The sequence below is a fragment of the Physcomitrium patens genome, chromosome 8 (genome assembly GCF_059467195.1).
Source record: "Physcomitrium patens ecotype Gransden chromosome 8, ASM5946719v1, whole genome shotgun sequence".
Taxonomy (NCBI): Eukaryota; Viridiplantae; Streptophyta; class Bryopsida; order Funariales; family Funariaceae; genus Physcomitrium; species Physcomitrium patens.
Genome location: NC_143417.1, coordinates 15,746,145 through 15,801,032, shown reverse-complemented (window position 1 = coordinate 15,801,032; position 54,888 = coordinate 15,746,145). Strand labels below are relative to the sequence as shown.

At 32.6% G+C, this 54,888-nt stretch overlaps 3 protein-coding genes and 1 long non-coding RNA gene across 18 annotated transcripts; 2 read left to right on the top strand and 2 right to left on the bottom strand.

Moving 5' to 3' along the window:
- Positions 1 to 2,379: 2,379 nt before the first annotated feature.
- LOC112285674 (uncharacterized) lies at positions 2,380 to 4,905 on the top strand. Of its 5 annotated transcripts, none has more exons than XR_016504596.1 (6): positions 2,380 to 2,659; positions 3,125 to 3,279; positions 3,466 to 3,539; positions 3,828 to 3,948; positions 4,241 to 4,501; positions 4,808 to 4,905. It is a non-coding gene; the product is annotated as an uncharacterized LOC112285674 (long non-coding RNA). The 5 variants fall into 5 exon arrangements; XR_016504595.1 differs by having other exon boundaries at positions 4,231 to 4,501; XR_016504597.1 differs by having other exon boundaries at positions 2,401 to 2,659; positions 3,125 to 3,277; positions 3,466 to 3,517; positions 4,231 to 4,501.
- A 9,931-nt stretch (positions 4,906 to 14,836) lies between these two features.
- Positions 14,837 to 20,647, top strand: LOC112285312 (proline-rich receptor-like protein kinase PERK13). Of its 3 annotated transcripts, XM_024526011.3 has the most exons (6): positions 14,837 to 15,720; positions 16,164 to 16,268; positions 16,750 to 17,987; positions 18,157 to 18,314; positions 18,483 to 18,866; positions 19,491 to 20,647. In XM_024526011.3, exons 3-6 carry the CDS (start codon positions 16,859 to 16,861, stop codon positions 20,091 to 20,093), a joined length of 2,274 nt encoding a protein of 757 aa, XP_024381779.1. In that variant the 5' UTR covers positions 14,837 to 15,720; positions 16,164 to 16,268; positions 16,750 to 16,858; the 3' UTR covers positions 20,094 to 20,647. The 3 variants fall into 3 exon arrangements, with proteins under 3 accessions (XP_024381779.1, XP_024381780.1, XP_090108838.1); XM_024526012.2 differs by lacking the exon at positions 16,164 to 16,268 and having other exon boundaries at positions 15,298 to 15,720; XM_090252712.1 differs by lacking the exon at positions 14,837 to 15,720 and having other exon boundaries at positions 15,959 to 16,268.
- A 748-nt stretch (positions 20,648 to 21,395) lies between these two features.
- On the bottom strand, positions 21,396 to 24,265 carry LOC112285313 (uncharacterized). Its single transcript, XM_024526013.3, has 6 exons — positions 23,981 to 24,265; positions 23,357 to 23,654; positions 22,985 to 23,065; positions 22,486 to 22,710; positions 21,942 to 22,268; positions 21,396 to 21,736 (listed from the first exon to the last, which is right to left on the bottom strand). Exons 1-6 carry the CDS (start codon positions 24,037 to 24,039, stop codon positions 21,578 to 21,580), a joined length of 1,149 nt encoding a protein of 382 aa, XP_024381781.1. The 5' UTR covers positions 24,040 to 24,265; the 3' UTR covers positions 21,396 to 21,577.
- A 19,860-nt stretch (positions 24,266 to 44,125) lies between these two features.
- LOC112286042 (uncharacterized) lies at positions 44,126 to 52,880 on the bottom strand. 9 transcript variants are annotated; one of them, XR_016504593.1, is made up of 28 exons: positions 52,665 to 52,880; positions 52,302 to 52,424; positions 52,102 to 52,200; positions 51,902 to 51,954; positions 51,604 to 51,700; positions 51,276 to 51,494; positions 50,972 to 51,086; positions 50,708 to 50,771; positions 50,507 to 50,532; positions 50,366 to 50,406; positions 50,088 to 50,200; positions 49,652 to 49,891; positions 49,262 to 49,370; positions 48,922 to 49,083; positions 48,515 to 48,622; positions 48,177 to 48,262; positions 47,923 to 48,055; positions 47,653 to 47,730; positions 47,381 to 47,515; positions 47,039 to 47,152; positions 46,804 to 46,872; positions 46,575 to 46,640; positions 46,283 to 46,414; positions 46,013 to 46,067; positions 45,568 to 45,867; positions 45,277 to 45,388; positions 44,773 to 44,904; positions 44,126 to 44,577 (listed from the first exon to the last, which is right to left on the bottom strand). XR_016504593.1 is itself a non-coding variant. In XM_024527551.3 (28 exons), exons 1-28 carry the CDS (start codon positions 52,713 to 52,715, stop codon positions 44,500 to 44,502), a joined length of 3,117 nt encoding a protein of 1,038 aa, XP_024383319.1. In that variant the 5' UTR covers positions 52,716 to 52,880; the 3' UTR covers positions 44,126 to 44,499. The 9 variants fall into 9 exon arrangements, 7 of the variants coding, with proteins under 7 accessions (XP_024383319.1, XP_024383320.1, XP_090108833.1 ...); XM_024527551.3 differs by having other exon boundaries at positions 46,006 to 46,067; XR_016504594.1 differs by lacking the exon at positions 46,013 to 46,067.
- Between the last annotated feature and the right edge of the window lie 2,008 nt (positions 52,881 to 54,888).

Sequence of the window (54,888 nt, the reverse complement as noted above, 5' to 3'; positions counted from 1 at the left end):
TAATATTAAATTACATGCTCTTTAAGTTCTTCATAATTTTTTTAATTTTAGGATCTTTTAGATACAATAAAATATTAAAATTAATTTCAAAAGTTTTTTAGTGGCCGCAAATGTGAAAGGCAATTAAGGATTTTGTACAATCATGTGATATTTATTTAAAATAAAAAATTCCTCATCATCAATCTTATTAACTTCTCCAACTATTATTGACTTCTCCAACTATGACATATACTAGAAAAACTATGGTTATGAGTTCTATAGATTTTATCATTGATCATCTAATCTTAAATTCTTATGGCTCTATATTTGTAATAGTGGATTATTTTAGTAAGATGGTATATTTTGTAGTACAAAAAAAAATCATTATAAGTGAAAAAAAAAAAATTACTTTTTAAAATATTTATTTTTATTATAAATTACTAAAGAATACCTTATTAGATAAAAGAATCCAATTTATATCTATGTTTTAAAATTTTCTTTTTGAAATATTGAAGATAAATATAAAACTATCTTAAGTCTTTCATCTTCAAATTGATGGGCAAGCAAAACTCATAAATCAAGTTTTGGAGTAGTATTTGAAATATATTATCAACTACTATTAAGATGATTGAACAACTCTTTTTTTATTTGCAAAATTTGCATGTAATAACATAGTATATTTTTTTATTCAAAAATCACCTTTTATACTAATTATACTTATTATCTATAATTTGATACTTTTTACTTTTCAAAAGTTAATAAATTTATAAAAAATTACTTATTAGAGCTACATGCAATAATGAAAGCCTAACTAAGTAAAGTTCAAGGTAATTCGCTAACATATATATATATATATAAGTTCTATAATATAATCATTATTTTTTTCTTTCACCTAATAGTTGTATTATAACATAATATCTTAGCAAAGAAAAAAAGAACAACAATGATTATAAAAATAATCTAATTTAAAAGCTAAAGGTGTTGATTCTAATATGAGAATCATTTTTAGATTCATTGACATTTAATCGATTATTATTTAAAAACAATAGATAATACTTTTGAATGGTCTAATGCTCACAAGATAAGGATCAAGAAAAAATTATAGATTCATTAGGTATATTAAATAAGGAAAATTTTGTAAATGACAAAAATCTATATGATGATGATTGTACAACCAATAATATTGTGTGTTATTGCCATTGATATGATAGGTAACTAAATATTGTATTATACAAATTATATGATATCATAATATTTAATAGAATTATATTGTATACTATTTCATAATTTACTTACAATTGTTATTTTAGCAAGAATTGGATAATATTTTTTTAAAGAAAATACATTCCAATTTTAGTCAAAAAAATAACTAATTTTCAAATACAAGCATCATATTTTTTTCTAACTAAAGTATTTTCTATTTATTCAATTTTTTAAGCCTTTTACTAAACCAATAAAATATATATTTCTTTTCTAGTTTATTTATTCATAAGCTTAATAATTTTTTTTTTATTTTATTTTTTTACTATTTCTACGTTCTTTCATATCAATATTTAAAGTTGTTAAGAAAAGAAAAGAAAATATAATAAATTAAATGAAATATGCTCTTGTAAATGTATTTTTGTCTCAAATAGATGAATAATCTATAATCAACTATATATAACATAATCTATATTATTTTTATTTTTTGGCTTTGTAGATAAAAAATTATGGTCAAAAATCAAACTTATGCTTTACTAAATCAATGCATACAAATTTTACAAAAACATATTCAAAAGTACTTCTTTTTCTTTTCTTTTTTTAATTAAGTGTTTAAACATCACTTACACTCGTGCATGAAGATCTTTTTTAAAGTAATAATATGTAAAAAAAAATCTTAAAAGAAGTTCAAAAACTCTATAATAAACATAATAAGTCAAGCCATATATGAATATTGTAAAAATATATCGATGTATAAAAGAGAAGCAAAACACTCAAAATCATCTTCTAAAGACTCAATTTGAAAAAAATAAGCCTTCTTTGAGTTTTGTAGTATTTTTAATACTGCAATACTTAAATTAAATAGGAAATCAATGATCTCTAAGATCCCCTGTTAAGACCCTTTACAAGATCTAAAACCTAAGTCTTAGACGTATGGTACCAAATCTCTCTATACACTTGACATATTATTAATAATAAAATAATAAAATATTATTTTTATGTACAAAGTTATTTGTGCCATGTCAATATCATTCTCATATATATAATAAAGTATATAAAAGCTTACATAAATAAAAATTAATTCAATATAAAATATCATTATGTTTTTTATTCTTATTGTTTATTTTTTTTTGAAATAAAAATACAAGGACCTTAGTAAAATGACATGCCAATAAATTCTTCAGAAAATGATGTCTATAGTACAAAAACTCTTCCAAGTTCTAAGTACAAAGAGCCAAGCATTCTCTTCACATTCCCTTAGTCCACCGGTCTACAATGCACGTCGCTCTTGGAATGCCGCAGCTCGCCTTTCTACCGCCAAAAATCGGTTGAATACACTCGTGTGTCGATGTTTTACAAGTCCTGTTTCAGATTCTCGGTGTGCGATTTGGTCGCGAGTGGAAGACAGTGTGATGGTTTACAAGTTGAGTTCCTTTCTAAGTAGCAGAATAAGTGTGATGAACAACTGTTCATGAACTGGGTACCATTCTTCACGCATGAACGTTCAAGTTTTATTCTGTAGATTCTTGTGTATTTTGCTGATGTAGTGGGCATTTTCGATAGAACTCCTGTATCCACTTTGTTTCAAAGTTTGAATCACAAAATTTGCCACATGGTTGGGAGAGGCTCTCCATCTGGCTCTATCTGGAGGACAGGGATCTAGTACACCATTTGTTTGATGATGTTGTGATGCGCTTAATTGGCTTCAGTTCTTGCTCCACTAGTTTCTTACGACGAGGAATTCGTGTCACTTTAGGTTACGTGTCTATTTGTTCAAGGTGACTCTATATCGACAACAACTTATCGTGTCAATCTCCGTTGAACCTATTCATCCTACTTGTACGACTCACTTAGTTTTTTCGATTTCAAATTGACTTGTGATGGTTTCCTCCTGAGATTTGTGTTCATGCAAGTGGTAGTTTGAACACTATGTGATGGATTGCAGGGTGAAGAAGCAACTCTAAGATTTAAAATGAACTGAAGTGGTCGTGAGGGTATTTTTATGGCTGATCAGAAGATCCCTTCTCAGGCAGGATTGGTGAAGATAGTGGTTCCATGCTCTGCAGCTATAGAAGAGACACGCAACTGCATCCATGACGTGTGAATCTTCCTCACTCCACTTGAAGATTCCAAGTTATTTCGTTATGCTCAAGTTTATGTTACCTCGTAATGTTGAATTAGAAGATTTTGTGAGTAGTGTGCAATAAGAACTGTTTCTTTTTTCTTTTCGCTTACCAGAGCTGCAATTTGTTACTCATGAGCATTATGTTGGCAATTGTGTTGCAGTGATTGTCCAGTACTTTACATCTGGCCTCCTCGTGCTGCCTTGCTGGTGAAGGTAAATAGAGCATTCAGTTAAGGTACAACAGGCGGGTTCAGGGTCCATCTGTTTGAAATTTTAAAGACTGGGGGTTGTGTAGTTTGCTTGGATATATGAAGATGGCGATGTTCTCGATTCTTGAGCACTGAGACATCATTTAAGAGCTTTAAATAAGAGCCAGGCACCTGGGTCAGTTAGTAAAAGCAGCATTGAATGATCTATTGAGAATCATGATGTGTTTTTGCTCCTAGCCCTTATCTCTTTTACAGATAGTAAAATATAACTTATCTATCATTTCGTGCTGTGGGAACTTGTCGCTCCATGAAAGGGTCCGTATTGATGGTTCTGAATGTTGATGGAGAGCATTGACTAAATGCAACAAACAACGTCAAAGAATGGGTCGGCGGCCAACGGCCTCATCTACGATAGCTCGGAGGACCTGTTTTCATGTATACCTCATCTCTAGTGCTGGGTTTGTAGCTGTTAATAAACATTGTGTTGTCCTCTTGAAAGACGAGTTGTAAGTTGCATTTCACTGTGTTTCTTCAGACAAAATCCATCTCACCTTCAGAGCTTAACTACTTTTTCAACCCAGCTTTTTATGTTCCGATCAGTAAGGAATGAGTCTTGTCTGTTTGTTGGCATATAATGGAACGAAATTGTAAGTTTCCAATTTTCTATGTTCAATTCTGACATGTCTTTTATTCTCTTACAAGTATGTGGTACTGAAGCTGATTGCAGGCATGGTTTGGGACCCTTTTCAAGCATTATTTGCTTATTTCAAGCACTATCATAGGAAATGCTGTACTTCGTATTCCACGTGTGGCTCCGAGCAAGCTTGGATGAATTTTCTTGCTTCTATATTTGGCCTCACTCTCAGATCGCAGGAGACCGTCACTTTAAGTGTCTAGAAGCAACCCTGATTGATTCAATCAATACAAAAGGTTTTGAAACTCTGCAATTGGTAATGCTGCGACCACTTAGCTGGCGAAAGAAGGATAGGCAAGTTCCAGGTTGCTCATGTTCTTGCATGTAGATTGGAGCTCAATTTGACATTTAATTTCATTATGGAAACAGAGATCTTTTGTTTGTGCATTATCAGACACTTGGAGTTAAGGGTTTAGGATTGAGCAGCAATATTTTGAAATCTGTAAGTAATGTGGTGCCTAGTATGTAATAAATTATTGAACATAGGATCAAGGCCTTTACTCACAGCTTTACATCCACAAAGGTCACATGAGGATTACCGTTGATAAAAATACTTATCAGGAAGATTAACATTCATGGGCTTTGTCCAACGTTGCGCAGTTGGCTCAGGATCGCTGCATGTGGACCCAGAACCAAGAAGAGAGATATTTGATGATTTCAGTGGTTGAGAATGAGTAAACCACACGGGTTACCTCACAGTAATCTATATGATTGCAATACAATCATCAACATGATGGTGCATTACAAACATAGAAATTTTGTGAAGAAACTTCTGAGAGTCGGTCAGTTGATTTGCAAAACCTGTAAAAATTACTTCGACATGAAATTTCCATGTGTTGTTTCGTAACTAAAAAATGGTCATTATCAACATGTCATCTGTTTTGTCTTTTGAGCTGAGGACAAGTTGATTACCTCTCTTTTGACACACAACTACCGTCAATGAAGGCGAGTGTGATTCTCATACGTAGCTTCGTTAGAGCTGCATGATCGAATTGTGGGGTCAAATTCCAGTCCTTCATTGATGGTGATGCTTCCACTTGATAGGGAACGCTGGAGAATACAGGATTAACCTGATCACTCGAGAAATAAATAATACCAAAAAAACGTTATTTGTGAAAAGTATGCTCTCCATGTTCAATGTGACGTGCTCTATTCAGTTATTACGAAACAAAAGGTCAACCTGCTTTTAAACAACTCCTATCACGATTACAAATATCACACCTCGCGGTGTTCAGGAATTTTGAACATCAGATCTTATCGATTCCTGCGGTGATTACCAATCGATTATCTCCTCTTCTTAAGCTAATCGACAATCAGAGCAACAACAGGCTAACCCTTGACGGATCCGCCACCAGGGCTTAAACCGATCAAACCTGCTCAAACTAACACTAATACACACACACACACGCAAGGTCCATTTACTCCTTGGTACACTGTCCTCGGTCCAGAGGCAAGGCAAAGGAATGAAGTATCCCCAAGAATCTGCGTTGAGCTGTTCAGTGCTGGATCGGTTCGTGCTCCCTATGGATGAAAGGTTGCTCGAAAGCCAACCAAACCTGCCGGCTGGAGTTCTGTGACCAGAAAACGATGGGCAGCGAGCGCAAGGCTGATTCTATCATTCCCCGAGCGACCTTGCTGTCCTGGAGGAGGAATCACGATCACCATCAGGCTCCGAGCTCCTCCTGACCCAGTTGTCCTCTGGCCCGTCTCTGTGCTTTGTCCACACTGTTGTTGCAGGGACCCAGCAGTAAATGTCGCACATCCCAGTACCACCACTATCTTCACTGCCTGGCCCTACACATGAGCCTGTGCCTGTGCCTGTGCCTGCAACCTTCTTCTTTGTGTTTCTCAATGCGTTTTTTATTCTGCGTTTTTCTTCGTTTTTTTTCCTGCACGTCTATCGGAATCATGCTCAGATCGCCAGATCAACAGTTACCGCCTCAGTGCGGGCCTCTTTCTCACTGTGGGCCGAAACGTCTCCCTGCAGCTTATGGTTTGCATGTCGGCTTCATCAACGACTTCGTGACCTTCAATATACATGAAATGAAATGAATAAATGAGTGAAAATCGCTGCATTTATGTGCTTGTTTTGTTTGCTACTGTACAGACATGTATGTACATACTTGTACACATGTAGGATAGGATTTTTGTGTTTTTTTTTCTACTGGATTGATTGCACTATGCATTCACTTGTGGGTGCTCATGGGATTTTGCCTGAACTTGTGTATATGGTGATGTGGGCTACAGTATTCACAAGTTTTTGCTGGCTAGGAGTTGCAATGCCCAACAAGGATGAGTTGCATTTGCCTCTGTAAGATTATTTAGGGTTTTGAATGGAAAGGTTAGTTGATGTGAAAGATTGAGGTGCATGTGTTATGTGTTGTGCTGAATTGGTTGACTGTGTAGTGGTGCAAGTGTGGTAGAAACATGATGAAAACTACAAATAGATGGTTTGCAGACTGTAGAGTTAGTTGGAGAATAGCTTAACTTTTTTACAGTGAAATGATGTGAGAGCACAAAGAAACATTTAAAAATTAACCACTTGAAAAGCTTCAATTTTTCATTAATGTCAATTTCTTATGTTGAAGGTCAAATTATGCTTTTAGTATTAGTTGCAACATAAACTGCAGTTCTCACTATATCATATTATCAAAATCAAAACTTGACAACCATTTAAAATAAATAAATAAAATGCAAAGACCAATGTGGTCCAACACTAATAGATTTTATTCTGATCAATGTAGATTCTAATTATACTTTCTCTTGTTAATAAAAAATAATATTTTTATTTTAATACATGACAATTGAGATGTCAAATTTTGCAATGTACATACATACATACATACATACATTTCACAAATAATTTGTTTTCTTGATATAAAGATTTTTTTATTCTCATATATTATATTTACAAACATAAAGAATAAATAAAGAGGAGTAATGAGTTAAAAAATTTAAATATAAATATATAAATATATTTATATGTATGTAATTCTCATATATTATATTTACAAACATAATTATAAATAATTATTGCATCTATATAATTCAAAACTAACATATCACAAATTTTAACCAAATATTTTTATAAACTTCTTTAGGATATATCAAAATTATATAATTTATTTAAAATAATAATATTTGAAAATTATTTGATTTTTTTTTAACACAAAGATGGGTATACCCAATTCATTAACGGTGCGGAAAAAGTAAAATTAACTATTTAATTATGTATACTTTGAGGCAGAGCTAAGAACACCAAAAACATATAACAATTATTAAAACAAGTTTGTTTACACTTTTGTATATGATCACATTGCTTTATAATATTCTAGAGTTTTATTTAAACATTTAATTTTTTCTAGAGCCAAGAATGTGATGTGCCATCCATGAGTTATCCTATCTCTTGAGAAAGAAAGGTTTATGTTGCAAGTGTTTTGCTCATTTCTATTTGATAAATTTCCAACAAATCTGTCTATATTTGATAAGATCTTTTCAAACAAGGCTTCTAATGCAAGTGAATCCTAACAATTTTTAGACAAGGTCCTTCTAATAATGACCAAATCTTACAAAAACATTTTAACCTAGAAGAAAGTGTTTTAGCAAAAATAGTTGATTGCAAAGTGAATAAATTCCAAAAATATCAATTCCAAAAAGTGAATGTTAATTTATATAAAAGAGAGGTGGCCTAGTCCTAGAAGTAACAAGCTTAATGACAAGTGTATGGATTCAACATTGAATTGATAAAAACTTGAACATAAATCAATTATATTAGAGAAGTTATGTAAACGCTTCTAATATATATATAAATAAATAAATCAAGGACATAGTTCAATGGATAACAACCACCAATCTCTACAAGGATAGTGGTATATACTTTATAAAAATAGGGACATTTTTTTCTTTCTTAATACAATACATTAAATATACCCACACACATGATAGTACAAATGTGTATATATACTTTAAAATCCTATCTGACTTTCTTTTATTTTATTCATTTTTATCGTCAAGACATGATGGTGATACAATAACCTTTAAATTTTCTTTGTTTAGGTTTTAAAGATAATAATTATAATAATTAAGAATTCTGAATGTGATTATAGTTCTTATATATATATATATATATAGTACAAATTGTTTGTGTGGGACATGTTTCATCTTCCCATCCCCATTAAATTTCTAATTGATGTTATTTTTGATGATATGCAATCATTGCATATAATTTATTTTTATTTATTTATTTACTGCATGATTATCTGCAAATGTTTATTTACAACTTTAAACAACTATGTAATATGCTAAACATATAAATTAAGATTATTTTTTTGAATTATAAAAATTAAAATCAAAATTAAACACTAAATGATATTATATTGTACTATGTTCAAATTGATTACATTTCGTTTGAATGTATGTCATATATGCACTTTTTCTTCTTTCAAATTGAAAAACTACATAAGCACCTTTAAAGGCAAGCAAAGCAAACCAGTTTTCTTTTCCTTTATTTTCTTTTTATTTGAAGTTAATCTAATTACTTTAAATAGCTGATATTACATAATAATTGAAGTTGATGATTTTTTTACAATTCTAATTGTTAATACACATGTGTAGCAACCCAACTTTTTTCTTTATAATACAAAAAGTTGTTTAACTGAAAGTTCCATTAATGAATAAATTCTTTCAATTAGTTGTATTAACATTTCATTAAAAAAGTCTTCCCTAAAATCTCAATACAATTTATATTGATATCAATAAACACATGCATCTTTTATCAATTTCCAATGATATAGTGAAACCATGAGTACAATTCTCTGCTTTAAATTGAACTTTTTGCCTCAAAAATACCTTAATATCGTGTTAAATGCTTAGAAAGCTCTTGAAAAATAAATCAATTGAATTAGTTTGTTGAAATATATGTAATGCGTAAAAATTATTTTTTCTTTGTTGCTAGTACAAAAGAATTGGCTGAAGACAGTAAGCACTGAATGTATGATTGTTACTTAGAATTGTATATTTATTCAATGACATCTTCTTATGAATCTAACCAAATTTGAAAGATTTTAAGACTATGGAATGTATAAAACTTGCAGTAATATTAATGGGAATAACATAATACAAAACCATATTCCCTTATAAATATACGACACACACTCAAAAGACAGATAGATAACAAATGCTCAATGTTTGGGCATCCACTAGACAACAAAGTGTTATTTGTATATATTTGGCTCTCAAGATGCATACAAAAATATTTGATCACGTTTGTATGAAAAAAAGCTTATTACTGCTGTAAATATCATAAATTTGAAGTAAAATTTTGATTGCTTGCAAAATGAAAAGTAACAAAATCAGTGTTGCATTAACTTTCTTGCAACTGGGATTCTTTTTTTGAAACAATTAGGATAGACTTTTCCCTTTTAATCTTTAAATAAGAATAAAAACAAGTATGAATATGAGTATGAGTGTGTTTTTATTTATTTAACAGTTTTTTAAATTTGAAGAGCGTCAAGGGGAAAAAATATTATATATATATATATATATATATATGTACTCAATAATAATTTGTGAATGTTGAATAAACATGCTAAAATTAACTTGATGGTCCAAATGTTCCCAAAACATATTCTATATTAGATGTAAAAACCAAAGATTTAATACATATACATACATACATATATACATACATATGTACATAATTCATACAGAATGTATTAAATTACTGTACAATGCATCATTGTGCAGCTCATCATTTCAGACTATTGTATCCACACTTTGTAATAATATATATATATATATATATATATACTGATAATAAAGCAATGAGGATAGAATTCATGTGAAACAAAATTCAACTCTTATTCTGCTTCAGTTTAAATCAACCATTTAAACATACATGCACAGCCCACAAAGTACGGACTTGTGTTAGTTGTCACCATGTGTTGGACACACATAACATTTTAAAACAAACATGTATTTTGGATTTATATGTAGAAGAAAAACAAGAGATGGGTGCGCTAATCAGTATCACAAAAATTGAACATGGATCCAACTTATGGTGGAGAGCATGAGATTACTCCACACAAAGGTCAAAAAAAAAATTAAAAAAAAAATAAAAAATCAACCTTTAGGGTTTGGAATTGATGGAATTGGTGGGTAGGACCCTCCCTTAACTTTGTTGCTTTCATTTTCAAGCCCCTTGACCTTTCTCAACAAGTCCATTGGTTGTTAAAAAATTGGGGTTGGGGCATGAAAATGTCAGAGGAGCATAAGCTTTTTCAGAGCAATACTGATTTTTAATGAGGGGATGTGCTATTTTGCATTGGTTCTGTACCCACCATTGTCACTTTTTTTTAATTTTGTTGCTGGGTGCTCTTTTTTATTTTATGGAAATTTCGTATTTTTCCGGTAGTTTAATTGGTATATTATTTAACAGTGATGACAATAAAATTCTATCGAGTATTGGGACAATAATTGTTAGACGGGCACTGCGGATACCAATAATTTTCTGCCCTCTGAAACCAAGATATTAAGCTCAAATGAAATAGTTACAAAATGATGCAGAAAAATACAAAAGTGGGATCTAATGCTAACAAAACCCATAACAGAATTTGCTTTTAATAGCTGTGGCTTGTGGATTTTTTGTGTGTGGTTAAAAGCAAGATCATGTTTGTGCTTTTTTGTTGCTATTTTTACAACGTGATGTTTGTTTATCCACTCATTCCAGCTCCACAGCATGGGACTCAAAAAGCTGCTATTACTATAATAAAATAAAATCTTGACTACCCAATCATTCAACTTCTACTCCACCAATCAATCCAAAAACTTGTAGTATTTATTTCCCCACCATCTAGTCTACTTCATGTATTGACTATTATTTAATATTCGCCATTCTACTATTTTTATGAGCATACATTGCAATGGGATTGTCACACAAAACAAGTCGAATCAAAGGCCTGAAAAGAAGGAAGAGAATGGAAAAAATCTTTCACGGCCATTGACCTTGCCAAGTAAACCCTAAACCCTAAAAATCTAATTTACCCTCAAAGATTACCCTAAAAATCTTGAAACTTCCACTTCCACATTCATATCAATGATACGAGACTTTTTTGAACATGACTGTTGTGACATAAGTGCCATGTTCACATTAAACTCTTTATTGTTTTTGATACTTAGAATGTGTGTGTGTGTATTTGTTTGTTAGTTTGGTCACAGAAAACAGTTGTTTGATGTTAATTTGCAATGAATTATAGGGCATGATGAGGTTCAGTCACCACAATACTGTTATATGTGTACAGATTGTCATGTATGTGCGTGTGTTTTTATATTTCTATTATTGATTATTGTGATTATTGTTATTATTTGAAATGCATTGTGTGAGGAGTTTATTTTATTTTGATTTTGATTTTTTTTTATTTTTATTTTTTTTTAGCCTTCATTGGACATCAGTGTTCATTGCGTGAAGAACAATCAAAGATATTTGAAAATTGTGAGATTAACAAATTTGTATTCATGTACCAAGATGTAAAAATCACATTGACAAAGCACATTCAAAGCTATTTAAAGATTGTTAATAAGATCAAGATGATATAGATTCTTTAGGTTCTTTACTATATATTTAAGTAAACATATTATCTATTAAAATTTTTAATTGGATATTTTAGAATTCAATCTTTTTTAACTTTAATATTTTTTTATTTGTACATTGCATAATTTTAATATGATACTTATCTAAAATTAAATCTACAAAAACCTCTATTATTTAGAAATTAGTATAAAATATTAACAAAAGTGTAGTGATATTTTTATTCTTATTTATTACTATATATTATTAACATAAATTAAAAAATGGTCACATGCATATATAAACAAGAAAATCAGTAAAATAAATAATACCATGGATATTAAATTAAAAAAAACTCATACTAACAAAAAATGTAATTTGATAAAAATATACTTGATTAAATTACTACAAGAGTAAGATAGATCAACATTCTAAAATCTATTAGACACAAATATCTACAATTAAAATCAATAAACAAAGACAAAAGGTGACTTGAATTCTTCTAAATACTCATAGCTAACCAAAAATAAAGCATATGGTCAAAATAATGGTTGAAAATAAGAACATTATTGACTAAAAAGATAAATGTATTATATTAAAAAGAATTTTGAGTTAGAAATAATTTTTGCAACAAGTCTTTTAATGGAATATCTTGTATTATATTATACACTTATTTTTTCTTCATACAGTACAATTAAACCTTACAAAACAAATTACAAAAAAAAATTATGATGTTTTCATTTATATATATATATATATATATATGCAACTGGAATATTTGAAGAATTTGATTTAACTTTCTAAGAACGAAAACCATATAATTTAAGAATAGATACAATTTGAAATGTTTAAATAAAGCTACTCTAAAATGACATTCTATTTCCAAGATGCAAAGGCTAGATAGGTCTACATATTGTTCTCAAGTTGATTGAACCTTCCATGAACATGCTTCAAAACAAAAGACTTCAAGTACACATTATTGTCAATCTAAAGTTATAAGACGATATAAAGATCCCTTTGAATGAGTCAATAGCTATTTAAAAAAAGGTAGCATTTTAACTCTGAAATACATAATAAAATGATTTGCTAATATTACAAGAATTACAAGCATCATCAAGGATGAAATAAAATGAAAAAATTGATGGATATTAAATTCTTCTATGGATTAATTTTTAATATTTAATTTGGCTCCAATTCATATTATTGGTCTTCAATTTCATCTATAATGTCTTATTTTACTATAATGGATAAAAAATCATATTTGATATCAACCAAATAAGAAGGAATACTTGATCCCAATTATATATTCAAATGACAAAAACTATTCTCAGCCTAAGAAGTAAACTATACTAAATTTGATACTTTGGCACCTAAGAATTGTAAATAATATATGGAGAGAAAAAATAGAAGAAAAAGGTCCTGTTAAACTATTACATGTGCACATCTTTTTGTCTATAATTTAGTTTTAAACACGTTTTGGAAGAGCATACAAATCTATTACATATAAAATTGGATCACATCCCTCATAAATTTACTTGTAACATGTTTCAAAAAATGAAGACGTTGGTATGTCTTTTCAAATAAAAAAACAATATTTATCAAATCACTCCTACATGTTGAGTATTATACTCAAGTATAGACAATATCTACAGGAATTTGTTTGTAGACAATTTAGACACAAAAACAAAATAAAATACTATAACATTTAAAAAATAAATATAGAATAAAAAAGGACACACCAAAGATAAATGAGAAATTGGAAAAATATAGTATATTTATTTTGAAAGACACCAAAAAACTCATAAAAAAACCAAAATTTAATTCCATATTTCTTAATGGATTAGATAATATATATATATATATATATATATATATATATATATATATATATATGACAAAAGATATTATAAGACCTAGGCGTATAATGTAAATTATATGAAACATCACAATTCCTTGTAGTGCATTAATAATTTCCAACCCTAAATTTACAACAAAACGATTCTAACTAAGATTAATATATAAGTAAATATCTAGTAAGATGCTTTAGATTTTATCCCTAAAAACGGGGTTTAGAATTATTGACACTAATCTACTATAATCTCCCTTCTCTACCCTTCAAATAAGTCTACCCTTAACAATTAAAAACTTAAAAGAAATAAAATAATAAAAAAATGAAAACACCACCACAAGTATCTAATTAACCACAGTTACACAGATTCCATGCTTTTCAACGACCACTCATTCCAAAAGCACTTCCCAGACAGTGATCAAAACAGTAACAAAAAAAAAAAAAAAAAAAAAATCCCACAATTCCAAAGGCCATTGTCATGAAGACAAAATCATGCAAATTTCACAGCTCCCCCTTTGACATTCCTTCGACGTGGGCAGTCACTCAGTTGATTAATTCATTTTTTAATTAATTACATGTTCCCCTAAACTCTTGAGAGAGTTCACTCTCCATTGTCCAAGTGCTGATTCTACTAATGTTGTCGATGCACTGATTCCTCTTGTGTTGATTTCATTGCTGTAGAAAGATTGTGGGTTGAGATCGGTGCGAGACCTGCATGGATATCCTCGACTATCGCATCGGAAGATTGCGGATTCCAAATGCGGAGAAGAGATGCTGGTTGTGGTCGATCAGGAAAGCTGTGAGAAACCGAGAGGAGGGGTGAAGAGGATATTTTCTAAGCAACAGCCATGCGAAGTGCTGCTGTTTCGGCGTTGCAACGCCGAAGACTGGAGCGCATAGCCATGTTCGAACACTGGGTCAGAAGTGAGAGAGAGAGAAGCCACGCCGAAAACTCGTGACATGGTACCTGGAGGTTGTTGACAGGAGTGTGCAGATTGGTGACGAGAAGAAGTGAGGGTGCAATAATTGGAAATTCAACGCTGGCAGAGACGACAAATCATGCGGCTTAACCAGCGCACGGTGAGGGCCAAATAGTCCAAGCCTCATTTGAGGAGCAGCACCGCACAGAGGTGCAAGTGCTGGCAACACCCTACAAAAGTTGACGCAACCTACGCCACCAGATTGTGTCGAATTCCACGCATTATATTTTGGAAGAAGAAAAGAGGGCCGATCTGGACATGTCCACCCCCCACTTGCCCACCGCCTCGTCCATCCACCCAACCAGCGGATGGCCACAGAGTTATAGATATCATGCCACCGAGTCTCACGCGCGATTAAGTTAGCTATTTTCGTGTTGTAATATTTGAGCGGAGATTTGACCGCGAATAGAAGATTTGTTAGTCCGGAGTGAAACGCACGAGAATGACCGTTAGAAGCAAATGCTGGAGGCAAAGGCATCTTGGCTTGATTTCCCATGTTGCGCGTTTCGACTGGCGGTCGTTGGTTTCTTAGTTGGCCGCCTGCCAACTTTGGTCTGGTCTCTTCCAATGTAGGCACGAGTCGTAAATTGTACACAAGTCTAGTACTCTACCAGACGCTACCCCTAATTTTAGTCTCGATTAAATTTAAATCCGTAGTTTATTGAAGATAATATGGAACTGCTCAGCGAAACGTGATGTAGAAAGAGGCGCTACTGGGAATGCGGAGCTGATGCCGCCGGCAAGCAACTCTCTCTCCAGAGGTGCCAAGAGAGAGAAGGGGGGGTACAGCGGGGCGAGCGAGCGAGAAGGGCGAGAGAGAGAGAGAACGAGAGGGCTGGAGCTTCGTCAGTGATCATAGAGATTTTTGCAATGTAGCATGAGTGTGGTGTTGGTTTTTGTTTCCTTCTGCAGCAGAAGATTTCTGAGTTGGACGCGGATTCCAGCTTGCATGGATTTTTCGTTGCTTTCACTTGTCACTCCCGCGGTTTAGAGCCTGACATTTAGGTGCAAATTCATAGTTAGTGTAGGGTTACGATCTGGTGGAGTATTGGGTGTTTGGCGTAACAGTGCAACGGCTTTGATTTTCGTATGAGAAGGGAGTTTAAGGCAAACGCGGAAGGTGTGTTTCTTAATGCAAAAAGTGTTTTTGGTTCTCTTCATGTGTAGTTTGTGTTGCAGTTGAGTTTGGTTGTAAATGGGATACCTGGGTGGAATGTCTGGGGTTCATTAGTTGCTGCAAGGAGGAAGTCACAGTCGAAGGTGAATCTGTTGGAGTTGGGTTATAGTCGTATGATGGTTGGATCCGTGTTGAAGATATGGAGAAGCTTGAGATGGCGTTTTGTGTTTCGAGGCTGCAGATGGTGATGGTGATGGAAGAGATGTATTGGTTATTGCGCTTAGGCTGGCCTGTCACTAATCATGCGAAGCTTCGCAGTTGTCGAAGAGGGGTTTGGATGTAGTTTCGCGCAGTTTTTGCTCACCTAGAATAAGTCGTTACCTTGCCGAAGAGCAAATATTAGAGTTTAGGCTGCGAGCCCTGAGTATACTTTGCACTTCTTGCAGGTTTATTTTCGGATGCTGAAGTGTATACAAGTATAGTTTCTACTTAAATCAAACGGCGATTGTTACGGCTTTGATCGACACATAGGACTGCGTGTTTTGAGTCCTGTGAGTGCTTCTGTACCTTTTGAACAACCAAATGATACTGAACAACAGGGCGTGGAAATTGGTTAGAAATCAGTGACACTTGGTGCAGTACCAAGATGGCTTTGTATTTGAATTATAATATAATAGTCCGGCGTTGAGCTGAGAGAGCACTTTGTTTGAAGTGTTTGATGGTTAGATACTTAATCAAAACTGAAATATGTCTGAGACGGTGTGCATGTTCTTGAAGTTGACTGTCTTCATTATATACATTCAGCTAACATGGGTGTGCACAAGCTTTGGCTCTGTCATGCTGATAGCCGAGAGGCTTGTTCATTCTCTTCTCTTGAATTAGCCCTGTTTTCTGAGCTACAAGTCGCATATGCTGTTGCCAGTATTTCTCACCCCTGGGTTGATAGCACGGATTGATGTTTTTGTGTTCCCGCGCTTAACAGTTTTGGCATTGGGAATATTTCTGACCAAATCCTCTGCCATCCACATGCAGACTTCATCGATGTGGTACGCGTGTGCATCGGAAGGAGATTACGAACATGAAAGACGGCATTCTGCGGCTCTAAATTAGTACACAACTGTAGCATTGTAGAAGCAACAACATGTCGGCCCCTGCCCCTACCGGAGGGATTACCCCTCCGGTCAATTCTACTACTCCTCCGGTTGCTGTGGTTCCACCCGTTGCAGCGACTCCACCTGTAGTTTCCCCTCCTCCTGCAATTGTTCCTCCACCCGTTATTGCACCACCTCCTGTCGAACTTCCTCCTCCTCCTCCAGCGCCTGTAATTTCCCCTCCCCCTGCCATTCCTCCTGCTGTGGTACCTCCTCCACCAGACCCTACCCCTCCAGCGGCAACTCCTCCAGTTCCAGTTACTCCAGATGTTCCTCCCCCTACGGCAGTGGCTCCACCTCCACCCACACCAACAAATTCTCCACCTGCCCCAACCCCACCAACTGATTCTCCTCCGGCTCCACCTCCTCCAACAGGAACAAATCCTTCGCCTCCCGGCCTAAGTCCTCCTTCTGCAGTTAGAGGTCCTCCCCCTGCTGTGCTGTCCCCCCCGTCGACGCCCTCTGCTGGTGGCACACCGCCATCGAGTTCGGGTTCAAGTTCACTATCCACAGGAGCGGTAGTTGGAATTGCAGCAGGGGGTGGCATTCTTGCCTTGTTTTTCTTATTTGCTCTCATTGCGTTCTGCAGAAAACGCAAATACAAGAAAGACTCTCTTCCTTATACGGCTGCTGGCGGCGGTGGCGGCGGTGGAGCTGCAACCGCTGCAGCTTATGAAGTTGGCGGAATGGATGATCCCAAAGGTTATGCAGCAGGTGGTTATGCAGCAGGTGGTAATGGTAGGTTGCCTCCTGGATCTCACGGTGGGAGCGTACCCTTGCCTCCTGATGGCACATCAAGCGTAGGGAATTCGAGGTCATGGTTTACGTACGACGAGCTACATGCCGCAACGAATGGCTTTGCCATTGAGAATATTTTGGGAGAGGGCGGGTTTGGTCGTGTCTACAAGGGTGAATTGCCGAATGGGAAGGTCGTTGCTGTGAAGCAGCTCACTCTTGGTGGTGGTCAAGGGGATAAAGAGTTCCGGGCCGAGGTTGAGATCATCAGCAGGGTTCATCACCGTCATCTGGTTTCCCTTGTTGGCTACTGTATTGCCGATAAGCAGAGGTTGTTGGTCTATGACTTCGTGCCCAACGGTACTCTAGACGTGAATCTCTATGGTAAGATTTTTGCTTCGTCTATAAGCTAGCTGTTGTATAAATAATCCGAAAGTTCGGGCTTAAATCCTTGCATAATCTTTCTATTACTGTGAATTTTTGAATAACTGTTTTTCAGGTCTATTACTCCTGTCCTTGCCTTTCATTAATATTCCATTTGTGTCAAATTTAGGGAATGGGAGACCAATTATGAACTGGGAAATGAGAATGCGCGTCGCAGTTGGAGCTGCTCGAGGTTTAGCCTATCTTCATGAAGATTGTCATCCCCGCATTATTCACAGGGACATTAAATCTTCTAACATACTACTAGATGACAAATATGAGGCTCAGGTTAGTGTATTATTTAATAGTTTCTGGTACTGTTGACAGTAGGTGGGCTCTCTCTCTCTCTCTCACATACACACTTTGCTGTTGCGTAAAGTGCCTACTTTGGTATGCATACTAGTAACATTTTTGTGTCAAGTTTTAGGTTTTAATTGCACATTCCTTCTTCTGCAGGTCGCTGATTTTGGACTGGCAAAGCTGGCATCAGACACACACACTCACGTTTCAACTCGCGTGATGGGAACATTTGGGTACCTCGCTCCAGAATACGCCCAGAGTGGCAAACTGACAGAGAAGTCGGACGTGTACTCCTTTGGCGTGGTACTTTTGGAGCTCATCACGGGGCGAAAGCCTATTGATACAAGGAACCCAGCTGGGCAAGAGAGCTTGGTGGAATGGACTCGGCCACTGTTGGGGGAGGCACTAGCCGGGAATATGGAGGAGCTTGTGGATCCTAGACTGGATGGTCGATACAATTATAAAGAGATGTTCCGGATGATAGAGGTAGCGGCATCTTGTGTTCGTCACACAGCCTCAAAGCGCCCTAAAATGGGACAGGTGCGTTTTAAGCTTCAGATACCATGGCTTTGGGTCGCGTTCATTTCTAAAGATGTGTAAAACTAGATCAATTAAATATTGTATGTTTTAAACAGTTTTTTGACCTGTAATTCTGGAAAGGTGGGTCGATTTAATAACTCCGTAGACTTGAGGTTAATCTAATGCTTATATACTAATATCCCAGATTAGTTTACTTCGCTCTTTTTAAATTGTTAATTCGCTCCTTAAATATCTCTGGAGGTTTTTTTGACTTAAATATCTCCAATTTTGAGAGAGCGCAAATAGCAGTTTGTGGAACAATGGGATTTTTTCATCAATTTTAGTACTAAGAAACATGAAAGAAGCTGTAGGAATTTCTACAAAAGCTATTTTCAAAGTGTAAATATTTGCTGAAGTCCAACACTATGTTATATGATAAAGGAAAAGTTCAGTATATTGCAACCCTTCGATATCTTGTTTATTGTCGGCATTTAGCTTTCGTGAGATCCTTTGTGATGCGTTGTCTCTTTCAGTGGCTCATGAGGTGCTGCTTTTGAGAGCTCGGCTGCTGGTATGTCATACGATTCCCTGTTTTATTTTCTGATTTAAGAGCCTGCCTGATACCTGTTATCATTGTTTCCACAGGTTGTAAGAGTCTTGGAAAGTGAAGAAGAGAACGCGGGTCTCTACCATGATCTGAGACCAGGACACAGCTCGGAGCATGAACCTAGCTTCGATAGGTATGGAGGGGGCTCCGACTACGATACTCAGGAATACAACTCTGACGTGTTGCGAAGGAAGAGAAGGGATACGAACAAATCACACGGAAGTGAGTACACTAGTGAGTATTCTAGTAGTTTGTATCCTACTGGGACAGTAGACTCGAGCAATGAGTTTGAATCAGGTAACTCCAGGCCTGGGGATACGCGCTCCAACATCGTGGAGCAGCCCCCTAGACGTCCTCCCGTCTCAGTGAGAACTGGAAGAGCTTCTCTTGCAACCATCCCTGTGCCGCCAAATGTGACTCACACTTCCTTGTCAGGTTTGCCTCCTACAAGAGCTGCTCCCCCTAGACCTGGACAGTTGGGTAATTCTTCGGTTGCCTCCAGCGATACGAGTGGCAGTGTAAGCTCCAGTACTTTCGCACCTCCTCCGCCTCCACCAAATTTTAGCGACGAATACGATCCTATTGATATCAATCCCAAGGGCATCAGAAAATCATACGACGATCTGCGAGATGGTAGATGATTGACACCATTTCGAATCTCTGCAGTGGAGGCTTCAGATGTGCGATGACTCAATCAACTAGGTTGTGGGGTTGCCCTCTCTCTGCCTGCGCGAATCCTCATTTGTATGACGCTGGTCGGGCTTAAATGAGAGTTTCTTCACCATTTGGATCGTAGAGCGGTAGACGTGGACATTGGTGAGTTCTCTCAAGGTAATGTGGACAATTCTACATCTAGGCAGGGTGCTTAGTGAAACGCCAGGGCAGACGAGACATAACGAAGTGAACAATTTCCTTCTAAGAATTCTTGCTCACATTGATTCATTTTGAAGGTCGAGGATTTGCATCTTTCCCAATTCAGAAGAGAGAGCATTCCTTGAGGTGAAGTCGAGGATCTTCTCTTGAATATTACACATGCAGAGAAAAGCACAGTTTTGTAGCGTCAATTTTGTAAATTGCTCACATGGTAGGGTGTCCAGGCTGGCTCTGGCTTATTGTCTGTATCACTAGTCTATGTTTCTGAGTCCATAACAGCAATTCATCTGCTCCGTTAGAGCTTGAATAATTTTTTGTATAAGCCGCTCCTGTGTTCCTGAGTCCATTGGACTTCGTATGAACTTGATTTCTAGTAGAACACAAGGGTTTAGAAGGGAAGGCGTGGAAGTGATATAAGCATCATTCTGTCTTCTTTACAAGCACTAAAAGAGCTTTTCAGACAACCATCAAGGGGCATTTTGCGCCATATAGGACTCGTCTGAGCTAAGTTGTATTAATGTGTTCGATCTAACAAAGATTTTATGGAAGGGCTATTGATAGGGCAGAACTTTTGCGATGTTCAAAATTTAGATTCATAGCCACAGTAGCAGTCTGCAACATCTAATCTTTTCGTGCACCACAATATTTTCCGACGTAGATCCAGTGTGATGTGGAGTCAGACCGACGGCTGGTATGCTTCTTCTACAACCTTCCAGACGTCCGTTATTGCCGCAAGTTTGCAGATAAATGACTTTATGCCGATCTAAATGTCCAATACTAAACTTTGGAGTTGTGCACTTCTGTCGAAGTTTTCTGTGACAAGTTACACATGTTTGTTTGAAGATTGTGCAGTGTGCTTGTCCGAAATCAAAATTGAAGGGATGGTGGTATGTGTGGCCTACCCAAAATACATATGCATGCCATCGACTTGGCCACTTGATTCTGCAAAAAATTTCTGACTTGTGCTATCGTGAATAGTTAGTCGTATCAACTACTCCCAAATTTTGCGATGCATTGGGTTCTACGTACATCCCAGCTTGCATTCATGTTGCCCCTTTGTGATACATCTATTAATAATGCGTAGTTGAGTGTTTTTTTAAAGAGGTGAGGAGAATAAATTTTGGGTCGTCAGCCCATGACTCTCAGACTATAGCTGAACACCTGTATCATTAACACGACACTAGATCCTTCACTTTTGAAATGAACACAATCATTTAATTACAGTTCTGTTCGAACACGCCGGGGCAACGAATTACATGGATTGTTCATCTTTTTCAGTCACTCTGAATATTCCGTGACTTCCTCTCCAGTCAAGAAAAATTTCGTTCTTCCTCTCCAACAGCAGAATGAGCCGCATTAGTTGGCACTCATTGTAACCTTGAAATTCAGAAACAAGCTCCATTAATGTAACCTGGAGAAATCAATTACGACTTTGTCAGGTCACATTCATACATCGTGCAAATTCATGAGTACAAGACAGATACCACTTTTCTATCTAAGAAGCCGGACTCAACCAAGCCGAAGTCCAGCATTGCAAATCTCAACACTCCAGAAGTACAGATGTCGACATAGCTTTCAATAATACAGTTCATTCATAGAAAATTCTGATTGCTTACCCCATTCCTCTCAGTCATCCACTGCAGCATGTGCTTTTGAGTGAGCCTCCTTGGCGTCTTTTTGTTATCTGCTTCTTCCGTAGTAGGGCTCTTGTCGCTTGATGTAACCTTCGCATTGGGACCCTTGCTTGCAGAAGTAACATCATGTGCGGCTGCTTTACTCTTTGTTACAATGGATTTTTTAGGAAGAGAGGGCACTTTATTTGAAGCAGTTATCTGCATAAAAACTTGGCTCTGTCGCTCCTCAATTGGATTAGGGACTATCTCAAGCGGTGTGATTCCACATGCCATCATTGTGTTGTATAATAAGACATGAACGTCAGTTACCTGCGTCAGCAGAAAACAACACATCAGTGACTTGTAGCCACTGGAGAATCATATTAATAATATCATAGACTCGTATCCACACTGCGGAAAGCTGGAAGTATGGCCTACTCATTCACACCACCTTTCGTGACGGATCTTATGAGTTCTTGCAGGCTCTAAATCATCGCAAGTAAAAAATGAAGGAATACAGGACAACAAGAAGAGGTAAATGCTTAACATGAAGGCCACACTGGACTGGAACGCGACCAAACTCGTCAAGTTGTTGTCCAAGCTGGTCCTCCATAGTTTTTTCAGCATCTAGTTTTGCGAAGTTAATGTCCAAGACTGTGGTTGTTGAGAACCCAGCCTCCTGGCAGAGTTCATACCAGTCTATTTCATTGCCTTGTTGCACACATTCACAGATTTGTTCATAAACTTGAAGTTCTGTTATGCCTCGCATCCGCTGTTACAATTCAAATAAAACCACTTATCAAACCAAATTAACAAACTAACTGAAAAAAGTACCAAATCAACAAACTGATTTTTCAGACAGTAACACTTGGATCCAGACACAACCTCGTTCCTAATTGACCTTCATAAATACGTAGTAATTACTTCCAAACCATACAACTTTCTCACAGAACTAGTATAGATATAAACTACACGCCTCGAGTAACCCCTTAATGAGCTACGAAATTTCAACATCTGCAAATCTTCTAAAAGAGATAGCCATTTACAGCAATATCTTGAACGCTGCAATTCTGGGTCTGCCATAGTGTCCAGCTGTCTAAAGGATTTCTTTTGATGTTCTGAATAATCTGCAACACAAGAAAGCGTATTGAAGGATCAGCACGATCTTTAACAAGTTTCACCAAATCAATGAATTTCAATGAATGCCTCTAAAATCCTTCGCAATATTATCTCATCAAATCCATTAAGTGCAAGTTTTTTTATTTGGAAAACCATCAACTGAAAAAACGAACTAACTTACGATTTACTCCTAATGAAAATTAATTATGAAGGAAAGCTCTTCATTAAATTAAACTTACAATAGCCCTACAACGATCAAAAGACAGGCAGAAACTCGCAACAGCAGATTTCACCAGTACCTGATCCTGGGTTGTTTGTCGATCGCCACTCTTCGAGGTATTTTCGTCTCCGAGAATCCTGCTTTCAGCATACCCATATCGTGAGGTAGATTTTCTTTGCTGGTTTCGGTATACGGAATCGAATTTTTGAGGTCTTGCCGCACAACGTCTAATCAAACCCGGAGTTCCAGAATGTGAGATGTCTGCTTCAACTGCACCACCCAAACTTACTCTACTACACGAACACGCGTATCGTTGGATCAAAGAAGTGGCTGACATTCTTACAGTGGGTTCCACAAAAGCACAGGTCCAGTTCGACCTGCATCATAGCAGATAGTCGAGGAGGTCAAATGGAGTCATCCACTACGTGCAGAATCTAAAGCATACATACAGGATACATTCGCCACTCCGGACAGATATATTCCTAGAAGTTCCAACTCTCAACTGCCTCAACACATCGAGAAAAAATTTCCATCTGACTTTGTTTCGATGATGCAAAACCATATTTGCCGGCAACTTAAAGCATACATGCGCTAAACAGACTAATCTAGATTCTTCCGTCCGAAACCCCACCGCCCCAAACTCGCACTGGGCATCCCCTGGAATTCAAACACTCTGGACAAAACAGGAAACGAGAATTCGTACCAACTGAGGAAAAACTCTAAACGGAGATGCTGGGGCTTCGTGAACGCCAATCTGGACATACTGCGCTTCCGAATGCAAACAACTCCAAGCACAACATCTGCCGAACCCTCACAATTTCGCCCACTTCAACCCTCCCCACCCTCCCCCCCCGACCCGCTTCGTCGAATTCCATGCTGTCAGAACTCCATCTTCAGTCGTCGATGTGCGAGCTGCGAAATTTGGGCCTTAATACAGGCCACTCGCAATCCGTTAATCGGCAAATGCAGCAAGAAATCACTCATCCAATCGCACTTCCACCATCGACATCGTTGCATGTGAGCCCAATAGCGTGGATTTTAGGGTTTCGAGCAAGATTTCGTGTTGTCGGACGTGGTTTTCTATGTGGCATGAGAATAGAAATTTCAAGTAAGAGAAAGAGACTTAGGTTCGAATATTTAATACTTGATTTTTTTAAAAAAAAAGTAGTAATATTGAAACACATTGACATTGATTTTGAAATATGGAATCCATGATAGTAGATCTAAACTAAACATGATGTATTAAACCAATTATTTAATATCAATTTTGGTCTCATATTTAGATCTTGGTTTATGTTTATAATTTAAGTTGTTAATTCTTTATGCAATAACAACAAACATAAGAAATAAATAAATAAATGACTTAGTGAATTAATCAAATGCCATGCATAATGATCTATTTTGTCAAAAGAAATATTTTTATTTTTATCTATATTCTTTTGTGAGTAGGTTGAGAGAGTGAATTAATCAAATGCCATACATAATGATCTATTTTGTCAAAAGAAATATTTTTATTTTTATCTATATTCTTTGGTGAGTAGGTTGAGAGAGGGCAAATACAATGCTCAATAGTGAAAAATTAATTTTATTGATATCTAGTCAAGTCTCGAGTGAATATTAACCCTTATTGTGTGATGCAAGTGACAATCTTAAGATAACTTATTGATGAACCAAGATGCTCTTTGAAGAGTTTTTTTTTTTTTTTTTTTTTTTTTTTTTGTCTCCCCTTCAAAGCCTTGTTATAATGCCTTGTAAGCTTGCTTTTGTGATAATATCAACTTTTTTTTGACAAGATTGTATATGTTGATTTTGTATTGGTTTTAATGATTGGATTTTGTATATTGGTTTTATATGGTGTCACTAGATTTTTGTAAATAACACATGAGTTTGTATTTTGACATAATGCCTCGTAGACTTGCTTTTGTGATGACATTGATTTGTTTTTGACTAGATTGTGTGTACGGATTTTGTATTGGTTTTAGTGATTGGATTTTGTAGGTTTGTTTCATATAGTGATATTAAACTCATGTGATAACACATGAATTTGTATCTAAATTTGAAGCTAATTCAAATGACATTGGTTATATGTTTCTCTATTCTATTGGTTTGTTGTATTGCAATCAACTATATGAGTTTCTTGTAATACATTGATCTTCTTTCTTTGTTTGTTTGGATAGTGGGAGCTTGTAATAGATATATATTGTACCAGGTAATTAATTATATATTTAGTATAGTAATATGCATCTTGGCATTAGGTTGTAACTTTCTATTATGTACTTAAGGTATTTCACCTTATCAAAACAAATAATAAAATTAGACTTATTCTTAGTCATGTAATAAATTTTAATATATTGAGTGAAATAAAATCCAAGAAATTGTCAAAGTATAAAATTAAATTTTTTAGAACAATCTAGCTTTTTATAGTCAATTACAATTAGTTATGCTAAAAATAATATTGTGTTGTAACAAAACTATATAGAGAAAATATAAACAAAAATCATTTTTTAAATAATTTAGGAAATTTTAGGATTGGTTAGGTTTTTTGTGATATGTAAAGGTATGTTAGTTGGAATAAGATAAAACTTAGTACATACTCAGAAGCCTTTATGAACAAGCTACAAACCACTTTTGAGCCAAAGTTAACAATTAGAAAGCAAGAAGTTTTTACTACAACTTCAATATCAACTTTCAAGTTGGCGGGCATGAAACATCAATGTGGTTTTTTTGGCTCTTTTTTATACAATTAATATGTTCACTTAGGCTGAATTTTTGGTAATGTAAAGAAAATTTATAGTAATATTATATTATTTTTTTACATAATTTGAATAGTAAAATTGAGAGCCATGCCTTATTGAAGTCTATTGACTAGGACTAGGATTTGTAAGGAAAATTTTAAGTTATAAAAGAATAAGAGTAATAATTTAATTAAAATTTGTACTTGCTTTTGGTTATTATAAAGATTACTTTTTTAATACTTTATATTGGAATCAAAACATCTTATGTTGAAATCAAATAAAATTATTCTTAGTTAGTCAAAATCTAACTAAGAAGATTTTTCAGATAGTTGCAAAATTCAACTCAACTTATTACAACTAAAAGTCTAGTATATTCTTAATATTAAGGGCATAAATATCAAAGAACTAAAATATTAATACACTCTTGTGTTACTTGAAAAGACTAAAAAATCACTCAAAGATGATAGAATATTAAACTAGAATAGCTATTGCTAAATACAAGAAATCTAGAAAGTCTTGAAACAAGACTAAAGATTAGAAAGGCATTTATAAGAGTGAAGAAGGCTTCACTCTTGCTTCTATATATACTTTTAACTAAGAGCTACGTAGCAATGTCTCATAGGACCTCTAAAATGTATTGGCTTTGCAAGACACGTATCTTAACTTCTAAGACAAGTTTTCTATATGTGTGCCACATAGTTAGCTTATTCCATAAGCTATTAACATATGATTAACTTATTGATCAAGTTTTTAACCTACCAATCAACTACAAACACATGTAAAGTCAATACAGTGCCTATGAAGCTTCTTTAGAAAATATTATGAAATAAAACTACTTTTATCATATTTACTTCTACTTAATCATATAGAAAAATATTAGAGTACATATGTATGTTTATGACATTTAAATAAGATAATATGTAATAAAATAAATTTTTTTTTAGTAGAAATGATTTATATTGTATTGGCAATAACATTCAACAAATTAGTAGGTAGGACAATCTAATAGATGATTTATTAATTTATGTATATATTTCAAGGATTCATTATAAAATATTAATTAAAATTTAATGAAAAAATAAATTTAATGAATGGCCATCAAAACGATATACAAAAAAAGAGAAAAAAAAATCCTATGCATGAAAAAATAGAATATATTTTTATAATAAAAGCAAAAAATTATAAAAATGAAAAATAATATTTTTATTTATAATTTATAATCAGATATTGATACCACTATAGACTTAAAGAAGATATTAGAGGAACAAATTTTATATAAAAAGGTTGAATTTATAATTGATAAAATCCTAAAAATTACAAAGCATGACTTTTATGAAGTTATTATTGATACAATAAAGAAGAAACATTGAACTATTAATAATGCTATGACATCAAATACACATGGAAGAAAAGAAATAGAAGTAATAAATATAAATAAATTTAATTAGAATTATTTAGAGATGTTATATAAGTATAATTCATAGAAATTAAAGATGTGATTTAAACTTCAAGTTATTATTTTTATAGTCATTGAACTAAAGTTACTATAATTTTTTTAATAAAATTGTGATAGTTATAAAAACTAATTGTGGTATTAGTTGACCATGTTTCTAAAATCAATTTATTATCAAAAGAAGTTTATACAAAAAAATAAAAATAAAAATTACATGTTAATATTGAACATAGGTAGTTGATAAGATCAACAAATAGTTTAAATCAAGATGTATATTAATACTGAAATAGACATAAAGATTATGGATAATGGTTTAATCTATGCAAAGATAAGAAGCCAAGATGAATAGTTAGCAATGCAATTTTTAAACAATTCAAATAATTTGGATAAATTAAGAAAAAACCATTATTAAAATAAATAAAGAATTTAGGAATTTTCAACACTTTATTGAGGGTTTTCACTGCACACTATTATGAACTAAAATTACAATGGTTTAAATAATGAAAGAGATTCTTTAATTAATTAATTTTATCTAGTAAATTGATTAGATTGACATAAGATTACGATTGTTTATTGCAAGGCCTTCTTAGAGCTGAGCGGGGCTATCTTGACTCAAGTCTTCTTCATCATGTATCCTAACGACGCCGGTTCCTTCCTTTTTGTTGATTAACAATTTCCACATGATTCCTCTTAGTCAAGCAATTTCTTCATTGGATTTCTGGCTGGTGGTAGTAGCCATGTTTTGATCGATGGGCTCTGATATGATTTCATTTTTGATCATTTGGTTTTGGTATGTGCAGGGATCAATGTGCATCGGGCATCTGATAATGGCATCCGCTGTGACAGGCTCTTTGTATGCGGGTTCCATCATCGTAGGAGTTTGTTATGGAGCACAATGGTCATTGATGCCCGCAGCTATACGTAGACCCAGCATACGTATCAACACCTAGACGTAGTAAGGAAACGATTCCATGTCCTACTATTGAAATAACGTGAACTAAACGATTCTATGTCCAAGTTTATGAGAATCTGCACAAGGTTGAGTAGTTCGAAGATGGACACAGAATCGTTTAATTCACGTTATGCCTGCATACAAAAGTAGCCTTGTATATTACGGATTTAGGATACAGGATTCTAGCCCTTCGTGGGCTTCTGAATTTTTTTACCTCTATTCCAGAACAAGGATAGCTTGGGTCTACGTAAAGGTGTCAATAATAGGGAATTTGGCTGCTGGTAACCTCCAATTTCCATGAAAAACCAGGTAAAAGTTCGATTCTACGATGTAATCTACCAATTATTTGTGAAAGTAGGAACTTTGTATCGAATGAGGCCCTTGATGTAAGTGGTTGATACTGGACTTAGAATGCATCAAAACACTGAAGTCGCATGAAACCATGCTTGCGTAACCTGGATCAGAATTTCTCGACAAATACGCTCTGCGAATGAAGAGTTCGGATCCATCTCTGTTTTGCAACCTGCTTGATGGCAAGCACGTTTGACGAAACGAATGAGCTATCTGGCAGCTGATAATCACAATCTCCATTACGGTGACCACGAAATCCATGCACTTAATCAAGGATCGATGCTTAGAGATCCAAGTTTTGTAAATTATTGGAGATGACAGCATTGAGCAGATTCAAAATCTCAGGAATTGTCACCGACTTTGTCGAGATCAACACCAATGGGACAATTCCAGCCTCGTTTGAAAAGAAGTTCCACTCTTTAAATTGTATTAAGAAAAAGAGGATCCGTGTAGGGTCTGTTTTCCGAGGCTCACGTGTGCTGCTTCTTCACCTTAATTAGTAACTGAGGAAAAGCCTTCTTCAGAGAAGGATGAGCTTACAATCACGAGAAAAAAAAACTTTACGGGGGCATCAGAGATCGCATCTTTGTACATCCAGCTAAGCACGACAACGAAGTCTATGAGGGGTATCGATGATTCAGGAGAACGGTGGATGAGATCCGTGAAAGGAATTGATGATACACGAGAGCGGCGGACGAGATCCGTGAGCCATCTATGCTACAGTTGGGGTGTCCTTTTCCACAGCTATGGCGCGAGGGAGCTCATTCGTCAGGAGACTTTTTCGTGAGGAGGCGGAGAGGTAGCCGATTTATCAAGCAGAGGAGACGGGCGACGCCGCTGCCGTGAAATCTTGTTTTGGGGTTTTATCTGTTCGCGCAAGGTTAGAGTAGACGGGTAGATCAGAAGATTGAGCAGGCGGTAGGCAAGGACTGAGAAATGGCTTTTGAAATTTTTGAGATCTAGGCAGGAGCGGTAGCAGTGGGTTTAGGGTTTAGGGTCTTGTGTCATTCGGAAGCTCCGACTCACATGATTCCAGTGGTACTACTGATGCACTCGTTAGATCAGCTGAATCCATAGATTGTACAAGTTGGATATTGTGATTTGAATGTCGTGAATTGCTGCATGCGAGAGCTTACTGCCTTCTGAGCCCTTGATGTGAACGCCGCTAGTTGTTCTCCAGAGCCTGGGATAGGGTATTTTACGAGTGCTCAATACAGATAGAATTTGCCATCGGATGTGTGTCGGTTCATTGTTGGGGGGCCTTGAGTTTTCTTCGATCAGTTTGTGAATTTCGGGGTGGAATTTCTTACAGTAGGAGCTTCCTGATGTAAGCTTCCCAAAAGTTTAGGATCCCGAAGTAAGAGCTAAGACGAATACTTGGCAACGAATCAAGTGATGAGTGGGCAATTTGGACCACGTTACTTCGGAAGAGCTTAACCTTTGGGTTGATGTGGAAGCTTTTGTTGCTGAAGCCGCTTAAATAGTGGTTTCAACAAGCTAAAGATTGTAGAGATTGGAGTACGGAGGTGGTTGGAGGGGTTGGTGGATTGAAGGAAGGACTTCAAGCAAATAGGGTTTGCATCTACATTGACTGACAAGGTGGAGAGTTAGGTGAGAGGATGGTGCCAATAAAAGAAATGAGAAAAAAGTTAGTTTTAAATTTTGTGTGTGTGAGTTGGTAAAGTGACTTGGTTTGTGATTGTGGTTGTTTTTTTGGTTTATTTATTTAGGGTTAAAATTGGTTAGTATTTGTAGGGTGTGTCATAGAGTTGGATGAATTAGAAAGAAGATGATATTTATTAGACAAATGATAATTAAAAAATAAATTAGAATGTGGAATTTGGTAGAGATGTTGATCCTTAATTACATGTAATATTAGGATTGGGTAGCAATTTCAAGATTGTTTAGGATCATAAGTATGTTCTTAGATTGATAGAAATACTATGTAGGATATTAAAGTATATGGATGGTATATTAATGTAGATAAGTGAGTATGGAAGTAGTATTTTAATGAACAAATTAAATCTTATGTACAATTGTGAATGTGTAGTGATAGAGAAATTAGAATATTTGTATATAAGTCACCATGGCATATCTTTTGAAGTTGATTAAGAAATATTTTATGTTACAAAGGTCTTTACCATGTATTTAGAAAAAAAAGTATTTAGTCAACATGGAACAATCAAATGATTATTTGCAAGATGTTGACACAATATTAAACATAGATGGTATTGGTGAAGATATTTGGAGAAAATGTCAAGCCTATGTTGAAGCATTGAAGGATTTCTTAAAGAAAAAAGATATATTGAACAAAAATCAATGTAAAAATCTATATAAGAATATTGAATGTATCATGGAGGTATATGACTACTTGATGATTTTTAATAAAGAAGGGTTTTATTATGAGCTATTATTGAGAGAGTTATTTGTTACATTAAACAAAGCTTATTCACTATTAAAGAATTGTGAAAAATAAAATTGGTGTAAAGCAACTATGATTCAATTGAAGAACAAAGGGATTTTTAGAGAATTACTTTTATACTTGAAGTGTTATTACAAGATAACTAGTGACATGCTTCTAAAGCACATTTTAAAAAAAAATTGAAGATGAAAGATTTACTACTTTTGATATTTCAACCTATGATGAAGTAGAAGGTGATGAAAAATATTTATATGAGAGGTTAATTCTTGCAAATAATAAACATCTTCAAAATTGTGGATTAGCAAAGCATTTTCTATATAGGTTAGAAATATTGCATCGCATAGATGGTGGAGAATTAGAGGATTTAGAAATATTATCATATATGAAAAATGTTGAATTTTTAAAACTTATAGGCAAAAGAACATATAGAGAAGTATATAAGTTAAAGTGGATGGAACTTTTGTGTGCAACCAAAAAGATAGAAATTGATTATAATAAATCTTTTATCAAAGAAGTAAGTATCTTAGTAAGTCTAAGCCATCCCAATTTAATATCATATTATTTTGCAATAAAAGATATTACAAATGAAAGAAGTGGATATTGTGGACCTAAAATAAAAAAGAACATGTATATTTGGGGATGGAATTGGTGCAAATAAGTTTAAGTAGCATGTTGGAAAAAATGAAGAAATATCTTACTTATTTTTAATTGATATTATATATCAAATTGTCAAAGGGATGTGTTATTTACTTGACATACACATTGTACATTGTGATTTAAAGCTCAATAATATTTTGCTTAATGTTGTTGAAAAAAAAAATCAACAATATAATTGTTTGATATGTTATTGCAAAAGTTATCCATTTTGGAATATCTAAGATTGAAGTTAGAAGAAATCCTAAAGCAACAGAGAATAGTTGTGAATACAAGCAATACAACTTACATAGCTCTTGAGGTATTAAAAAATAAATATTAAACAATGATAATATGTCTTTTTGAAGCAAATATATATTCATTTGCTATAGTATGTTCCAAGATTCTTTCTAAAAGAGATCCATTTTAAGATTATAAGAAGTATGAGATATTAGAAAGAATAGAAAGATGTGAGATCAAAATTATCTTTAAATTGTGATGAATTGACTAAGGTCATCATAAAGTGTTGAAACTTAAATCCTTTGGATTGGCCAAAGTTTACAAACATTTGTGAAAGATTGAATATATTAAAGAATAGACTTTTGGGTGGAATTATTGTAATAAAAGTACCATATTTTGGTACATTAAAGGACAAAAGATATGAAAATATAGAATTGCATCAAACATATAATAGATTACTATTGTCAAAATAATTTTATATAAATGAGGTAAGAATATTTTTTATTAATTTGATTGATTTGACTCTTTAGTTATACACAAACTTTTGTGCTATAATGATGGTTAGATGTTTTAATAGAAGTAATAGTTTGAAAATCTAGATTAGGATGTAATGTGTAATTTATGTATATATTTTATTTTATCTTTTATATTGATGTATGATTTAATTTTTAACTATAGGTTGATATGGTTGAAAAAGAAGTGCTTGATAGAAAGTAATGCTTATTGCAAATATCAAACTTGTGTGCAAGTAAAGTAAATATATTATGTCTTATTAGAATGGGTGGAATAGGTAAAACCATAATAGCTAAGGCCACATTAAACAATATGAAGTACATATATGATGCTTCATGCTTTGTTGAATGTATTGAAAGTGGTGGTCATTGTTATAAAACCTCTTGCAACATTTTAGAACAATTTAAAGTTCAAGCAAGACCAAAAGACTTAAAAAAAGCTCAAGAAATAGTAAAATCATTCATGATCTAAAATAAAGTCATCTTAGTCCTTGAAAATGTAAAGAATCAAATTCAAATTGAAGATTTTGAGCCTTTGGATGATTTATTTGCTATCAATGGTAGTACATTAATTATGACAACTTAAAATTGGAAAACTATGGCACATTGTACTATTAAAATACATAAAGTAAATGTTGAAGAATTTGATGAAGAAATAAGTTTGAAGTTGTTTATCACTCATTCTTTTGGATACCAAGACAAGTTTCTAAGTGAACTTATAGAAGTTGACAAAAAGATTATAAAAGCATGCAATGACCTACCATTGAGCTTGAAAGTCATGGGTGCATATTTAAGAAGAAAAAAGAGGTTGAGATATTGAAAGCGAGCTTTACAAAGGTTGAAAAGATATAATATTTTTAAATCATTTAAGTGTTCTTGAATTTTTGAAGTGTATGTAGATGTAAGGTTTATTAATTTATTTATTATATATATTTATAAATTATATATTTAATAAATAGACTATTAATATAAAAATTCTATTTTTTTTATATTCGAATCATATTGGTTTACAATTAGAAGCATTATGTTGTAATAATTTAAATAAAAATATGTTTAATAAAATAAAAAGTATATGCTTTTTAATGCCTAGACTATTGAATTATAATGGTGGTGATCTTATATTAAGGGATGACTTGAGAAGATTAGAAATATTGTTTAAGTTAATAAGACATTCACTCAATTTAAAATATTTCCTACTAAACCTATCTTATAGTTATAATATTAAAAAAGATATATTAGACAAAGTATGGAACATGCTAATGACAAAGCTGTCTAAAAAAAGTTTAATACTTTGAATGTCTTACAATAAAAAAATTATACTTTCTTAGAAGAATTTTCTAAACCATTTTTTTTGCAATAGATACATTATTGGAATTTGATTTAAAAGGATGTTCAAAGTTGATTTTATTAAAAAAGAAATATTTCATTGAAAAGACTTAATTTAAATGGTTGAGTGCATTTGAAAAAATTTCCAAAGTTAATAGGAAGTCTAATTTCTTTAGAAAATCTTATTATGTGTTGGTACTCAAGTTTAATATTATTTCTACATGAATTGAAAAATCTCACATCTTTGACTTTCTTAGATATAAGCAAGTACTTAAACTTGATATTATTGCCAAATAAATTAGGCAATCTTATACCTTTGATTAATTTTGATATAAGTGATTACTCAAGCTTGACATCTTTGCCCAATTCATTTAGTAATCTCACATCTTTGACTATCTTTGATATAAGTAGGTATTCAAGCTTGACATCGTTGCCAAATGAAATGGATAATTTCAAATCTTTGACTACCTTAAATATAAGAGAGTGCTCAAGTTTAAAATTATTGCCATATGAATTAGGCAATCTCACTTCTTTGACTAAATTAGATATAAGTGAGTGCTCAAGATTGAAATCATTACCAAAAAAATTAGAAAATCTTATATCTTTAATTAACTTAAATATAAGTAAGTTTCAAATTTAATATCATTGCCAAATAAATTGGACAATCTTACATTTTTGACTAATTTTGACATAAGTGAGTATTTTTTTTGAGATTATTACAAATTAAATTAAATAATTTCACATCTTTGACTATATTAAATATGTGGAGGCATTTAAGCTTAAAATCATTGCCAAATGAATTAGGCAACTTCATATCTTTGACTATCTTAAATATAAGAAAGTGCTTAAGTTTGATATTATTGCCAAATAAATTAGGCAATCTCACTTCTTTACTACTTTAACTACATCAAATTGCTCTATCCTGATATAATTACCAAATTCATTTAGCAACCTCACATCTTTGATTATCCTAGAAATATAGAAATGCTCAAACTTGACATCATTGCCAAATGAATTAGACAATTTCACATTGTTACTTTTCAATGATATTGCTTGACATCATTGCTAAATACATTAGGTAATTTCACATCTTTAACTAAGTTAGATATTAAAAAATGTTGGTGTTTAACATTATTACCAAATGAATTAGACAACCTCAAATCTTTGACTATCTTGAATATGTGGAGGTACTCAAGCTTGACATCATTGTCAAATAAATTGGACAACTTCAAATCTTTGATTACCTCAAATATGAGAAAATGCTCAAACTTGACATTTTTTGTCAAATAAATTAGGCAATTTCACTTCTTTGACTAACCTAGATATAAGTTAGTGTTCAAACTTGACATCATTACTAAATAAAGTAGAAAAACTTACATCTTTGACTAAAATTTATATAAATAGTTGTTTAAGATTAATATCATTGCCAAATTCATTTGATAATCTTACATCTTTAACTACTTTAGATATATGGAGGTATTCAAGCTTGACATCATTACCAAAAGAATTAGGCAATCTTACATCTTTAATTTCATTTTTCATAAATGGTTGTTTAAATTTGACATCATTATCAAATAGATTAGCCAATCACTCATCTTTGACTACTTTAAAGATATGGAGGTGCTCAAGCTTGATATCATTGCCATATGATTTAGGCAATCTTACATCTTTAACTACCTTAAATATAAGAAAATGCTCAATCTTGAAATTTTTGCCAAATAAATTATGTAATCTTTCATTGTTACTTATCTTCAATATAGTGAGTACCTAAATTTGATATTATTACCAAATAAATTAGGTAGTCTTATATCTTTGAGTACTTAAAATATTAGAAAATGCTCAAGCTTGACATCATTGCTAAGTTCATTTGGCTATTTTATATCTTTGATTATTTTAAATATAAGGGAGTGCTCAAGCTAGACATCATTGCCAAATTCATTTGAAAATCTCATATCTTTGATTACTTTAGCTATGTCAAATTGCTCTAGTTTGATATTCTTCTTAAGTTCATATGGCAAACTCACATCTTTGATTACCTTAGCTTTATTGAGATGCTCAAGTTTGATATAATTACCAAATTAATTGGTAAATCTTACATTATTGATTATCTTTGATATAATTGATTATTCAAGCTTAACATTGTTGCTAAATAAATTAGGAAATCTTATATCTTTGACCACCTTAATATTAATTTTTGCTCAAGTTTGACATCATTATTCAAAACTTTTGGCAATTTTAGATCCTTGACAAAGTAAAGATGTATTCAAATTTAACATTATTGCCAATTGGATTAGAAAACTTGACATCTTTGCTCATCTTTGATATTAGTAATTGCTCCAAATTGACATCATTGCCAAATAAATTAGGTAATCTTAAATCTTTAACTAAGTTTATTACGATAGGATACTCAAGTTTGACATCATTACAAAGACATTAATAAACCTCATAACTTTAACTACATCAAATATAAGTAGGTATTCAAGCTTGACATTATTGCCAAATAAATTTGTTAATTTCACATCTTTGATTAATTTAAATATATGAATTTTTATTTTTCTATTGTATTTATTAAACTAAGCATTGAAAATATTAAAAATAATTTTGATGCAAAATGATCAAAGTAATAGGATAGATAAAATTCATCTATAAAATATATTTTTATAAGTGTATTTAGGATATATTATAAAAGATAGAATCATAATGAATTATAAATATTTTTTATTTAAGATTATTATAGAAATATCTAATATTTTATCTAAATATATATATATATATATATATATATATGTGTATTGTAATAGACTTACTTTTTTTATAACCAATTAATTTTGTAGAAGTTTCAGATAGATTAGAAGTACTTTCTTAATCTCTTTTTGGTAGAAAGGAATAGGATGTATTTTTTTGCATACCATAGTATGTTTTTTTTTGATAAATACTTTAGATATTTTTTGTATTAATTTTGAAGATTTTAATAATTTTAATATTAGATTATTATAAAATAAGGGTTCAATTTGGTAAAACTTTAATTAAGAAAAATCCAACACCACTAATAAAGCAACTTGCAATTAGCATTGAACTGCAATAAGAAATAATAGAAGCAATGAAAGAATATCATCAAGTCAATTGGTTGTATTCTTCATAAGTATTTTGTAGTGAAAATCTACAATTAGATATACTTATAACTACTTAGGATTCACAATCAAAATAATGACTTGTGAAATTAGTATTAATAAGGAAGTTATGACAACAAAGATATTCTATTTGCAAAATCATATTATTTTATTAGAAAAATACTACTATTAATTTTTTTTGAGAAATAGATATGTAAATTAGAAAATTTGGTCTATTAAATCTATATAGTAATATTAGCAAATAAATTTCTACTTGAAGGTTGAAGCTAAAAAGATGATTGAAAATCCAGATTTTTTCTTTTAATAACATATACACACACACACACACACACATATATATATATATATATATATATATATATATATATATATATATATATAAAATTCCAACTTTGGTTTTAAAAGAGTGCAAAACATAAATAAGTCTTAAGTATAAATATAACTTAAGATGTTACTTAAGTCTTAAGGCTTAGATATACTTATTTAAATAACATTAAAAAATATCTATTTTTTTTTTTGAGAAAATAGCCCTATAAATAGTAATTAAGCTATAATATATTGTTGAAATAGATATTAAAAACAACAAGGTTTGAAAGTCTTATTTTTATGTAGTAGTACAAGCAAGAGATGATTAAAAGTTTAAAGTAGTTGTAACAAATCAAACAACATAAAAGCAAAAAATAATCTTAATTTATTAGACCACCTTCTAAATTTTGACTTAGATTGTTCATCTAATTTTAAAATAGATTCAACTTTTTATCTCTATGCATTAATTTCTATCTTCATAAAATAAAATAATAAATATTTTAATTTATTTATATCAATCTTTGAGTTCAAAATAATAAAAACTTATTATATTTTTATAATTTTTAGAAAATTTAGTTCATACATCCTAAATTTTATTTAAAGTGAGTCTTTGTTTAAGTTATTAATTATTTGAAATTTTCTCAATTTTTTTTGTAATTAATATTTTAATTGCTAATTTCTAATATTCTAATCTCTTAATTTTTGCTACTATTATGGATGTGTTCTTTTTTTGAATCTCTTATAATAGAGTTGAAAAAGTTGGATCATAGTTATAATTTTATGAGTTTCTACTTTTGCAACTATATACTTTTATTAATTTGATAAAGTTTCATATCTATTTTTGCTTTTGACTTAGATTGTTCATCAAAGCACAAAAGATAAGATTATATATATATATATATATATATATATATATATCTATATAAACTAAATTATAAGATTTAATTAGCTTATACATAGTGCCAATCATTTATATCAATAAATAACATCAAGATGTTATAAATGTAATAAATAACAAATACAAATTATTAAAAAAAATTGAAGTAGAAACTAAAGAAATTTTTCTTCTAATTGTTTAATTTTAGAGAGATATTATGAATTCTAAGAAGTCAAGTAATTAGAATTTTAAAAAAATCATGTCTATTAAAATAATTATATGGACAAAAGATAGAATAGTGTTTATAATAGGTGTGATACATTGGAAGTTGTAGACGAAAGTTTTACTACAAATTATATTAAGAAGTCAAATGAAATTAAAAATATTATCTTAAACAACCAAATTCTATTTAAATAAGAATCCCTAATATATACAATAAATATAAAGATATATAGAATAAGTAAGATAAATTATTTAAATATACAACTTTTAATAACAAAAAAATACTATTAAACAAAATTGATTAAAATAATAATAATTATAGATTAAAAAAACTAATAAATAAATAAATAAATAAATAAATGGTTACTATAAACCATTGAATTAATTTAGATAGCAAGTTGCAAGGAATAATGTGTCTAAAAAATGAAACCAATTTTTTTATAAATTTTTGCAAAGAAGACATGTTTTAAACATCTTTTGTCTAAAGACAAAAAATAAGCAAGTTTAGAAAACAATAGACTTTGTTTTGACTTAAGTAAAAAATTTTAATGAAATAAGAAGACAACTTAAAATTTTTCTTCGAAGATTAAAGCACATTTTACAATAGTAACTTAGAAGATTACTCTTTAAGACACAAAAGGAATTAAAAAGTACAAGTTGATAGTAGAAAATGAGTGAAAGGATAAAAAAAATTATTTTAAAATCATACAAAAGTACTTAGAGATAGAAGAAAGAAACAACTTGTATAGAAAAAGTAATAAATTCTAAATTAATCTTATATAGCATGTGAATAGCAATTAGATGAATATTAATTTTAATGTAGAAGACTATTAAAATTCTACATAAATCACTTATTAAAAGAATTCCACACTTTAGTTGTATAAATTAAAGATATTTGTATATTATCTTAGTTTTTATCTAAATATTTTTTTTCTAATTTAAATTGCATTACTACTTAAAAATAATAATAAAAAAACCATCAACTTTTCTTGCATTTAGTATAAGAAATATACTCAAGATGCATTTTAAAGAAAAAAACATCATGTTCTTTATACATGCTCTTTTTAAGAAGAGATTTTATTTTCTTCTTTTCTCTTCAACTTAAATAGTATTAAAATTTTTATTATAAAAAAATTTAAAAATAAATCATCAACTAAAAAATAAAATTACAAAGCTATCTCAATTTGTATTATACTTAGATATAAAATTTTATTTCTTTAGAAATACAAGCTCTATAATACAATAAATTAAGAATTAAGATACATGTAATAATTTATTATAGTTTTCTATTGTTTAGAAGTAATTCTATAATATATTAAAAATTTAAATAGAATAGAAATAAAAGAGTATAAATTTTGATCTTTTTTAAAATTAAATATTTAATAATCAATATAGAATTTCTAATAGGTAATAGAGTTTTTTTAGATAAATATTAAAAAATATTTTAAAAAGATTATTAGAAGTATATAATATTTATGCATAAAGAAAGTATAAAAAAAACTAAATTTGAATTGAATTAAGAAATCTATAACCAAAAAATTTAATATGTATTTTTGAGATGATTGAAATATAAGAAAGAAGTTAAAATATAAGTAATTTAACTACAATAGATTATTGTTTGAAGACAAAGCTAATACATAGAGCTATTTTAAGTCAAAGATATAGGTAGATAATAAATTATTGTCCTAAGTAGATACTTAAGATTTTTATGGGGTAATCATAGAAATGGTGTTTGTGTACTGACAAGACCAATTATAATCTATATTAGAAACTTGTCTTTTACTTATAACATTGTAATAAGATGTTATATAAATTTTTTTTTGTATTATCAAATAATTTTTTTATTAATTTTTTTATTTCAATTTAACTTTTAAAATTTAAACGTCTTTTTTTTAAAATAAAATATATTATTTTAATTTATACTATCAATAATTCTAAAATCTTAAATAATTTAAGAATTGAATCATAAATTTATTAAATATATTCTTTAATACATTATTATTTTAAAAATAAACTTAAATATTTATTAAATGTATTCTTTAAAAATATTATTCGAAAAATAAACTTAAATATTTATTAAAATTCCACAAAACTATTCTCATTTTTTTTTTAAAAGCTTCAAAAAGGTTAAAATTTAAAGAGACAATAGAAAAATTCATAAAATCCATTGAATAAATCTTTAAACCAAAAATATCTATAAATTCCAAAAAAATTCTAAATTCAATTAGAAAAATTTAAAACAAGCTACAAGAAGAAGTTAGAATTTGATCTTATATGCATTAAAAATTAAAAAGACATAAATTAAAAAAATGTATTTTAGACTATTAAAGATACATGATTATATTTTTTTAATTTTAAATTTATATGATAAAAATTAAAATAAGGTAAATAATCATTTAAAATTAATAAAGTATAAAAAATTCATATATTAATTAAATAAATTTAAATAAATGAAAATAAATAGAAATATGTTAGGTGGGTAATATATTTCTTAAAAAATACTGAAATAGCTTCATAAATGATAATAAAATCTTTAGATTTTTTAGTTATACTATGTAATCATTTAAACTTGGTATAATTTTTTATTTTATTTTTTAAAGCTACATTGTAAGAATACATGATTGTGTGTGCTTATCAAATTTTAAAAAAAGTAATCATGCTCAATTATACTACATTGAAAATTGATTTGAAACATCTTATCACATCAAATTAATTTTAAAATTAAAAAAATTGATTCTCTTTCAATTGGTATAAAAATTTATAAATAATTTCTTCTCAGTATTAGCATTCTTATATATTTATATTTAAGTCAAAAAATTATTTTGGCTTATTTAGAGAAAACAATATAATAATTTTATGTTACTATATTTAAATTTATTTTAAATTTATAAAAGTATAAAATATTATTATATTAAAATTAATTATTAATTAATAAAAATTACTTTATTTACTTATTACTAGCTTATATAAATAATCTATTATATTTATTATATTTATTAATTCTAATTTAAAAAAACTTAATAATTTATATACATATAATTTAGAAAATATAATATATTATTTATAATATATATAATTCAATTAATATATAACATAAAATTATAAATAAAATTTATAAAAAAATAAGATATTATTGACGCAACATCTTTGACTTATTGCATTGACAATTTGCAACAACCTTTTAGCACCTCTTTCAAAATCTATAGCAACATCATGAATCTTTTCTACTTCTTTAATCTTGACATGTTGCACTTGTAAAAAAATCTTTTTCTTATTTTTACTACTTTATTGCTCTTTTCTTTTGAAAAGCATAGACTTCCATCTTATATTACTACTTATGAGAATTTGCATACTAAACTTCTAAAATTAATGACTTTAAGTCAAATTGTGATTACAATGTGAGTAATGAAAAAAAATCATCTTACATATGCATCATTGTTTTATAATTGCACACCTACTTTACTTAATTAGTATACCATTATAACTCATTCTTTCTCTCTTTCATTAATAAATTCAATTGCCAATTGAGATATATTGTGCATTATGGAGGCAAGGTAACAATAACATATGTAAGAAGATAAGAACAATGATAATATCTAAGCATAGTTCTAAATTAGAGAGAGACCATATTAAGATCAGAAGAATGGGTATAGCTATATAATAAGTTCTTATATTACATGAAATCTTGTTTAAGAATATACCAGCCATTTTGCTATAGAATATAAATTGGAAATTGTAACAATAAGGTCCTCATAGTTTTAATAGAATATTTATTAAATTCCAATTTAACTTCAAAAATCTTTAGGATTTTATAAAAATTTGACCTAAAAAATAAAATATCTAAATAAATCCTAATCAAATCCTAATCCTATGTTGTATTGAGAAATTTGTTATCATGGATTTGATAAGGTTTTAGACCTTAGAATATCTGGTCTTGTTTCATAGTTGACTTCCTTTGCTAATCTTAATGCCAATCTTTTAGTATTAATATCTTTTGGTTTTATTATTTAATTACATTCAAACTTTTTATAAATATAAGTAATTAAGTTTTTTACTATTATACAACATTTTATCTCAATTCAACTAATAAATAGCTATAAATCTTAGAAACCATCACTGGTCCTTCAAACTCTAATTTCTAATACTCTAATTTACTTTATTTTTAATAACCTTCAAATGAATTGTTTGATTAAGTTCAAACTTACAACTCATATTTATTACAACTATGATCATACAATCACAAAAATTTTATTTCTAGATCTACTATTAATCTTCTAAAACTCTCCAAAGTATAAACCTTTTATATTTCTCAAAAAAAACAAAGTCACCTAAAAACAACCTTGACTTTGCAAAGCCTTTACAATCTCATTAGAAACTCAAATCACTCTAAATCAATGCACAAAAAACCTCTCTCTGGTCTGCTATCAAATCTTCTTTTTTAATCAACTAAAGAACTTCAAAATTGTAGTAGGTGCATAGTTTTGTGACTTGAGTTTAATTCCAATCTTAGTTCACAACCAATTCTCTTTGGGTATTAATTCTTGGTTTCTTGAGGCATTTTTTACTATAAATTATTTTTAACTCCCTCCTAAAGATGTTTATATTAATTATTTTTCTTATTTACTTTTTTTTGCTTCATTTATGGCCATACAAAGTAAGTAGAAGTTGATTTTGTAGAGAAGCAACATTAGCACTTACTAGTTTTATTATCTCCTTGACTATTATCTCTACTTCTGAAGTAATTTGCTACAATATTTTCAATTAAGTTCTTCTATAATATATATATATTTTTTTTTCTCTTTCACTTAATAGATGTGTTATAACATATCAACATGTACACTTATGGATGAATAAGAAGATCCAATCTCTCTCCTCAAAGCCAAAAGGTTGTTGGAAGATATTAATTTAACAACTCAAAGTTGTTATGTTAGCAATACTTTATAAATAAACTTATTAAAAATATATAATATGATATTATAGTGTATAATTTATATTATTAAAATATTATTACATATTATATAAAAAAATAATACATAGATAATATAATAATAAAAAATTAATAGTATAAATCAATGATATTATTTAAATAATATAAAATTTATTTAATTTAATGTCTATAATATATTGATTCATATAGGTATTCTTAATAAATTATAAAAAAATTATTTGTAATATATTTTTACTAATTTATTTATAAAATGCTAAAATAAAAAAAATATTTAGAGGCACTACACATTATGGCCGTTTGGTCAAGCAAACCTTAAAAAAATCTACTTGAAATTAAGCAAAAGTCTGAACCAAAATTGCCATAAAATGCTACCACATAAGCACTACTGATGAAAATGTTTGTTGGACATTTGCCTTCTAGTGTGAAGACCAAGCAATCATTTTTTATTTTTTATTTCTTTTGAACTCCACCAATCATATTACTGAAATCATTTGTTTGCTCAACAATTGGCCATAGTGTGAAGTGGCTATTAATATTGCAGGCCCTATCCCTAGTTGGTTTGGGTGAGAGCGTGCAGCTACAAGTTAGCCCAAAGTCCATAGACTAGAGCCACCTACCATAAAGCAAGGCCTGCACGGCAATAAAATGTAATGCCCACAAAAACACCTTCCAACCTGAGAATTCTTCATTCAATCGACCTTTAATGTGAATGTGTATATGCAGCCTTTTAGAATATTGACTTCTTCTTCAGGCTTAGCAAGCTAATACTCATTTTGAATTTAAAGAATTTTGTGTCTACATGTTCAGCAAAAGTGTTTTGCACAAAGTGATTCAATCGAAACCCGTTTGATAGGAGTGAAGAATGCAAAAAATTAGGCTTATGTACTGCTACTGTTTAGTGGCTTTTGATCAAGACTGCTCAGTAGCTTTAAGTGTTGATTAAACTAGAGTGTAAATTCATGATGGAAGACTCTGCTCTAGCTTCAATAAATTACGTTTGATGAAATGGATGCTGCATCAGAAGAGCAGCAAACCGCGGAGGGAAACCACGCAACCTAATTCGTTACAAAAGAAAGCTTCCTTGAAAATGCACAGACCGTCTTGATTGTTGATGCTACTGGAAGAGTGATCTTTGGTCTGGGTCAATTGGAAGCTCATGCTTACTATGAGGCGCAGCAGGAGTGGATCGACCCTGCAAGCAAAGTTATATTATGATTCAATTCAGTGAGAAGTCTCCTAGCATGACAAAGCATGACAATGACATGGGAGAAAAACACAAGCATGTAAGCACATGGAGGAATTCAGGAACATTCCTTGCGATATATGCTTATATATATATATATATATATATATATATATTTGTGGAGGGAATGGATTATAGATTTACTTTCTTCTTCTTGCTCCTGGTGCTTGTGACGCTCAATGGCGACGCACTTCGCTCAGCCGCAACGATATGGGCCTTCTCTTTTGCAATTTCGGACAGGCCTTCAGGTAATAGTGGCAGTAGGGGAGATAGCTTCTGCATGATGTAGAGTTTCATATCAGTATTTTCAACTGACAGGAAGCATACGTAAAAGTTGTGTAATCCTCTACAGTTCACAATGAACTGAACAATTACACGTGGTATTGCTCATTGCTAGGCTACTGACTAATCCATGAATACAATGTACTAACAAAGAATATTGCAAACCAACATCTCCATTAACCATCCAAAAAGTCCATGTATTCTTCGAGTTTATGAAACTTGAAACAAAGAAACCAAGCCTTGTCTTCATTGTAACCTATTAACCTGCCCAAACACAAGCTCCTCGTTGCTGAGGCCCTGCAACTGATAAAATTACATTCTAGGAACAAACACTAAATTTGTGAATCCTGTAGAGTTGATGATTACCTTGATGGCAAGTTGTCGTTCGTAGGCATTCAGCAGTGGCGTATACCAGCTCTCTAGCCTCAAGTGCGGGGGTCCAGGGTCCAAAACCGCTTTCTTCTTCGCCTCATACAGCCTGCATGCAAACATGATGTATCTTTTTTATACGGCTTTATAATATTCCGGTTAATCGTGAAGTAAAAATTCTAAGCAGAAATTCCCATAGTATTCCTACAATAAAATAGAGCTAATTTATTTTCTTTACTTCAGTAATTTGGGCAGTTCAATTCCATAATTTGAAAGAAAGCAAACCACCTTTTAAGTTTTTCCTCCTCCTGAACTTTCGAGAGAATTTCTGCCTCATCACGAGACTCCGATGTTTCGTCTTCTTCGGTGTAACTCGAAGTGGCTTTAGTGATGCTCAATCGGAATTCACGATTGGTGGTCCGAACTGGAGTGCGAGCAGTTGAAAACACTCCATCTGGATCCTGTCTTATCAAAGGCTGGATTAGATATGAAGGCTCCCGCGTCTTCCACGTGGTTGGAAACTTCACGTTCCAGAGACTATGCTGTCCAAATTGACCGATTCGAGCTCCTACTGAATTCCATAGCCGACTGGTCCCAAACAAGAAAACACGTAATCTGGTTAATCTATGAGCCAAAGATTTAAGCAATATTCAAAAGATCATGACCAGTTCGACGCAGAAATGTTGAAATCAATTGATTGGTTGAGTTCATCGCTCGATTACATACACTGTACCATATTTTGAGCAAGTCAGAATCAGATTATCGTTGTCTACAAAGCACAAACTGACCTGCACGACAGCCCCCTCAATTCAGTTTCGATTCGATTATATTTTACCTTCATCTTTCCCAAGTTAAACCAATCCTCAATGCATTGCTCCTACATGTACTATCCAGTCGTATAGGCAGAAAATATCTAATGCTATGCAGACAATGTGACATGGGCTCGTCAGGCACGACAGCTGAAGGTTAGAAGTTTTGTTTGGTTTAAATATGAATTACTGACGATGGGTTCATGGTGCGCTCGAAAGTCGAAAAGCAGTGGGGTTTTCGTAGGCTCGATGTCCTTCCTCGCAAAGTGACAATGAGTCAAATCCCATACCTTTACATAGCCCTTTGCATCCGCAGAAAACAGCATCTGGTAAAGCCCCATTATTAAAAGGAATCTTTAGTGCAGCCTTTGAAACTTATATCAGCACAAAGTGCAGGACAGACAGACTGTAATAAAACAACGAAAAATTCCAACCCACAAAATACATCCTGTATTAAGGAAACAATTGGTTTTAGTTTAAGTTTACAGTGCATTTCAAATCTGCTGCAATTGGCCCAGTTCCTCCATTATTGTCTGCAAAAAGTTCGTGTACCTGATTTGAAAGTGAATGAGCACCAAATCAAACCCAAAATAACATTTTCATGAGAAAGTTAGCTCAGGAAGTGAGCAAAGCGGATAAAACTTTAGATTTACAAGATGCAATCGATCTTCCATCCAAACCAGTTAAAATTGAGAATAGCCAATGCTAATTGTACCAGCTCTCCATCTTGCAAACGCCAGAATCGTAGCCAACCATCTGCCACTGAGACCACGATTGTTCTAACCTTTTAAACTCCAATTCCACATATTCAATCGTCAAGGTCAATCAATGCTAGCGGTTAACATAACCGAAATCACAACCAAAGAAACCTATTATGCAGCAAATTGGTCTGTAACGGCTCCAGGACGAGAGCAAGCTGACGACGTACTGCATAAACAAAGAGAACGTACCAAATCTTTGAGGAAGATTATGCCACGGATGACTTTATAATCATGCTCCGTTTGCTCATGATCACTGGGTTTCAGTATCCGCATGATTACTCCATCCATCTTCCATACTATCACCTGCGTCACGTCTTCGAGAGTCAACCAAGTCCGTATGAAATATTCATGCGTAAGGTAACGAAGGTCAGAACAAACATTTCAGTCCCTCAGAGACAATTTTTATATCTCAGAACGCGGAAAAATGACGTCTATATCTGCAGAATAGCTTGAACATGAAAATATTAACTTTGGATCAGTTTCAGTTCATTGAGAAAAGCAATAAGGGAATCTATTAAGCAATCATCTTACCTTGCTGTCGCAGCCACCGGTAACGAAGGTGCTGGGCGCACAGAAGCATACGCATGTAACGTCATCAACATGACCTCTCATATTCTTTTCAATATTCTCTGTAGCAACCCAAACAGTATCCGACCACAAGCATACCTGGAAGATGCATGCACGGTAAATTTTGAACAGTAAAAGAAATCTATATATATATATATATATATATATTGTTCCCCATGATTTAATGCACACAATTAATTTGTAAGTATCATTCGTTCTCATCATTACTCTCGTACCTTCTTATTCCAACCTCCTGCAGCCACGTAATTAAGACGAGAAACATTCATGCATAAGCAACAAGTTATCTCTGCACCCTGTGCCCACAGTTTTAAAATTAGTGTCGTTGAAATCTTGTCTTTAGATAAAGATCTTAGATTGGATATCCAAGAGAACACATCTAAATTGAGGCTCAGAAAACTTGGTACCAAAGCTTCCAATGGAGGTCCGCAGGATAAGTACAAAGAGTTTGATGATTTACTGCAACTGAAAGAATTGGTCGATCATACCTGTCCAAAGCCGACGAACTCTTTTAGGACCTGGCCATTGTTGAAGTTCCAAAAACGCAAACTACCATCCTGGGCTCCAATGAGCAGCCTCCGCAGTGAATGGTCGAATGCCATACATGTAATTTTTGATTTCCTGCACATTCATACTTCGACTCTGGAACTGATCTTTGATTTTGATGTGAATTGTTTCCGATGCAGCACTTCACAACACAAACAAAAACATGCGATACTGTAGCTACAGATCTCTCTCTCACCTGTGAGTGTCAGAGAATGTGAAGATGTCTTCACCCGTGTCCAGATCCCATACCATAACAAGTGAGTCAACTTCTCCAACCACAACCTAATCGTAACAAGATGTTAAAAGCCATGTCAGAAGCAATAGTAGTAGATTTTGGCTTGCTGGGCTCCAAGGTTAATATTTCTTAAGTTTGTTATTTATACTACGTTGATTTCAATCGAAGACTGTGGCTGATCTATGTAAAGAAGAGTTCAAAAGCAAAGTGTCAAGCTAAGACTATTTAGAAACCAAGAGGCGAATTTGCAACAATAACACGTGCTATGGAAAGAAATTTTTACTATGACAGGAGAAAACCTGACGAAACAGAGGATTGTAAATCATTGCAGCAATCTCTGCTGTCCGTGCTTCTCGTGCTCGTCGTTTATGCCACATCTCAAGCATATCACCTCCGGCCAGCAAAACCTGTGTTAAGAGAATGCCCTCAGACACAAGAGTTTGTCCTCGATTTTAGGTGAAGTGTGGAGAATTTGTCTCCGTTACCTCGACTCATCAGATTCGTATTCCATCATTCACTTCGAACATGCTCACAATTTGGTTACTTAATATTTATAAGAAGAACAAATTTCGAAAATCACGGTTGATGGACGTCCGATCTGCTGCTGATTTTCATACAGAACCTCATCACAGAATTTCGAGCAAGTGTAATATCCATCGTCTGAATCACACACAAAAAACCGAGAACATCTGGAGAGGTACAGAACCTCTTTTTGGCTGTCGTAGTATATGGTGGCGCGTGTAGGCTCCCGTTGTGTATTCTCAATTATAGTCTCCAAGCAGCGGCTGCTTCGCATATCCCACACCTTGATTTGGCTGTCGGTAGACATGCTCACAATTTGGTTGTCTATTTCATTGACTTGGACGTCCTGACGAAGAGATGCAGGGATTGTCGATGAATCTTTGAGATTTTCGTGTACTTACTCGCAGCTCAAAGTTACTGCAATGATGCTATTGAGTGCATTCAGGAATATCTTCACTCGTATACTCTTCTGAATCGCCAGGTTGGCTGGCTATTCGGGAAAATGACCATGACTACAAGCTTACCATCACAGAGGCTTCATGTCCATGAAGATATCCCATTGTCTTCGCTGTAAATGGGTTCCAGATATTGATGTAACGTTCCAAACCACAAGTGACGATGAAGTTGTAGCTTCTGAATGTGGGGGTAATGCTACGTCAGTACCAAGATCAGACAAATCATAAAGGGATACCAACAAGACAACACCAACAAGACGCATGAAACCAAAATGGACCTATTCAGTATCGTAGCGAAAATGGAGTATTGATGTTTTGTGGTAAGAATAGCATTCACCTAATTTCCGCAGTACAAATTTCCAATTATCACAACATATATGAATTTTTTAATGCGTATATTCCATTCGCATTATAATTACTCGATGCTTCAGAGAGAATATAATTGTATAGGAGTTGCACCTGCAATAGTCGCATGCGTATATTCCATTAGCATGCTCGTTTCCCGACCATTTTATTTGCCGTTTCTCAAAGTCAAGCATAAGCAATTGACTATCCATGCCAGTGGTAATTAGTGAATTAGAATGCGACAGGTATTTGATTGAAGTCATCCAATCATTATGCAACATCCATGGTGTGTTTTCGGACATTCCCGGAGGCAATTTTTTGTCAGATACTCCAAAGACTTCTCTTGGTCGCTCTCTGAATAGTTTTCAAAAATTTGTTACCGTCACGTCCGTCAGCTTTACATCAAGACTTGCTAGTATACATATTTTGTATTTTGTATTTTTTATTCTTGACTGAGAGAAGAGACGCGACACATCAAAACGAATTGAAAACATATCCCCTTCGATTGAACAAATGTAGACGATTTTCCGTGAATGGATTAACAACTTACCCGCCCCATTCATCATTAAATGTATATGTATGCAAAATTCCTAGTTCATCTCCAAAGAGGAGTTTATCATTCTCAGCGACCCTCAACCAAGTGGCACACATAGGTGCATTCTCCTACAAAACCAATAAGATGATGATTGCATTAGAAATTGCACGTCCCACCAAAATGGTTAGTTCTGAGAAATCTCGCACATGCATTTGAAACAAGATCCATGAAACATACTGTAAAATGTTTGTGTCTTAGCTTGAATGCAGGGTGCAAAAGTTAAGATGAAATACCAAAGCTGTAATGCGGCCTAAGCAGTCAAACGACATCCTTCCTGTGTCATAAAACGTAACACTGCCAAAGCAAACATGAGTATACTCTCTCTCACAAAGACGCATCAAAATGCACAATGTTACAATTTCTGAACAGCATACCTTCTGCAGACCGAAATAGCACTCGTCTGTAAGTTGCATAACGCAAGTGAACACCATGAGTTCGTATTAGTAGTATATCTTACAAGAAAGTGCATGATGTGGTACCCAGTAGAGGTAACAGATTACAGACTATCGTTTTCGTGCAATATGAGGACAAGCCAACAATTTGTGAACCAGCATAACCAAAAATATGTGTTGTACCTCCTATCTAGAGCAAATACTGCCATTGGTTGTTGTGCCATTACAACCATGTCGGTAATCCAGGCTGCAAGCAAGACAATCACGCTTTTGAAGACTATGCTGATACAAGAAGATAAAACTGACACATTTCTATACATAATCTTCAATCAAATGTATAAAAGCATAATGTGAAATGAATCAATGGGAGATAGGGCGTGGAAATTTTTGAATTGGGGAAAATAAGCACAAAACATACCACACAGAAAAAGTTTGTTTCAAACGCACCACCACTACCGTTCGTAATAGTACGCAAGGGTTTCAAATTGTCAGCACTCCAAATTTTGAGCATCCCTTCTTGGGAGGATGAAACGTAGACATTCAAAGATCCTAAAAGCATGATCTGTGTGTTGAAAAAGTCATCAGTAATGCGGCAGGGGAGCCATAAACATATCTATGACTACAGATACAAACACCAGCTATGGTTGGGATTTTGTTACGCTAATATGTGCCATTACATCTAAAATTTAGAATGCGAAATATTCTACATTGGCTGGATGAGTGATTTCTGGTCACAATGAATTTAACAAACCTTTTCTATGATGTTCCTGGGTAGCCCAATTTTATCATTGTATTCCTTCTTTACGGGTTCAGGATTGAACCACAGTTCATCATCTGCTGTTCTTTCTTCCTCATCAGATGGGGCAGATTCGGAATCTTCATAGTCGCATCTACCGTACATTTTGCTTCCAAATGTTGTCACTCTCACGAAGGTTGTGTGTTCGGCTGCAGGTTCGTTTTCTTTTGCAAGCTGTCAGACAATGAAGATGCGACTTGTCCAGATTATCAGAATAATAAAAAAAAACAAGATATAAAGTTTAGAGCCAGTAATAAGAACCTGAACAAATTTGATCTCAGACCTGCTGCAAAAGAAGGTAGCTGGTAAAATCATCAAAACCGATTTCTCCTTTTGAATTGGCATCAATTTTCATATATAGTTGCTTTAGTTGTTCTTCACTGCACTACCAATTATTGGACATTAAATCCCTGGCTTAATGACATCAAGTTATTTCACTCATGGAGATACTACTCTCAATATCAATCATGTTCTCTCTATAACAAAAGCAGAATTTTATCTGTAACAATCTGCAAAATTTATGTGGAATTGGAGACACTAAGATCCAAAACTTCGACTGACAAGGTTTATGTAGTAAGAACCTCATCAGAGCTGTGAGCGTATCGATGGACAAGCATGTCCTCAAGAAGGTCTCCTGCAAATACTCAGGTCGTATTCTTTTCTCAGGGTAAAGTGACATGATGAAGTTCCAGATCTTCTCAAGGAAAGAGTAAAAAGAAAAGACAAAAATAAAATAAAACAACACAATGGATCAAGTGCTGGCTATTGCCACGCACAACACCTGATCTAGAACGCCCCCCTGATCCTCTTCGGCATCTCTGAACACTTTCTTAAGCTCCACAAGGGCCTCAGCACTCATTCCCATTTCTTTCCGGTCAGGCTGTCATGAGAACCAAAACTCGTCAGCAAAGATCTCAGGAAATTGGAAAGTTATGAATTTAATCTTTGCTAGAAGAGCTTGCTGGAGAGAGTCTCACTCACAGGATGAACGGCTGGAGTTCCAGCCATCGCACTCTTCGGATCAAGTGCTGCCTCCTTCAAGGGGATATGTATTTTACCCACAGTCTCATTCACTTTATCCTCTGGACTCTTGTGATAAGTGTGCTGCGATCAATTTGCCCCATCACACCCAGACACAAATATTCAGCAAGAACGCTAAACCATTCAAACAACTTCTTTCCTTCCTCATTTTAACCCAACTCAACACAACTTACGTACTTGGGTTGTTCGAAAAACGTGCAATTACACAGAGTTCAATTACAACGGATTCATTACAACTTCAACCAAACCACCTCTAAATTGTGGGCAGCTGAAGTTTCTGTGCAATGTGCGTTAATAACTTACAGCCCAACTGGACCGCTTGTTGCTGCGGCGCACACCATCTTTATCCTCCATCTCAGCAATATGCACAGTCTGAAGGATCGGCTTCGGTTGTTTGAATCCTAAAACTGAGTATCTATCAACACCTCTGTCCAGTTTCGATGCTGTAGCTACAACATGAATTCTACGAAGGAATGCAATCTCGATGTGGGTTGATGTCTGCAATTCTGCTCCGCCATTTTAGGTTTCGTAACCTCAACAGTCATTGCCAAATTGGTGCCGCATAACCATATTTAGAAAACAACCGCAAACCACGTCTACAGAAGACACTAATCCTGGCCCAATGATTAGTGACTGAATTAGTGACATGAATTTCTGCTAATTGCCCCCCACGGAGGACAGTCGCCTCTGTAAGAAAGGCCTCACCATCACAAAGGCGCTCATGTAACCGAGAGGGCATATTTCATAGGTATTTCGAAGTATTTAATTACTAAAAAATGAATAAAAAAAAAGAAGCTACATCTTTTAGAATTGTATGATCTAGCAAGAATTACTCTTTGCAGTAGGCTGTGTTTTGTTCAAAAATTAACAGATAATTAAGTCATCAATTATGGGTGTCAACATGAAGTTAAATCATGGAACTATTTTTTTAATAATAAACTTGGTATATGAATTTTAAAATAAAATATTAAAATCTAAATTTGGAATTTGAGTTATGAATCAATCTCATTAGGTTCAATAGCCACTTACCAACTATTTAACTTTTATTAAAATATAGTTTCCCAACACAAAGTTCAAGAATAAATGGTTTTAGTACTATTCTGACACCTAGATATGTGGCACAAATAGGGTCATGTGGCATATACTGGTCGGATTGCTTCCAAGTCAGGACTACCTTGTATTATGAACTGTGTGTGCATCTATTCACCTTTCCAACTATCATAGTTCAAAGATTCAAATTCTACAGGCTGTCTTTGACCGTGAATACTAAGAAATTAGAGTTCAAGTTTGATTTTGTGGAATTTCTAAAAGTTCCTAGTGGGCTTGATGAATGGATTTTTGTTTGATTGTTTGTTTGTTTGTGTTGGAGTAGGAATGTGAGAAAGAGGTTCAAACTACAATTTAATAGTATTGAAACTTTGAAAACATTTGAAAAGATTTATTGAAGGGGTGTTTCATCTTAATATTTTGTATGAAAGGGAGTAGTTTTAATATCATTGCATGAGAATATGTCCATATTGTATTGTCAACATTAATATTTTGGGTCAAGTAAAGTTTAAATTTTTCTTACTTTTGGTACTTTGTTTGAATAAAATAACATCAAGATAACAAGAAGTGTGAGGGATGCACAAGGAGTTTGTATGTTGCACAAGTTATCTTCTTACAATGGTGTATTTTGTGTCAAGAGTTTTAATAATGGTTCAATTTTTTGATAAGGTGGTTTTGGAATCTATCTATACAATCTCATATTATGTTGAAAGGATTATAGTTGCAAATATGTATAAGTTTTGGCAAGTGAAAGAATGTATTATTCTAGTGGAGTAGGAGAAAGACACCTAAATATTTTATGCATTGAGACTTATGGTTAAATAGACTATATGTATGAAAAAAAGCTAAGAGTATATATATATATATATATATATATATATGATAATAAGATTATTATAGTATCCTTTTAGTTTATAGTAATTTATTTGTAAAAAAATGTAATTAAGTTTTTAAGGCTATGCTATGACTATACTTTCAAAAAGTTGTTTTCATATAAAATTTTAAAGAATTATCTAATTTAAAACTCTTGAATTTGGTTCTAAATTCCAAAGTCCTTTAGTAAAGTATGCAATGTAAAAAGGATTCCTAGATAAATTCTAAGAGTTATAATGGGACTAAGAGTTACTACAAGAGTGAAGCAAGAGATTGTGACAAAACTAAGAATTATTGTAAGGATAAAGCAAGGGATTGCAATAGAATTAGCAATTGCTATATAAGTGAAACAAGAAATTGCAACAGATCTAAGAGTTTTCAAAGTAAGGGGGTTATACATCACAAACTTCTTTAGATAAATTATCTTGAATAAATATACTTTTAGAAACTTGTGCATTATATATGGGACAAATCTTAGTATTCAGTATAATTTAAGATTTATCTTTTTGTAATAGTAATAGATGTTTCAATTAAGTTTTTATTTTTCATCTTAAAAATATTAATAAACAAGTTATTATTGTTGTGTTTATTAAAAAAGAAATTATAA

Coding starts and splice junctions, on each gene's coding strand:
- LOC112285312 (XM_024526011.3), top strand. CDS start 16,859: ATGTCGGCCCCTGCCCCTACCGGAGGGATTACCCCTCCGGTCAATTCT. Junction 17,988..18,156: donor TCTAGACGTGAATCTCTATG/GTAAGATTTTTG, acceptor TGTCAAATTTAG/GGAATGGGAGACCAATTATG. Junction 18,315..18,482: donor ATGACAAATATGAGGCTCAG/GTTAGTGTATTA, acceptor CTTCTTCTGCAG/GTCGCTGATTTTGGACTGGC.
- LOC112285313 (XM_024526013.3), bottom strand. CDS start 24,039: ATGTCCAGATTGGCGTTCACGAAGCCCCAGCATCTCCGTTTAGAGTTT. Junction 23,066..23,356: donor GACAAACAACCCAGGATCAG/GTACTGGTGAAA, acceptor CTTGTGTTGCAG/ATTATTCAGAACATCAAAAG. Junction 22,711..22,984: donor GCAGCGTTCAAGATATTGCT/GTAAATGGCTAT, acceptor GAATTGTAACAG/CGGATGCGAGGCATAACAGA.
- LOC112286042 (XM_024527551.3), bottom strand. CDS start 52,715: ATGGAGGATAAAGATGGTGTGCGCCGCAGCAACAAGCGGTCCAGTTGG. Junction 50,201..50,365: donor TAGGCCGCATTACAGCTTTG/GTATTTCATCTT, acceptor TTGGTTTTGTAG/GAGAATGCACCTATGTGTGC. Junction 49,371..49,651: donor TACGCATGCGACTATTGCAG/GTGCAACTCCTA, acceptor CCCCACATTCAG/AAGCTACAACTTCATCGTCA.